Source organism: Python bivittatus, unplaced genomic scaffold (genome assembly GCF_059951505.1).
Source record: "Python bivittatus isolate LINGU-HERP-01145 unplaced genomic scaffold, Pbiv_v1 ctg000180_np1212, whole genome shotgun sequence".
Taxonomy (NCBI): domain Eukaryota; kingdom Metazoa; phylum Chordata; class Lepidosauria; order Squamata; family Pythonidae; genus Python; species Python bivittatus.
In genome coordinates this window covers 848,688-900,850 of record NW_028277047.1, presented here as the reverse complement: position 1 = coordinate 900,850, position 52,163 = coordinate 848,688, and the positions used below count along the sequence as shown (strand labels likewise).

At 56.4% G+C, this 52,163-nt stretch overlaps 1 protein-coding gene across 2 annotated transcripts; it reads right to left on the bottom strand.

The window, feature by feature from the left end:
• Positions 1 to 2,369: 2,369 nt before the first annotated feature.
• On the bottom strand, positions 2,370 to 45,461 carry SEMA6C (semaphorin 6C). Of its 2 annotated transcripts, XM_088137133.1 has the most exons (19): positions 45,013 to 45,461; positions 23,224 to 23,385; positions 22,865 to 22,979; positions 22,146 to 22,203; positions 21,383 to 21,439; positions 21,195 to 21,296; positions 20,924 to 21,014; positions 20,387 to 20,509; positions 20,171 to 20,259; positions 19,490 to 19,707; positions 19,163 to 19,294; positions 18,476 to 18,631; positions 17,843 to 18,016; positions 14,740 to 14,877; positions 14,108 to 14,185; positions 13,480 to 13,535; positions 12,946 to 12,996; positions 10,693 to 10,839; positions 2,370 to 5,596 (listed from the first exon to the last, which is right to left on the bottom strand). In XM_088137133.1, the coding sequence occupies exons 2-19, from the start codon at positions 23,321 to 23,323 to the stop codon at positions 4,371 to 4,373; spliced, it is 3,111 nt and encodes a 1,036-aa protein (XP_087993259.1). In that variant the 5' UTR covers positions 23,324 to 23,385; positions 45,013 to 45,461; the 3' UTR covers positions 2,370 to 4,370. The 2 variants fall into 2 exon arrangements, with proteins under 2 accessions (XP_087993259.1, XP_087993261.1); XM_088137135.1 differs by lacking the exon at positions 10,693 to 10,839 and having other exon boundaries at positions 45,013 to 45,459.
• Positions 45,462 to 52,163: the final 6,702 nt, after the last annotated feature.

Sequence of the window (52,163 nt, the reverse complement as noted above, 5' to 3'; positions counted from 1 at the left end):
CCTCCAGTGAATCAGGCTGGAGGATTCAACCTGAGCTCCTGAGACGGGTGCAGAATCTCACCAAAGCTCTTCCTTTTGCTGCACCCACAAGGTAGACTGTTCCTAGACTTGGAGGCTTTCCCATTTTTGGATCAGGCGGGGCCCTCTCTGGTCCAGTCCCCTGCTTGGAACAACAGCCAACCAGATATTGTCTAGGAAGAACAAATTAGTCGTAACCGTTTTCCGTCGCTGCTGACCACCCAACGTGGCTAGCCATACGGGTGAAGGCAGGCAGAACGTTTCTGGCAGAAGTGGGATGCTGTTCTCATTTCTAAGAAACGGGCTTCTCTTTCGCCCGGGCTCCCTCTGCACAGCCCCAGTCGGCAAGCGCCCAGGTCATCAACCGCCATCTCCAGGCCCCTCTGTGTAAACCGAGGAGAGAGAAATATAAAATATCTGGCTGCTTCGCCCGCGCAGGGCCTAACGTGGCATTTCCCTTCCCCAATTTTGCAGGAAGCCGGGGCTGCACGATCTGAAAGCTGAATTCTGATGGTGCAGAGAGGCAAGGGGTGGGGGGCCGGCCCCCCAGCCCCACTTCTCCCCTGTCCCGTCCCGGCTTTGGAAATGAATTGAAACCGCTTTTTGCTCTGCGGCACATGGAGGAGGAGGGCGAGGGACCAATTTCATGGCCTCCACTGCACCCCACCGTGCAAAGAAAAATCTCTCCTGGGTAATTTCCCACGAAATCCGCCAAGCCGTTTGGGCAAACTGCCTCTTCCAGAAGGACCTGTGCAGCTTTCCCAGACCTCGTGGGAGGAGAAGCGATGTGGCGAGTGGGGCCACCACCTCTGGCGCCCCAGTGACGATGGGGGAATTGGGCTGTGCCGCCCCGTCGCCTGCTCCCATCCCCTGCCCAAATGTGCGCGTTCCTGCACCCCTCGGCCTCGATTTGGCCCAGGAGTTACGGGGTGGCTCTCCTTGCGGCCTCTGCGAGACTTTTCCTGACCGTCTCCAAACCCACGATCGGAAATGCTTCCCTCTTTTCTCGCAGGACGCAGCTGCTCCAGCTGTGCGGCATCACTGGGGTTTTGTGCTAGCACACAATTAGACGGTTTAAACAGCTGCCCCGGCTACGGATTGGCCTGCTCCTCGGAAAGGCAGACAGTTCCCTGAGCGCGCCGGATGACGACCCCCAGGCTTTTCTCCAAAGCTGGGGGGGCGACAGGGGGGCTGCAGCCCACCCTCCATCTCTTCTGACCTCTGCTTTGGAGGATGGGGTCGGAGCGGAAGCCCTTCACCCGCACGGCTCTCGGTTGGCTGCTCTGGCCACAATTGGGACACTTAAGAAAATAAATAAATTGTGATTTAAAGGGTGAGCTCATCCCTGGCAGGGCTCAGGTGTTCCTTCGGGGGCGGGGGCTGCTTCCCCACCAGCCACCTGCCCCGTTTGGGGAGGGGGCGTCTGTGAACATGAAGCCGGAGGAAGAGACGGGTCCCCGATGGACCTTCTGCTTTAGCAATCAAATCTTTTCACGTCCAAGCTAGCCAAGAATGATGGGGGGGTGGGGGGGTGGGGGGGGCGGCCCAGATGTCTAGTGGAGAAAGGAAGGGACCGAGAGCGGAGAGGCACTTAAGGCTGCTGGGATCTGCCAGATGTTCAGGGAGGCTGAACAGGCAGCACTGGCCGCTGTGTCTGGGGACCCTCCCCCAACCTGGCTGCCCCCTCGTTCCCGGAGTTGTAACCCAACTTATTTGGAGGGCATCTGCTCGGGTAAGGCGGATCAACCTCCAGGCCTTCTGGGCAGCCTGTTGGCACGGTCAGTGGGTGCCCACGGCCCAACATTTCTGTGAAAGAATCAGGCAGCGAGGTGCTGGAGAAAGGCACGTATTTGCCCCCCCCAAGAAAGGAAATGGTAGGAAAAAATAATTGCTCTTTAGGAAGACCCCTTTGGTCATCTAGGTGGGCTGCTGCATTGAACAAGTCAGGAAGAACCCCACGTGCAAGAGCACTCTACCTTAGAGGCACCAAGCCACCAGATGCGTTCCACAACAAAGTGTGAAGCCTCCGTTCCCTGAAGCCCAGAGTTCAGGTCATCCTCCTTTAGGGACCGCAATTGGGACTGTCAACTCGGTTGTTAAGCGAAGCGGTCGCTAAGTGAAACCGCAATGGGTTATAGCAGGGATTCCTTCCTGGGAACTCCCACTGTGCTTCAGGACACAAAACTCACGCGTGGACACGTGCCCTCACCTTCAAGCACCTGCATCAGATAGTGTGCGTGCACGCACACGTGCGCACATGTGCACCCCCCCCCCCGATCACATTTTCAGATCCTCTGTGCTGCAGATTCTGTGCTTGGTCTCTGTTCTTAACCGGGATGATTAAACCGGTCATTAATAATTCTTCGTGACCGAATTAGGTGGTTTTGTTTTATTTTTACTTCTCTTATATGAAGTTAAACAATGAAATATACACATATATTAATACTTTATGTACATTTTTTTTAAAAAAAAAAGTGCTCCAAGGAAGATGCCAAATTTTCCACACGCGCTCCCCCCCACCCCCAATCCTGTGCACGTGATAAAAAACAGAAACAGCTTTGCAGCCTTCGGTTCTCCCTGTTCGGATGGCTCTTGGCAAAACGGGTCGGTTTGCAGACTTGCCGCCCCCCCCCGAGAATTTCCTCAGTTTCTCTTCCGGAGAAGCGCTTCGCTGGCCCTCAAATTTTGGAGAGGAGCAGATTTAGGGACTCACGGCAGTTGCGACTACAATATTAAACATTGCTACAATATTAAAAGGATTCTTCCCCCCTCCTCTTGTTTTGCATGTTTTTAAAAAGAAAGGCGTTTACTTATTTATTTTTCTTTTTTTGCAAACCAGGTGTGCAAAAGCCACCCCCTGACTTTGGGCATGTTGGAAAACGTCTACATATTTTTCTTTCCCGCTCAGGGAGGTTCCCCAGCAGGGAGGGAATGAGCTTTCAAACCTCTCTGTGGACTAGCACCTTGCGCAAGCCGATTTTAAGAGCTGGCTCTTCCAAACTAAGCCGACCAAGGATCGAGGAGCAGGTGCGGATGAACCAAGCCGGACAATGCTTTAAAACTCTTGGGAAGGAATGTTTGGGGAACTCCTGGAGGGGCATAATTTGGCCTTCACCGAATTCTCCGCCATCGAACAGAACGGAAGAAGCTCTTCCCCAGAAAAAGGGGGCCATCAAAATGCAAGAGAGCCGGTCGGACCCCGGCTGAGCTTCTGCCTTTGCGCCAGAATCTGAGACCACGGACGGGAGGTTGGGCACCAAGTCTTGAAGTCCTTCCCCCGCCAACGACCGCCGGAGGGAAAGGCCGCGAGTTCGAGTCTCACGAGCCCGCTTGGAAAGCCGCTTCGCATTCCCCGTTTTTCGGCCGCCAAACCGAAGGGAGCCGCGGCCTCCTCTTTTGGGAGAAACACACACGCACGAACACCAAAAGTGCTACAAAGACAGGCTGGGGGCCGCCCTTCCCACCACTAAGCAAACACGGTTCTCTAACCCAGGAAAGGTACAGGCGGGCCAGCCCGACACGAGTTCAGTTCACTCGGAGTTGGTCTGCCGAGGAGCCGAGCGTCCCTCTGCGTTTTGGAGAGCCCGCTTGGCCTCCAGAAATGCCCCCGGGTGCCAGGCGGATGCCAGCGGGACTTGACAAAGCCACCACGAAACCTCTTCTAGGAACCCCCCGGCTCCCATTTGGCTCCACCCGACAGCGTGAAATTCATCCTTCAAGTCTTTCCAAAGCGATAACGCTGACTTTTGAGTCCTCGTGCCAAACGGGGAATAAAAACAAGGCTGTTGAGAGGCTGGCTCTGGCCGAGAGGAAGGAGGGGCCCCGGGGCCCCCACAGAGGCTCCTTTTCCTGGCCACCTGCTTGAACGTGCCTCTGCTCTCCCCAGTGGGTCTGTGCCCGGGGCATTTCGCCAGCCTTCGGAAGCCAAATTCTGTGCCCCTTCACAGGGTGCAAGCCTCGGGTGGGAGAGAGATTCTTTGCATAAGGAATGGGTGAGGGTGGGCTTTGCCAGGCCGCCACCTCCATGACCCTCACCCATGAGGTAGGGAGGAACGGCCAGCTTTGATAAGGGGCCCCTCGGGGCGCCTGGACGGGCCAAAGAAGCTTCCGGAAGCATCTTGCGGGAAGAGAGAGAGAGAGAGAGAGAGAAGGAACCAGGCGTCCCCCTCGCCAAGCTCCACCTGCCCCACCTTTGTGGGACCTTCCCTCTCACAAGGCACAGTGGGATTTGTAGTCCTGGTGGTGGATGTCCTCGGACACGGCACAAGCGGACCTTCCCTCCGGGCAGAGCGACGGGCTCCGACCTCCCCGGCTCGGGGTTCAAGGGACAAGCAAACCTCTCCTTCCGGGGCTCAATAGTTGAAGGGGCCAGAGGGCTGGGCGGGCGGGGAGGAAGGCTGGAAGAGGGGCTGGGGGGCCGTGCCCGGCTTCATCAGGGAGACGGACCGCTTGATGCCGCCGTGGCTGGGCAGTGGGACCTGGTCGCCGTAACTGTGTTGCCTGGCCAGGAAGATGGCGTGGTGGCCCTCATGGGGCACGGAGGTCCCCGTGGAGTGCATGCGGGTGAGGAGGGCCGGGGGCAGCCTCCCCGCCTGGCCGAGGCCAGGCTGGCGCAACAGCAGACCCCCGCCGCCCCCCCCAACGTTCACGAGCTTCGGGGCGGCGCAGAGGGAATGTCTGTGAGCAGTGGGCCGGCTCGCCTTGTCCGGGCAGGCTGGCGAGGGCGCGTCCGGAGGGATGTCCAGCCGCCGAGGCAGCGTGGAGGTGCTGTAATACGGGGCGCTCTCGAGGTTGGGGATCTTGGGTTGCACCCGGTTGGCGAAAGCCACCGCCGGCGGGAAGGCGGGGGGGACGCAGCCCAGTCCCTTCTGGGGGGAGTCACTGGCCCCGTGGAGATGTTTCAGCAGCTCTTCTAAGGTGGTGACCTCCACGCCTTTGGACAGGTAGCCCTGGGACGGCCGCACCAGGATCCGCTCCGAGTTGGGGATTTTCTTCTCGTCCAGGTAGCCCGCCAGGGGGGCATCGTAGCCATGCAGGTGGCCGGGGACCCCTCCCGGGCCGGGGAAGGAGAAGGCGTTGGGGACCGACGTGTGGAAGGGCAGCGCCTTGCCTTGAGACTCCTTGGCGTTGTTGAAGTTCTGGTTCTTCTCCCACTGGTTCCGGATGGCCTTCATGTTCTTCACCGGCAGCTCGGGTGTCGACTCCGGCGTGGGCAAGCCGGAGAGCTCCGGGTGCTCTCGGAGCCCGGCCTTGGCCACGGCACTGGGGAGCTCCTTCTCGCTGGGCAGCAGCGTGGTGTAGAGCTGGGGGGCGGCTGTCTCCATCAGCCCCTCCTTGGCCTGGCTCTCCAGCAGGGCGTTCATCTTGGCCAAGCTCCGGAGGGAGAGCGGGCGCTGGATGCCATTCTCCGGGTCCTTGCCAGGGTGCTTGGCTCTCTGGAGGCTGTGGCTGCAATAGCAGGAGACCAGCAAGCCGGACAGGAACGCGCCCAGGACGAAGGCCACGAAGACGCAGCCGATGAGGAAGGTGAAGTGGACCGACTGGGCACCGTCCTTCGCATCCGACTCCTGCCTCACTCCTAAAGCCGCAGCAGGAGGGGGAGAGAGGAGAAGAGGGTCAGCGCGGGCAGCGGGGCACTCTCCTCCCACAGAGACAGAACAGCTCAACTGAGTCCCCCAGCGGGTCTCTGTTCCGCTTGAGCGAGGATCTCCAAAACTCCCTGAGGCATGCAGGGGGGACCCCCCATTTGGCTGAGCCCCACTCCCTGGGGCTAAGCCGCTTTTTAGGGCCAACACAGACCCCGTGTGGAAGGATAAATGGGGGACGAGGGATGGAATGAGGTGGAGATGTTAGTAGGAGTAAAAGCCGTTTGGGAAGACAGCGGGGTGCTCCCGACATCCAGCAAAAGAGACAGGCAACCGGGATGGTGCTGGACGACCAACGAGGTTCCCACGGTCCTCGCTGCACCCCAAAGCCTTCTCCGCGCACCAGCCTCGGGAACGGAGCAATACGGCCCTCACCCCCGAGCGAGCAAGCGTGGGCTTGCACTGTCTTGGCAAGCGTGCCACCCACTTGGGGAAGCCAGTATTGCCATCCCCGAGGACACGGAGGACGTTTTCTGGATCCATCCATCTGCAACCGTCAAGAACCGTCAGCAGAGGAGGAGGAGAAAGACAGGACTTTGTCCTGGATGTGTGCGATGCGGGTGCACACACACCCGGGGAAAGGTGCGGGGTTTGGATCGTTCAGCCTAAAACCAGGGGCCCTCTCGGCGGCCCCAGGCGGGTCAAGGGCTCCCCGGTTCCTAAAGCCAAGGAGAAATTCATCCCAGGAGGACTAAAACGGAGTGCCCGTTTTCGGGAAGGTGGAATGGAGTCCAAAACTCCATTGTGGATTAAAAATACCTTACAGAGGTGTTTTTTTTTTAAAAAAGCACTTTTAATGAGTCTGTTTTTTTTAAATAGTGTAAATGGTACAATTACATAATAAGGAGACTCAATTAAAGGAAGCAGAACATGTCAATGGCGGTAAGGATACCAAAATAGAGACATAATTTATGCCATCCTTTTAATGCTCCAGAATAACATCGCTCTGTTTCAGGAGAAGAATATCTTTATTTTCACTGTGCCCTGTATAAAATTAAACTCACTTACCTAACCCTTCTCTGCCCACCCAGGGCAGGGGAAGGTCTACAGATTAAGCATCAATGCCTTTCCTTCACAACTAATCCGGTTATGTATTTTTGGGGTGGGGAGGAAAGGCTGGTGATTTTTACGCATCGTTTCTTTGACCCAAATCTCTCATGACATTCTGTGAATTGTCATCAGGACTTTTAAGGTCCAGACCGAGCAACTTAGTCATTTTTATCAGTTAAAGTCATTTCTCCCTTTCGCTGCGTTAAACGGCTTTCTGAGTCACCGAGATAAAAAAAGAACACAGTAATTGTGCGATACGTATAAAAACCCACGGCTGTGTTCGCAGAACCTGGTCAGCCGAGTCAGATAAAGACTTAGTGACCCCACTCGTACAGCATGCAAAACCTGGCTAAAGGTAACCTTGGTTTGCTTTACTGAGGTTTGGTGGGTTGGCACAAATCCAGCCGATTTGGCGAGGTGACATTCTGTGAACCCAGAAAATGGGTTAGTCCAGCAACCAGGTTAAGGGCATCGTGTGAACTCAGCCAGCGTGTGCAAAGAGAACGTATAAGCTCGCATGAGTGCGAAAGACAGCTTTTGTGTAAGAATGAGTGTGCCAGAGAGCACCCGTCGAAGAGTTGGTGAGCATGACTTTTTGTACGTGTTTTCAATTAAAACAGATCGAGTGCGAGCTGTTTTGGCTCAGAGAACTGGGAGAAATCACCAAGGCGGTGCGTGGCTGGCTTGCCAACGTGGAAAAAGAATAGAAGGGGGGGGTTGGGGAGGGGGGCTGGGAGGCAGTGGAGATGAGGACAAGTAAGGAAACAGAGAGAGGGGCTTGAGGAGAAGGCCAAGAGCGAGGAGCTGAAACGCCAGGAAAGAACAACTATTGGGAGGCTCAGAGTTGGACCTGCCTCTTGGTCCCTCCTCGAACCCGCTCTGAGCAGCCGTTCACCCACACGTTTGGAAAGAGGCCTCTCTGGCTGGGGGTCGAGGCTCTTTGCCCCCCCCCCCATGCTCCCACAGAGCCTTTGGGCCAACTCTCCCAGGCCTGCCCCCCGGCCCATGCCCGGAGCTGCCATTTGGACGCCAGGCGGAATCAAAGGCAGGAACATTTATTGCCCTCCTCAGTGGGCAAAGATGCCCCTGGTTCTCAGGCCAAAAGGGTCAACCCAGTTCGTGCTTTCAAAAGGCAGGGAGGTAGGCAGAAGGCGACAGGGGAGGCGCAGAGCAGGCCAGAAAGCAGAGAGAGCTTGGCAGTGCCTGCCCAAATGCTCTGGGTAAACCCTGAGGGTGGTGCCCAGCGATAGAAATGAAAGATCTGCCGTCGCTGAATTTGAAGGGCCAAGATTTGAATTTGAAGCGCTCCTGAAATTCAGGCGCCAGCAGGAAGGTCCCGGACAAAGTAGAGGCGCAGAGTAGCAGAGAAGGGGGTGAAGAGGAAGTTCTGCTCAAGGGGTGGTGGCTGGCATGGGAGCACCTCGCGGCAGGTAAAGCACCCCTTTCTACCCAGGTGAAACATTACAGGCGTGGAATGGGCACACCAACCCGGAATTGCTCGCAATTTGCCCTCAGCAAACGTCAGCAGAACCGGCAGCTTTTCCAACCCGCCTTGACTTGTTCCAGGAAAACGAGCAATTGGTGACCCCCGTTCTCCTGCTGGCCTCCCCACCTCTGACATCTGGAACACGTGTGTGCAAGTGGCAGATGCCCAAGGATGGGGAGGGAAGCATGGGCAAGGAATCTGACCTGCGCACCCGATGCCAGCCTGGAAGAAGGTTGCAGGGAGGCAGATGAGGGTTAATCACAATGGGCCACGGGGCGCTTAGGATGGGGCCCAAGTCTGCGAGGGCTCCCATGTGCTGAGAGTGTGCCACCAAGCTGGGGGGGGGGGCTGGTTGGCATCCAGAAAGACGCCTTGAGACCTCTGGGAAAAATCCGTTCCCCCCAGAAAGCTGCATGGTGGAACGTGGAACCTCCCTGTTCAGCGCAGTCTTCGGCAGGATTCGGCAACATATTAAGGTCAACATCTATTTGCAGCTGTTCTCAAGGAAAGCCAACCGGGAAATGTTTTTTTAAATTCTTTTTTAAAGAAGAGTCTCCTTTTGAAAAGGGGGCTAAAAAGTATTAACATCGTCCTCTAATCAACTATGAATTCTGGCTAGTTTGGAAGCACGGTCCAAAAAGGCTGTTTGTGGGTCATTTCTGCCCCTCTCAGCTCACCCATTTCCTAACCCAACAATGCCCGTCCTGTTTTATTTTTTTTTTCCGCTCGCAACCACGACTTGGAACCGACTCAGGTTTCCAGCAAACTGCAAACATTTGCACAATCTGTCTGGAAACTCACTTTCTGGGGGGTGTTTTGCTTTTTCACGTTTTTCAGTCGAGTTTCGCTTTTCCGGTTTATGCCTTTCGAGGCGCTTCTGTTTATCAACGGGAATCTCTCACGCACCTCCGTCCTCATCTCTCTGCAATCGTTTGAGAGCCGGTGCCAAGGGTCTAAGTCTGACTTTTATGGAAAGTTCAGGAAAAAGTTTTGCCCCTGGAAAATTGACTGTTCTGGTTGATGGGGAATCGTAGTCCCATACCTCTGGACGCCTCCAAAATGCAAACAGAAGCAATTCCCTTTTTAAACTTTCAACTGTTAAATACATTTTCGCTAAGCGAGCCCTTTTCCGCGAGGCTTTTTCAAGACTGCTTTCGTGTATGTTTGGGGGGGGGAAAGGGATGGGGAGACTTTTCCACTCTCCTTTTTGTTTTGGGGGCTCTTCTCTTGCACTCCAGTGCAGGAAAACCGAGGAGCTTGCAAGTTTCCCTCCAGCCCTGCAGACATTTCATCGACTGCTGAATGTTTTATCTCCGTTGCAAGGTAATAAAAGGGCTTTAAAAAAATCAGAGGCGGGGAGGGGGGAGATCAGGAAAGGAAGAAAGAAACACGCCAGCTTTATCTTGCCTGCCACAGCTTCCCCCAGTTTCTAGACAAAGCAAAGTCTGGGGGATTTTTTTTTTCCAAGAGAGTCTGAAGCGGCCAATTTCCACCGAGCTGCACACGCGGCTCGCTTCTGGGACGAGACGGTTTTCGGTGGAACGCAAAAAACCTGCAGAACCGTTTAACCAGAATATGCTTGCACCATCTTCTTGAACCAGCTACCCTCTAGAGCAGTGTTTCTCAACGCTGGCATCTTTACAATGCATGGACTTCAACTCCCAGAATTCCCCAGCCAGCCTGCTGGCTGGGGAATTCTGGGAGTTGAAGTCCAGACAAGGTGGATGGGGAGTTCTGGGAATTGAAGTCCACGCACCTTAAAGTTGTCAAGGTTGAGAAATAGATAAAACGGGCTTCACGTTCAGAGCTCGCCTCTTTGGGTCGAAGGCAACCCGAGAGCGAAGTTGTTCTCGCGCAGACGTCTAAAGCCACATGCTTCGGGGCATTTGAAAGATTGTTAAAACATTTGAAGGGGGGGACGACATTTTGGCCCGAGCAGCAAGGGAGAAATACAGACCACGATGAAGTCACGGCTGGAGCCACGGAGGGCCAACGCGGACGATAAGAAATCGCAACGGGCCTGCAATGTAGGCTGGCTTGCAGGAGAACCGTTCAGCCGCTCAGCCCACGTTTGAACGTCGGACCTTATGGTGAAGACAGCGCGTCCCCCCGATGCTCTTGGATTACAACCCCCATGCTGACAGTGGATGGTAGGGTCTGTAGTCCCACCAAAGGGGAAGAGAAAAAGGCCTGGAGTGCTCCTGGCCGTGCCACCTTTCTCCCCTGGACTGCATCTGAAATAGCGCCCGCTGGGTCCCTCCTGCCCGGACGGGTGCATCTTCCAACCCCCGGCCCACGTGCCCGCTGAGAGGATGCCAGCAGGCACCTCAGAGAGACATGCAGTGCACAGGTCTGACGGTGCACGGCCTCGCTCGCATGCCCCGACGTTCTGGGTTGCGGGTTAGATTTCGCCCGCTGCCCGCCTCCGGCCTGGGTTAGTGTCCTCGTGCAGGCAAGCGTTATGGGGGTCACGGAAGAGGAGCACCTCCTTACCCTGCGTGCTCACAGCCATGTGGAGGGTGAAACGGGGGTCCCCCGCACCAGGGGCTGGGTGGGCGCCGGGAGCCAAGCTAGCAGAGGGAGACCCCGGGGGCGCGTCTGAGAAGAGCCCGGAGACAGCCGGGGTGGTCTGCCGCTCTCCTGCGTCAGCAGGGACAAAACACCGTCAGGGCTTCATTCCGTCTTTCCTCCGCGAGCCAAAGGCGGATGGCACGGAGGCCTTCCCACGTTCCCAACAACACCCCTCCAGGGCAGGGTGGGACAGAGAAACGGGGGGGGCTGGACCTGAGTCTCTCTGCTCCATCCCACCCCGGTGGGGCGGGTATATTTGTGAGAAAGGGTCCAGGTGCCATTTCTACATGGAGGGCACAGATGCCCGGCCACCAAGCGCCCATTTGGCTGGTAAACAAGCCTGGCCATTTGCTGCCACCACCAACTCAGAGATGGGCAGCGCCGGATCGATGCCACCCAGAACCGAAAGGCTGAACCGGGGGCCTGTTCTGTGCTGGAAGCCTCCCCTAACCCTGGTTTCTCTGCTGAGCTTTGCGACCGCCAGCCACCTCGAGCTGCCCACGTGCCAGCCGGCCCCCCGAACGCCCGTGTCTGCCCCCACCGGGAGCCCCTTCCTGGCGGGGGGCTTTGGCATCTCCTTGCAGGGAGCAGAAGACAAGCAGAGGAGGTTTGCAAGGATGGGGGGAGGACCCAGGGTGGGCCAGTGCTCCAGAAGATCCCATCCAGCTGAGTGGATCCCGTAAGCTCCCATCCACCTGATCCCAGGAGCTCGGGGAAAACGCCGGGGGAAGATGGAAAGAGCTTTTTGGGGTGATGAGAAATACCCTGCTCTCCCTCCCTCCCTCCCCAGATGCCTCCGCTCTGCGCCCCCCTCCTTTTGCCCCATCACAGTAGCCTCCCCGCCCCCGCCTCGGTCCCCCTCCCCCCCAATTCAATCAAGAGATTTTGCTCCCCTGCTGTGTAATTAATGGAGTTGCTTTGGATTTAATTTCCTTCCTTCCAAAGGATTAGCTTCACAGTTGCCCAATTTGGAGGGAGCTGGAGGGTGGGGGGAGCCAAGGGGAGGGAGGAGCCCCCCCCCCGTGATCCTGGCTGGTGGAGGGGGGGCCGGCCGCCTCTTATTCCCCCGCAAAGCAAAGGGAGGGGCGCTGCTCATTTATTCGGAAGTCAGAAAGCTCAGCTTCAGGGCCCCACCGGCTTCTCCACCTTTGCATCCCCAGATTCAGGGGCTGAACTGATAGATTCCCTCCTTCCCCAACCTGGCGCCCCCCTCCCCGGTAGCATTTTCAGAGTAGCCCATTCGTGGGAGACCTCCTAACAGATGCACAGAATCCATGTTTATGTCAACCCCCCAGCCCCCTTTCTGCAAAATCTTTGCTGGAGGGGACCCTGGATATCCAATTCCTCAAATCCCACCTGTGGCCCCTGGAGGGCCACAGGGCCCCCTTCTTGGAGGGTTCTTTGCAGAGATTCTCCCCTGCCCTGAGAATCCCTGGCCCCACCCCAAATCCTTATAGGTCAGTCATCCTCTTTGGTTGCATCCCCCTTTCCCCATCAAGGGAGGGGTCCGTCCTGTCCAAACGGAGCTAACCCCCTCAAAAGACACGTCTCACGCGGGGCACCCAAGAACATCCTTTTGCCCGGGACCCCAGACCCCGGATGTGAGGCTTGTGGACCCCCCTCCTTCAAAGAGGGGGTTTAGTTTTGAGAAGGGGACCGTGGGTTCCCCAGTGGGGTCGAAGAAGGCGAGCCGAATATTTGCAACATCTGGATTTGTCAGACCACCGCCTTCAGCCTGAACAGCAGCCCGCCAGTTGCTCTGGCAATGCTCAAAGTCTTCCCACGGGGTCTTCCAGGGGGGCAACTCCCCACCTTAGTATTGGGGGAGGGAGCCAAGCTGGCAAGCCGGGAGGAACTTAACCCACGTGTCTGAAATGGCCGTTAATGTCAGTCAATGTCTGTCTGTTCATCACCCCCTGCAAAGCACCAGTTAGGGTAGTGTTTCTCAAACCTGGGGACTTTAAGATGGGTGGACTCCCACTCCCAGAATTCCCCAGCCAGCATGGCTGGCTGGGGAATTCTGGGAGTGGGAGTCCACCCATCTTAAAGTCCCCAGGTTTGAGAAACACTGATTTAGGGGACTGGGGTAGGCAACTGAAAAGCAGGAAGGCGTGATGGGAGGAAGGAGATGAATGGGGAAGAAGGCAAGTCTGGCCGAGGACGGAGGGTACTGACCATACGCCGAGTCGCTGAGGCTGTTGTGCTCCCCCGTGGACGTCACGCCATCTGGAACAGAAAGGGGCAGGTGAGGGGCAGAAACCGAAAATACCCAGCTGAGCCAAGGGGGCACAGCTGGAAAGCAGAGGGCAGCCGGGTTGCCCATGCCGGGGGCCGCCTTTCCCTGGAAAATCAAGATGCAATCACGCTGTGGCCCCAAGAACGCATCGCCCCTCTCTCTGAACCAGGATCCCTTGGAGGGTCATGCCAGCACCGAGACCGCCCTGTACGACTGGCATCTTCACCTCCTCCCAACCCGAGAAGCTTCCTCTTGGGGGTGCCGCCCCTCCAACGTTCCTCCAGGCCGAACGGTGCCAACCCCGGCGGCTCGTCGCGTGCCCGTCAGCCACGAGCCAGAAAGGGGGAAGGTGATCGGGGCATTGGGTGAGCGTGGCGGGCGGCAACCACGCTCGCCCCGTTGTTGGGCTTGACAAAGGCGGTTTTTAGAGCCGCCCCGGGATTTAGCGGCTCCCCCCCCCGAAAATCACGCACCTTGACAGTTGGGCGAGTGCCTGGCTGTGCTTTCAACATCTTGCTCAAATCCGCTTCTGCAGGGAAACGGGGAGACGTCTCATTAAATTAGCGGCCGCTAATTAATCAGTTGGGCGGCATCCAGAAGAAGGGAGGGGAGAGGGAAGGAAAGCGTGCAAAGGGCCCAGAAGCGACTCCCGTTCTCTGCTGGTTGAGAGAAGAGGAGCCGGGGCGGAGCGCAAGCCTCAGGGTTAGCAAATTGCACCGGGGGGGGGGAGCAAAGATGGGGGGCGGAAGACCCTGAAAGAGAGAGAAACCCTCTTCATGCATACCCCAAATCTCAACCTCTCTCTCTCTCTCTTTCTTTTTTTAAAAGTGATCTTTATCAAAGCAAATTGAAAAGCGCGTTTCTAGTCCTCATGGCCGGAAAGGAAGAGGACGACAAAGACGGTCAAGGAGGCCCCAACCCAAATCCAACTTTGGGTTTCTAAATGCCAGGCAGGATAAGGGATGGAAACAGCTGTTTCGTTTCGCCTTTTTTTTTTTTTTTTTAAGAAAAAGCTCTTTTTCTAGCACGTATTCAAAGGGAGTAATGCAAGTTAGCGCGATAGCAAACATTTTAAAAATAAATGCAACGCGCTGGGCTGACCTGGTTTCGTTGCCGACGTTTGCACAAGTCCCGGAGGGGAGCCAGACGCAGTAGGGATCCCGGGAAGCGAGGCAGCTCCTGCAACGAGAGGGAGGAGGGGAAATGCCTGCCCCCCCAAGAACTGTGTGGAGAAATCTGCTCCACAGGGTCGTTATGAGCATCAACCCCCACGTTCCTCGGGGGGCGGGCTTGGAAGATAAAGCACATCTGAGAGGGGGAGAACGGCTTGGTTCCCAGCTCTCGGTCACCGCGGAGCCTCCAGAGGGAGGCACAGTCTATCCCGGAGCTCCACCAAGTTCTTCCTCCGAACTCCGAAGCCTAGAAACGGCGGCCACGATTCGGCACATTCCAGACCACAGGAATATTCCAACTCTAGCACCCCCCTTGGCTAAAATATCTGGATTTGGTAGAGGGGAAGATGCTCTGCTTCGCCTGGAGCAAGAGAACCCAACCGACTGGGCTGTAATGCTGCTTTCCGCAGGCCCGGGCCCTCAAAGCAATTCACAGGATGGCCCCGTGGCTCCCCCTGGACCACACCTTCCCCAGCGCCAACGGCCCCCCTTCCCAGGACCCCCCCTTGCCCCCACGGCTGCCACAGCAGGAAGAGATGTGGGTGCCCTCGACCCTCCTACCTCCGGCAGGTGCTGTGGGACCCGCAGCGGCTGAGGGGCATCCGTACCACGCAGCCGGAGAAGGCCACGTAGAGGGCGTGGTTTGCCTTGTCCAACTCCAAGCCCAGGACCTGCCGATCCTCGCGCTTCACGCTACACCTGTGCAGGAAAGGAGAGGGCGGCACGGGTGAATTCTCCCACTCTTGCCAAGCTTCTGGCTGCTCGCCTGTGACCGTGTGCCAGCCCAGTGCATGGCAGTGGGAAATCTAGCATTAAGAATAATTCTATCTATCATCTATCTATCTATCTATCTATCTATCTATCTATCTATCTATCCATCCATCTATCTATCAATCAATCAATCAATCATGTATCTATCAATCATCTATCGGATACCTCTATCTATCTATCTATCTATCTATCAATCAATCATGTATCTATCAATCAATCAATCAATAATCATGTATCAGATACCTCTATCTATCTATCTATCTATCTATCCATCTATCTATCAATCAATCAATCATGTATCTATCAATCATCTATCGGATACCTCTATCTATCTATCTATCTATCTATCAATCAATCATGTATCTATCAATCAATCAATCAATCAATCATGTATCAGATACCTCTATCTATCTATCTATCTATCTATCTATCTATCTATCTATTTATCTATCTATCCATCTATCTATCAATCAATCAATCATGTATCTATCAATCATCTATCGGATACATCTATCTATCTATCTATCTATCTATCTATCAATCATCATCGGATACATCTATCTATCTATCTATCTATCTATCAATCAATCATGTATCAATCATCTATCGACCTCTATCTATCTATCTATCTATCTATCTATCTATCTATCTATCTATCTATTTATCTATCTATCTATCTATCTATCTATCTATCTATCTATCTATCTATCTATCTATCGTCTATCAGATACCTCTATTTATCTATCATCTATCAATCATCTATCAATCATCTATCTATCTATCTATCTATCTATCTATCTATCAATCATCTCTGTGATACCTCTATTTATCTATCAATCATCTATCAATATCCATCCATCCATCCATCCATCCATCCATCCATCCATCATCTGTCTATCATTATTTATCATCTGTCTGTCTGTCCGTCTGTCTATGACTGGCGACAGCTTCAGTGTAAATCTGACCCCGCGGGTACGAACGAGCTGTATTCCCACACAGCAGTGTGTGGATTGCGTGAAATATCTGAAAAAAACACATAAAAAGACATCCTAGCAAAGGTTGGGGTTTTTTTAAATAACAAGGTGGAGACGCTTTTGCCAGTTAAATGAATGTTTCCCTCATTTCGCCCCAATTGCGCCAGCGGACAACTTTCAGCTCCTTTTCCACTCCTAACAAGAGACAGAGATTTGGGGGCACCGTCGTTAGGAAAGCCAAAAAAGGTAACGCTTTATGGCAGGGGCTCCATCGGAAATATACCAGGCCGTCTATATTTTATACGAAGAGTACATGGAAACCAAGCCCCAAATGACACCATTGATAACAACACTGCAAGGAGAAGAGCTCTGAGAACAGCAGCGTAACCGCCTGTGGCTGGAATAAGCGAACAGTTACGAAGGATAAGTTATATCACGTTCAGTCTGATACGAGCAAAACGTTCTGCCAACTCTTCTGCCGAGCCAAGCTGGCTCCGACGGTCTCCATCCACGTGTCCTCGCCGTTTTCTTGGGAGCCGTGCAGAAATTTGCAGTTGTCCTTTTTCCAAGTTCGCAGCCGGGCTGAGCCTCACATCTTGGGAATTCCCGTGGCCGCTCTCCGGCTTCTCCGGATCGGCCCAGATGGTTTAGATGATCCTGCTGTTAACTGCTTAGCTGCATCTTCACTGGCCTTCGGGGGAAGAACGGCTTCGGAAAAAGGCAGCCCTGACCGCTTTTGGAAAGTTTGCAAGCGAGAGGCGGACAAAGTCTTTTTTTTCCCCCAGCACCAAGGGTCGGAAAGGACATTCTCCTGATTCTTGACCTGGAACCGAGCAAGGACGGTGCAGATTGGGGGATCGGGCCCGGGCTCCCTCCGGGAATGGCAACTGCAGATTTTAAGGGAAAAAGCCCCTGCCCATCCAGGAAGCATATGGGGAGCGAAGCTGTCATTTCACACCAAGGAGAGCACCTGCAAATGATGTTAACGCTGCCGGCTGAAAAGCGGGGAGGGGGGGTAATGCAAATTGCACTCCGGCGTGGGAGGAAGGGGGCCGACTGTGGGGAGAAGCGAGGGGAGCTGTTCCAAAGTGGGGAGAACTAATTCCAGGCAGAACTCTTCTTAAGCAACTCAGAAGCGGAATGAGAACAGATTTGGACGGAAACGTCCTTCTCCCTCCACCTCCCCAAGCTTTGGGGCCAACAGGGCTGGCTGCTTGCGTGCGTCTTTTAAATCATTTGCAGGAACCGTCGGTCCGAAGACCACAGGGCAGGGCCACTAACACCAAGAGCAAATGTGCCTTTTTTGCACCTCACCGACTCCTCTTCCGGCGGCCTCCCTGCCCAGAAGAGCAACACGGGGCCCTCTTTCTCAACCGTCGGGCGGGAATCCAATTTAACGTTTTCTGCTGCCCTTCAGCGTATTGCCACCACACTTCTAACACCGAGTGGGGTTTTTTTCCCCTTCTTCTTTTGACATCTTGGAGGAAGGGCTGGGGCTGAGCCACCTTCGGGGAGACCCAGCTCTATCTGCCCTTCGGGCAAAGTGGTGGGTCGGAGCCCAGGCCCCCCAGCCCGCCTCCGCACGCTCGGCTCCCGGGAAAGAAAAAGGCGGGTATAGATATCGGGCAGCACCCGAGAAAAAGAAATGTGTCGGGGAAGATGGCGACTTGGCACCGCTGCTGCAGGAAACGGCGTGTGAAGAGAGATGAATTTTAAAAAGTAGGGCTGAAAACAAGCAGGATTTTCACCGACGGGTGCAGAACTGGCAGGCGGTGGAGACCGACGTTCCGCCCGGATTTCTATTTACCGTTTTTTAACGGCCAATCGGGAGGTCTGATTTTATCAGGCTGAGACGAGGGGACCCAGCCCTCTGATGCCCACTTCTCCCTTGGCACTCGCTGCCCCCCAAGGGGACTCACCGGGAGGGCTGGTAGACGGAGACCTCTTCCAAGAGCAGGGTCTCCACCGTGTGGTTCTCGGTGGGGCAGGAAAGGACCTTCAGCACCGTGCCGTCTTCCGAGCCCAGGAACAGGACGGTGCCGTTTCGGAAGGGGCCCGCCGAGGCGTCCACGACCAGGCGGGTCAGCCTGTATCTACGTGGGCAGAGACAAGGTGAAGCCCTTGGCACGCGAGGCTCGCCCCCAGAGCAGCCCGCTGCAAATCCGGACTCTCATGTTGATCGAGGACTGCCGGTGCCCCAAGATGGAAAGGCAGAGGGGTTGGAAAAGGGCAGGCGAAGTGGATGGACATAAATGGCGATCGCTCCACCTCCCATAATTCTAATCGTCAGCCCTGCCCCTAAAGGGGCGACTCGCCCTCCCTGCCCTCCAAAATTTGACCTCATCTCCAGGGGGAAAGCACAGCAGAGCAGGGTCAGGGGGTGGTTTTCAAGGCCATCTCAGCCACCTCGGTTTCCCCCCAGCCCCGGTTGTCCCACGCCCCAAACGGAGCTGAAGCTGCTTGCAAATCTTCCGCACAGCTGGCTTTTAATAATAATAATAATAATAATAATAATAATAATAATAATACTTGTGAAAGAGACCCGCTTCTACCTGCTGGAGGTCTTGGTGAACCAAGGGTGCTCCGCAACGGAGGGCACAGCTTCATCCAGGAGGGGGTAGGATTTGATGAAGCTCAGCACGGCATCGGGAAAATCGTTGGAGGTCCGGTAACCTGCGGCTTTGCCAACTCCAGCGCAGCAGCCAGGTCTGCAGGTGGACCCCAAAGGTAATGTTGGGGGCGGGAAAGAGAGGGTGCGACCTGGCAAACAGGGGCTGCCTGAGGCTCCCTTCAGAGGCAGCTTTCCTGCCCGTGGGCTTTGGAACATAGCCTCGAGACGCTGAGGACTAGAAGCTTTGTTCTGGCTATCAATACACCGGATGGAAAAGACGGGGCTGACGATCCTTGGTTTATTCTGCAGCATCAGCTACCCTATTCGCATGAGTCCAAGGAGGATGAAACAAACCCCACAGGACATTTTCACTTTGGATTACACCCCTCTTCCAAATCTGTTTTGCCTTTTTTATTTTATTTTTTGCAAAGCTGGCCTACAGGCTTCTGAGCATCTTGTGCCAAGCCACCAGGGCCAGACACTCAGAGGTTTAAACGTCTCTTTGTGATCTTAGGGGCTAGAAACTTGATTCGAGGGTTTGTTCCGAAATACAACCCGTAAACACAGGGTAGGGAAGGGAAAGTGCAGTTTGGTTGAAACAGGCCTGGGGAAAAGTTGTTTTTAATACCTGGGTTTGGGGACTTTGTCCTCGGAGATGGGGGTCCAGCCGGCCTCCACGTTTTTCTGCTCTTTGAATCTCCCGCTGAATACCCGCTCCACTTCGTCCATGTAAAAGGCGCAGACCGCTGAGCCGGTGATGCTGGGTCAAACCCAAAGCGGCCCGAATGGTAAGGGAGCCACAGAAACACCCCCAGAACGCCAACGATGCCCTTTGCCACCCAGCCTCTGAAATAACCCTTTGCGGGACCCGCAGCTCAGGTCCCGCCCAGCATGGCAGTGGGCAGCTCAGATTCGTCAGGGTTTGGGAAGGCTGGACCTTTGACCAGTTGGTTACCTGTTGGACTGGGTGGCGAAGACCCCAAAGATGGCTGGCCGGCCGTTCACCTGGGTGACGTCGGTGACGGCCTGGAGGACGTCGAAGTAGAAAAAGGCATCTCCAGGGACCGAGCAGTTGAGCCGGGCTTTCAAGAAGGACGTCCAGTACTTCTCCAGCACCCGAGGGGACCCCCCCATGTCGTTCTTGCAGACCCTTCCCACGCGGGAAAAGATCACCTGCGATGTTCAGAGGAAGAGAGGAAAATACGGGGCATTAAAATACTAGCGATTCTGGCAGACGCTCTGCAATTTCACACATAACCGCCAAAGCAGAAGACGGGCCAAACAAAACCTCCATGTACAGGAGCAGTATGCTCTGAGTCCCAGTGAAAAGAAGGCACGGAGAGGGCAATCCGTGGCGGTTAAGACGCCCAGGCCAGGTGGAGCCTCCACAAACGGAGGCAGCCTCTCTGAACACCGCAAACAGAAGCAGGGGAACCTTTCTTGAGAGTCAGGATTACGTCTACGGTTGCACCATCCGATACTCCCTCGAGCGCATTTGCACAACTGACTTTAATCCAATTTACCTGCTGTCTTTCCATGGATTGAAAAAAAATAGGGGGAAAGGGGGGATGCCCACGGTCTCTACCCAGTGGCTCTTCTACAGGGCTTCTTCAAGGGTGGCAACAGGGGCACTCACCCGTCCCAGCGTGGTATATTCCATGGAGATCTCGCGGAAGAAGAAGTAGACGTACTCCTTGTATTCCAGAGCGTGAATGAAATGAGGTTCTGGGGGTGGAAAACAGCACTGAAAAACACGACCGCGTTTGGGACGGGGACGGGCGTTTTTGGAAGGGGGAGACCCGAGGGTCCCTGAGCATGGGCAAAAAGCCAGAGCGGGTGGAGGCTTCCTCACCCCGTAACCACTTGGAATCGTATTTGACCGTCCGCAGCACTGGGCTCCGCTCCCCCAAACTTCGATAAATAACCGCGTCGCTGGCTTGGAAGTCGGCCACGGTGGCAGAATAAAGATTGCCTTCTGGAAAGGGGGCAAGAAGAGGAGAAAACCCGTAGGATTGCCCGGGTCCTGGTGCCACAAGATCCAGGACCAGCTTTCTGCTCCGCAGGGAAACTGAGGCAGGAACAATTAGCAAAGCAGGGGATTCCCCCTGCAGGCCACCCCTCTTCCAAATCCTTCACCCGGTCCTGCCCACGTTTTACCAGCTTTTTTTCCAGTTCCATGAATTGTTTCTCAATTCTCTGCCCCTGAATCCTGAACCCTGCAGACACCATGTCCGTTGATCTTCCCCTAATTCTTTCTTTATGGAAATGATTTCTACGGCTGCCCATCTCTGGATTCAAAGCCATGGAAACAGCCCTGCCCTAGTCCAGAGTTTAGGACGACTTTCAGCAGACGCAAAAGTGGTTTTTCTCCCCGCGGCACAGGACCTACCCGCGAAGATGGCAACGTTGGTCTGCTTGGCATCGAAGGGGCACCGCGCCTGCCCGTTCAGCTCCTCTCCTTCCTCCTGAAAGTTGCTGATCTGGTGGCCAAGGGGAGGGGGGGTCAAGGTCAATCAAAGCCCCTCCGCCAGGAGAGAAGCCCCGCCTCTACAGCCAGAAAGGACCCCGGAGTCTTGGGGGAGACCAAAAGTCCCCCCGGCATTGCCAGGGCAGCCAAGGGGGTGGATGGCGGGTCCCCAAAGAGCCTCGCTCGCCTCTACCTTGTATGTCCGGCACACCGGGTGGAAGGCGTTGGTGCCACAGGCCAAGAGCGTTTGGTCATCCTTGGGCACCAAGACTTTGATGTAGTTGTAACATTCGTCCTGCAGTTGGGACAGAAAGGTCAGTCCCGATGCCCGGGCGTGGGCGAGGGGGCAGAGGCGAGGACAGCCCAACTGGCCGCTCTTACCCGAAGCTTCCCGCGCACGGCACAGTTTTCCACATCCTGCGTCCTCCAGGTGAGATGCTGTGAACGGGAGGCCGATGCGTCAGAGCCAGGCAAAGACACGGGTTCAGACTGCGGGTGCCCACGCATGCAACGGGGACCCGTTGGGGGAAGAGATTTCATGCCAAGGACATTGCCCATGGAAGGGATCCTGGCAGCACATTGGCAGCCCTAAATCAGGGCATTTCACAGTCTGGCTGCACGGCCCAAGTCTTGACCTCTGCTGGCATTTGGAATCCCCCGAAACCCACCATCAGCCACCTTCCAGGACAAGCCAAACTAGGTTTAAATTAGCTGGCTTCAACCTGACACTCCCCGACTATGATGGATTGCATGTTTGCAACCAAAGGGGCCGGAGGGGAGGATGGTGCTTGTAGTCCTGCAAGAGCCGAAGAGGCAGAGCTCGGCCATCCATACCCAGGTAGCTTTCTCCATTTGAGGCTCCTCCGACTTAGCTCTGCCATGAAAACGTGTGGGGAAAAGTAAATGCCAGGGGAAAAAAAAATAGACCGAAGAATATGGGTCCGTCAGGAACAAGAAAATCTGAAAACCTTACACTGGGTCACGCAGAAGGAAAAACAGTGCTCAAACCTGGGCAGGATAGGAAAAACACCTCTCCAACCTGCGGGCCCATTTTTCCTGTGGATTTTGAGCCCAATTTACCCGCTGGAGGCTAAAATGGGGGGAAAAAAATAGATTTGATAAACAGCAAGGAAGTCCACCTCACCCTCTTGGGCGTGAAACCGTCTTTCGTCTGTCCAAGGTCAAAAGCGTAGACGTGGTCCCTAATATCAGAAAGGGGCAGGAGGGGAGGAGGCAGGGAAGAGAAAATCAAGAAACAATTCCTGGATTAAATTTAAAAGTCACCAGAGGGGGAAAACAGTTTTGCTTTCAGTGACTGAACCCGGAGGAGCCCCCAAGTTTTCATCTCTGCACCAGGTCTCCTGGGAGAGGAGAAGGAAGGGCCACTCGTGGGAAAGCCCACGGCTCTGGATGCTAATTTCCTTTATTCAGCCACAAAACCCTTCCGTGCCTCCCTGCTCGGAAGGTGCCAGCAAGGGACTTCTTCTTCCTCCTCCGTCTTCCCATCGTGCACGTCCTTCTTGACTCCCCCCAAACACATCCACCTTTCGCCGTTGCGTCCTGCCCCCGAAACTGGGAGACAACGTCCACGCGCTTTGCTAGCCTGACCTCCTCGAATAAAGGAGTTGTTCTTTGCAAAGAAAACTTTCCTCTCTTTTTTTTCCCCCCGGCGCGCATGACGCACGTCCCTCGCATCTCGGCCTGGAAAACGGAGCACAGAGCCCTGCCCGGCGGTCCCCCGGCACGCTACAATCCTCCCAAATTGCTAACAGAGGGTTATTTGCAACGGGAGCTCTCCAGGGAAGAAGGATCGTTCTGATTTCGTGGCAAGCCCCTCAAAGGGACCCCCCCCGCCCCGCTTACCGGGCAGCGATGAAGAGGGTCTGGTTGATTTGCAACATGCTTTGGAAATCCAAGCCCAAAGGAGGGGAGCCATTCTCTCCCCACACGCCATGGAAAGAGGGGTACTCGGCTGTCCCTGATGGGGGAGAAAACGTGATCAGGGTCCTCTCAGAGAGCAGGAAAGGGTCGCCGTGCGAACGGGGCAGGTCTTGGATTTCCAGTCGAGGTGGGGGAGGAAGGGGAGCAAGGCCTGTCGCTCTTCTCATGCAGATGTTTTTCCAAGGTGCAGAGAAGAGGAAGGGGAGGGGGGCTATTCGGAAGAGACCCCCAAGGCTTGCCTAAGGTTTGCACACCTGCCCCGAGGAGTTGCTTGTCCTCACCTGCCTCGCCGACCACGTGAAGCGGAGCCAAGTCTTTCGGGAAGGAAGCTGCGGATGTCAGGAGGAGAAACAAAGCAGGCAGAGGGGAGGTCAGGACCATCCTTTCCGGGGGCAGAGCGGACCTGGGGCGGTGGGAGCCTAGGAGTCGAACATGCTCCCTCCCTGGAAGAGAGAGGAGGATTGCATTGCGGACACCGAGGATTGCAGGAAAAGGAAGGATCGTACGTGAGGCTGGTCTTCAGCACCGGGGCCTTCTCGGCAGTGGCTCCAGAACTGGGAATTCTTTCGCCCAGGAACTACCTGCTCAGGATCTACCCCACTGCAGATACACCTCCCGCCTGATACAACAGCCAGCCTGCCAACCCAGATATTCCAGAATCTTGGGACTATAGCTCCCATCATCTACAGCCAGCCCGATGGGGTGGAAGTCCCAGACATTGGGGGGGCGCTGGGGAAAGCTTGACGGGCGATCCTTCCTGGCTTCTCCCCGGCGGGCTGCAAGACCAGCTTTCCCCGTCTGGCCAGCGTCCGAAGGGGACAGCACAGGCCTCCTGTTCCCACCTTCCAGGGCACCAACCCCAGAATTATCTTTGCGCCTCGAACGAGGCGTTCCATTTTTAGAAAAGCCCCTTTCTGTTTCTGGTTTGGGACCAACTGTTTCCTGCCGGTGCCAAGCTTGGCTGGCGAAGGCTTCACTTTGGAAGGGCGTCAAAAAATATTGAGAAAAGAAATGTGTTGGAGACCCGGGCGGGCGGCGGGGGGGGGGGCTCCTTCGGCCTCCAGTCTCAGAAAGAGCTGGCAGGCAAAACCGGCGTCGGCACTCAGCCGAGAAAAGGCACTCTAATCATGCTCAGAGGCACTCGGTACAAGAGGGCAGGTAGAAATGAGGCCTCTGGGGTTCCGGGGTGCAGGATTCACTTAATCGGTCTGCTTACTCCCGCCTTTCAGTCCAAATCAAACTGATCTCCTTTCTTTCTATTCGCCACGCTGCCCTTTCACTTGGCGAATAAGCAGCGTGTGTAACATCCCGCTTCTGTGCCCTCTTGGCACCCCCTAAAACAGCCTCCGGCGTCCGGGCACCATTGCAAGAGAAGCATCTTTGCTCCGGTCCAGCAAGGGTGCCCAAGGCATTGGGGGGAAACAGGAATGCCAAATGCCCTTCGGGAGAACGAAAAGGGCAAGAACTGGTACAAAATGCCAATAGGGGCTCCTGATCCCAGATGATCCTATGGGGCAGGCAGGGCTGAAGGGTGGTGTCCCGAGGCCACGGGACCTTTTGGGGCCTGTCAATCTGGGCCTTTCCTTTCTTCTGACCTTACCTGGTCCAGGTGTTACGGAAAAGCCACGCGGCTCTTCCCGCCACTGTTTTCACCCACGCTCTTGAAAAAGCAGGGCTTAATTTCAGTGCCAAAGGCAGCTAACCCCAGTTTCAGTCCGGGCTTGGGGGGGAGGAAAGGGGGAGCAGATTAAAAGCAGCTTTCTCCGGCCTTCCCTCTCCTTTTCCCCTGGGAAAACTCTCCACGAGGGCGCAGAGGGCCCCCCTTGTGCTGAAAAAATACGGTTTTAAAAGCACAGCCTCTGACCTCCTCCGATGGGACGGGGGGTTTTCCGCAAGGATTCCCTCCCAGCTGCAATTACCCAGCGCCAACGTCAGGAAGGAAGCAGCACAGGGCGCTCTGACGCGCACAGGCTCCTTTGGGCAACAGCTGATGCTCCTCCAAGGCTCCCCTGGCAGACCCCGGGCCTTGGGGATGCCTTTGGGGGGGAGGAGGGAAATTTCAGATGGGGGTGCCAGACGCTCGGCGACGCTCCTGGGTTGGCAGGGAAAAGGCCAGGCGTGGCACGAGAAATCCGGTGGGGCAGCCGGCTCCTTCCGCAGCTAAATCTCTGCCTTCCGCAACTTGATTAAGCGGCTGGATTTTGGTTGGGCTCGGTGTGTCCCTGGTCTGGATCTCTCGACTCCCTGCCTGGGGCACAGGAGCACTGCTGGGGCCAAGAAGTTGGCAAGTGCTTGCAGAAGGGGACAGAAAGCTGGAGACCGACACGAAGGGGGCAGAATCGTGCCGGCGCTGCCATAAACCAGTTTTTTGTTTCAGCACCACAATAAGCCGGGGCAGGCCTGGAAAAGAGCAGCCTCGAGTGGACCTTGGGTAATACTTGGATAGGAGACCACTAAGAGATCCAAGCGGTAGGCTAGGGTGGGAACTCAAAACGCATCCTGGCCTTTCCATGCTGTTGTCAAGAAAATGACATGGATGGATCAGGGAGATGTTACTTAACTTAATCCAAAACCACAATCTCGACCGTCACGCTGCTTTCCACCCCTCTCACTCAGATCGCCCGGATGGGCTCGGCGCCAGGCCAGAACAGATGCATCCCCCCCCCTTAGAAAATGAGACGTGCCTATCTCACAAGGCTGTTGTGAAACCAAGGAGGCCCATTTGCGGATGGGGCGGGCAGAGAGGGCACCCGATGCCGGGAAGGAAGCGAAACAGGATTTCCAGCATCCCGAACGGCGGGGAGGGACGCGATGCCAGGGTCTATAAATAGCAGGAACGGAGACACACGTTTTGGCCATGGATGGCAATGAGAGGGCCGTGCGATATTTATGGCGGCCCGTTCATCTCGTCCAAAAGGGGATCAGCCTGATTGCCAGGAGCCTTTCGGGAAGGAAAGCGCCAACGAATCACCAATAATGAGTAAGAGGCGCAGCTGGCTTTCGAGCGCAAACAAAATCGAGGCCAGACCGGTTCCTAGTCCTCATGACGGAGCGCCTTCCTAGCCCTCCCGCCCCAGCCCAGCACGTCCCCTTGCCCAGCCAGATTCCCACCCGCCACGCTGCGCAGTTGCAGGCTCGTGCGAGCGAGCGATCCAGCACGGCCGCCTTCCTTCGCACCCGCCTCCAACGTGTCGCACGCGCATCGGCATCGGTCGATTTGCCTTCCGAGGTGTCGCTTGTCTCCTGCTGCCCCCCCCGGACCGCTTCCCCCCCCCAAGGTGAGCAGGATCCGGGGCTGGATTTGTTTACACTTGTGAAGCTGAACTTTCCAGCGGGTGTATAATTAGCAGCAAGATCCTGGCGGGGGAATTGGTTTCATAATAATTCCATATTTATATTTTTATCTCATCTCCAGGAGCCCGGGGAAGAGGCTGCCGGCTACGGGGGGGCGGGGGGACGGGTTGGCTCCGTCCGCCTGGAGGGCTGCGTTCCCCCGTTGGGAGGAAATGGGGGGGGTCCAGGCGGCAGAAAAACCCAGGGCTGGGTCCTGGGGATCAGAGGGCACTCGCAGTGAGGGCAGGGGCCAGTCAGCTGCTCCCTCGACAGCAGTGTTTCTCAAACTTGGCAATTTTAAGACATGTGGACTTCACCTCCCAGAATTCCCCAGCCAGCATGCGTGGACTTCAACTCCCAGAATTCCCCAGCCAGCATGCTGGCTGGGGAATTCTGGGAGTTGAAGTCCACCCATCTTAAAGTTCCATCTGTCTTAAAAGTCCACACATCTTAAAGTCTGTCTGTCTGTCTGTCTGTCTATCTATCGCCATCTGTCTTCCATCCATCCATCCATCCATCCATCCATCCATCATGTATCTATTTATCTATCATCTATCTATCATTATCTATCATCTTCCATCCATCATCTATCTATCTATCTATCTATCTATCTATCTATCTATCTATCTATCTATCTATCTATCTATCTATCATCTCTATCATCTGCCTTCCATCTATCTTTCCATCATCTGTCTGCCTGTCTGTCTGTCCGTCTGTCTAGCCATCCGCCTAGGCAGTCACATCTTTCACAGACTGACAGCAAACAAAGCAGATGGACAGATGGCCTGGGCAGGATCCTCCCTGCAGTGCTGCGATAGGCAGGTTGCCTATGCAATTCCCCCCCCCCCGCCCACATGCACCCACGATCCCCTCCGCCCTCGGCTTCTCTCACGGACCAACCCTTTTGAAAAGAAGATGCAACCTGGGGGGACAATAAGGCAGGGGCTGGGATCCACTCTGCCCCTCGACCGCAGGTGAACCTGGCAGACGTTTCCCTTCCTTGCGTGGCTGCCCACGGTTTTGCAGGGCAGGAGCTATTCTGCACCTGGTTCGTGCCCAAGAGCCAAAGGGGCGCACGGGGGGCATGTTGCAACTCCACGGGGTGGGTTAAAGCCAGCCAAATGGGGACGGGGGGGCGGTTGGAAACCAGGGCACAAAACCAGTCCCAGCCTTCGCAAAGCGCCCGGGGGACGGCCGCGGAGTGGGGCCCAGAGCAGATGGGCCGGGGGTCTGGTGGGGTTGGACCCGGCTTTTCTTCAGGGGAAGCAGGTGGGCGAAGGGGGGCTGCTGATACCTCCGTTGCCTTTGTTCTCTGTCTTAAAACTCCAGCAAGTTTGGGCCGGGGGCAGTTGCCAAACGCGGAGACAGGAACCGTGCGAAAGGGGGGGACCTGTGTTAGAGCGAGACGCTGCCACCGCGTCAGCACTTCGCAAACCATCTGTCAGGAGCAACTCTGTCACTATAAATACAACTCAAACCCTGCAGCTCGCCGAGTGTTTTTATCCCGGAATCTCACCGCCAAACAGCGAGCGGCTTCCGCGTCTTGCCAGACGCGAAATGTTCAGCCAGCCGCCGGGGAACGTTTTTAGGGGGGCTCAGATCTCAGTGGGCATCGGGACCCCGGGCTTGCCAGGCCTGGCCCGTCCCAGCCGACGCCCTCTCTGAGCTGCGATGGGCAAGCCAAGCGGGCAGAACGCGGGAAGTCCCCTCCAAGGTGCTAGCCCTCATGGTGCCAGAGCGCGCGCACCCCACGAGAGGTTCAAATCTGGCCTCTTCTCCCGCAGGTGCCTTTGAAGCGGAAATAGCTGGATCATGTGAAAAAAACCCACAACAGGGGAGGGTTTGCTGTTTTTTTCACTTTGCCTTCTGGCTACCAGAAAAATATCTTGCATTTCCTTGGTCATCGTTTTTCGTTTCCAGAATCCTTCCAATCTTCTCTTAATGAGAATCCCCAGGCTTGGGAATTATCTGGCGGCTCTTTTTCCAGCGGAACAGATAAACGAGGATTTCGTCTGATATTTGCGATGGCCTTTTGCACGTTGCAGTGAGCGGCTGCGCATCCTTCAATCACCAAGGCGTTTCTGCTCGTGCCGGTCCTCCTCCGCCATCTTACCGGCCCCTGAACGCACTGGGACGCTGCAAAAAGTCAGGTGGGGGGTGCTGGCTGGAACCCAGACGAAAGCCTCCGAGGAATCCCACGCCGGCCCGGGTCTGCAGCACCAGGGTGGCGCAAGCGGGCGAGGGCCCCGTGGGAAGCTTGGCCCAATCACGCCTACCGTTGCGCCACGGAGGCGATATTTTTGCAGCCTTTTAGCCATGCCGCTCTGCAGCAGGCGAGGCGGGGAGGTCATCCAAGGGGGAGACCGTCCAGGGCGAGGGACCAGCGGTGCCCAATCGCACCGACATCAGTTCCAGAAATGCACTTTTAAAACTTCTCCCAAGCCGTCAAACCGGCGGGGCCTTTCCGATTTCAGAAGGTTGCGCTGGGGCACAGCAGAGACCACGCTCGGTTGGCTCTCGACATCCGCCCTCTGCAAACAACAGCGTTGCGTCTCCTGGATCCTTCGCCGCCGCCCTTGGTCCCAGAGGGGCCATTATCCTCTTGCAGAACCTCAACCGCGTAAAGACGGCGGCTGTTAACGAGGGAGCAAATGGGGGCACCAGCTGAGGACTTCGGAAGGAGATGAAAGCGGAACAGGGGTGCCCAAAATGACCTAACCATTGCTGGGGGTTGGTTTTTTTGGAGCTCTCCAACGCCAGCATTTGAAAGGGGAAGGGGGGGGAGGCCCCTTCTGTTTGCCCTCCCCCTGCAGGTAGACTCCCCCTGGACATGGAGGTTCCATCGCGAGGCCTCGGAATAGCCGTCACAAGCGGGCGACCTCCACGCCGGGGCCTCCGTTCGGAGCCATCCTCGTGCTAGGAGCTGGGTGGCCTTTTCCCCTTGAACGCATCGGTTATGAACCATGTCCGGCCGGTGTGGGGAAAAGCAGCGCAGACCCACGGAAATGACTCCGGGGTGGGGGGGTAGAGGAGAAAACTGGGGGCCTCTGGCTGTTCTCCCAAAGGCTCAAGCGGAGTCTCTGGGAGGGAGGGACCAGCACCCTCCCGCGGGCGCACGCAGCCTCACCTCGCGCCCAGCAAAATCCTGGTATCAAAATCTCATTATGAGAGACTTACAGGCCCGTCTGCTTATTACCGAAGCCGCGCGACGCCTCCCTCTGCCCCGGCTCTGGACGCCGAGCGTTTTGCTTTTTCCGCTCCGAGGCTTTCTTTCCAAGCGACAGAAAAAGGGTGCCCCACGGAGATCGGCCCCCACCCGCCCCGACAAACGGAGCTGTGGCAGGACGATGTCTGCGTGGGGGTGCTGATGCGTGCATTTCAAACTGAGCAGGATCCTAGTCCTCATGAAGGGGAAGGGGAGCTGCCCCAAACAGACACCATTCACAGTAATTGGTTTTCCCCCCCTCTGTTCAGAAAGGCTAATAGATAGATGTCTCTTTGAGTCAGAGGATGGCTTGCTTGAACCAATAAGCGTGCAATCAATCAAATCTTTCTCTCTCTCTCACTTAATACAGTTTTTAGCCAGCAAAATAAACCTGCAAGTTTCTAGACGTCAACATTTTGCCAGATGTGGGCACCAGGGGTTTGAAAGGGAGCTCACTCAGGACTTCGACCCCGTTCATTAAGACAAGAACGCCGAGGGTATCGCTCGCCTTTGCAATTGCTCCCAGCCGACCCGAACAAAAACTCGGGTGGATTTCTGCAGACGGCGGGCAAAACGTTCTTCCAAACTCCAACCGGGAGGGAAATTGCTGCATGCAGGCCGTGTGGAAACGGCCTGTGGAAATAACAGACATTCTCCTGGTTCTTGGGGTTTGGCGGGGGGAGGTAGAAACGGAGGAGCCTTCATTTGGGTTTCAAATATCTTCAACTACCATTCTGCAAACCGCTGAATCCTGCCAGGCACGCCACTCTCTCCCTCTTTCTGGGGGGACCCTCCCGCTGGCACGCGCGGCCGGAAGCTGCGATCAGCAGGATGCAGGGGGTTTGAATACAGATGTGGTCTGACCGGCACCCAGGCTCGGAAGCAATGCTTTATTATTTCCTGGGGGGCTGTTCTTTGTCCCACCAGCCAGCCCCCCGGCTCGGTGCCAGCCCATTTGGTCAGGGTGCCTCGCGGGATGCCAACCAAGCCAAGAAAGAGCGAACGGACGGGGCCCCTTTGGCATAATTTGTGTCGGCTTAAAATTGTCCCCGCTGTCGCTTGAAAAGATGCCCTTTGGAGGCCGGGGAAGCAACCAGGCCCGGGCTTTCTTTTTTTACCAAATCAAAGATGCCCTGCGTCGGAAGCCATTAGCAAGCCAGTGGGATGGAAAGCCATGGGGTGAATGCGCCGATCCAAGCCGGTCGCCAAGGGAACGCCTCGCCAATGGGAAAAGGGCATCTCTTGGGCAAAATGGGGGCACATCCCAGGATTATTCTTGCACGGGGTTTCACCCTCACCCCGCACTTTGCAGATGGATAGAAACATGGAATCAACGCTCGCAGCAACCCAGGGAGTTCGCTCCCTGGAGAAAGGAGCTCGTCCAAAGCTCTGGTGGGCTTTCTGGGCAGCCTGGACTTGAACCCAGCGCTCGCCACTCATTCGATGGACCACCCCCTGTAAACTGCACTATTTGGGCGTGCGATATTGATGTTATCCTTCCTTATTAAAGCCCCCTTCTTTGATCTCTGCAACAGCCTTGGGAGGCAGTCTACCAGGGAACCTCTGTGCCCAAGCGGAAGACGGAGTTGCCCCGGGCCCAATCCAATCCTTTCGCCGTGGCGTCTCTGTAAAGCGCAGAAACCATGTCTGAGCTGGCCCCTTCCGCTCAGAAGACTTGGACCGAGGGTCAGCAAACGGAGGCTGAATTTTGGACCAAATTGAGTTCCACCCAGAGGTTATCCAAGGTCCCCGTCTACCTGCTGCATCGCCAAGCTACGAATGTCTGGATCGGTGGGATGGCTAATGCCAGGCCCCTGGGCATGCCAAATGACCAGAAAAATCCGTGTTTGGTTTGCTCCTATGCTTCAAAGGGGGGGGGGATCAGTGGGGGGGAGTTCATCTGTCTGTCTGTCTGTCTGTCTTCCCCCAAGATCACAGGGAGCTGATGGACAAGGATCCGTCCCCCCTTCCCGGGGAGGACTGTGCCACGTGGCAGAATCCAAAAATAGACAATGTAATTAAATGAAATATTATGCCAATTAAAATCCAAAGCCAACTTCCACCCATCATCTCATTCTTACCCGGGGCCACCTCAATATAAATTTAATATATTACTTCTCATCAACTGAACATTATATTCCAGCGCCTCCGATCGACGACAGGCTAATTTTAGCAGCTGCTCCAGCTGCCTTCTGCTTTTCCAGAAAGAGAGAGAGAGAAAAGGGGGGGGTGAGAGGAGGGAAATATTATGGGAAAAGAAGAGGGGAATTTCAGAAAATTGAGCTCCAAGGCAGCGGGTGAGAGGCCGGCAGAGGGTTTTATCCAAGCGAGAAAAAATCAGTGCCGAAGTCTTTCCCGAGGCTTGGAGACCATTTGGAGTCTTTGCTCTCCTGGGGCTGAGAAGGGCTCTAGTCCTCATGAACTGGACCGGGGGAACGCCCCTAAATTACAGAAACACACACGTGCGATGCGTGATATGGAAATCCAGAAAGTAAAATGAAAACCATCTGGAGGATAGCAGGCTGGGACACCCCTCGCCCCTTCTGCAGATGCAAACTGGGGGCTTGAATGGTAAAGACAACGGTTTAGAGCAGGCTGGGTTTCAGGCTAGGGCCTGCCCTCCAAAGGGGCAGCCGAGGCCCCCCCTCCCTCGGACCCACCTGCCTCCCTGAGCTCCTGCGCTTTGGCACTTGCGTCGGAAATTAAACTATTAATAATTCAGATCCCGTTGCCGTTATAAATTCAGAGTCCCGCAGGAGTCATCCATGCAGCAAGCCGAGACGGGGGTTAGGCACAGAAGCGTGTGGAGGTTTTGAGGGGGGCAGGAGAAGGAAAGAGAACCCAAAGCGTTTACATTTTCTCCTCTCTCCTCTTGGAGGTGAGGAAAAATGAACCCGGGGTTAGGAAAAAGACACCTTGAAAAAAACCAAAATAATCCCCTCCAATTTCCAAGAGGAAGGATTCAGTTTTAAAAGACAGGGAAGGAGCTGCAGCCGATGCATGGTCAGAGGCACTCTTGTTTAGTATACTGAGCATGGGCAGAGTCCCCTTGGCACAGCTCGCCCCCAGGCCCCCCTTTTGCCGTTGGGAATATGAGTGGAAGCCACAGAGGGGAGAGAGCAAAAATCATTAAAGTCTCTCCCGAGTTGAAGGCGACTCTTGGCGACCTCCCAAACATCTCCATGTCGTTTTGTGTGTAGCAACATGGGCGCATTTTGCTCCTTCTCCTCCAAAGTCTGCTTGGACTCTCTGCTTTGCACCCTAGGACCCCCACCCCCGGATGCTCCCTAGGGAGACCCCCCCAGCTGCAAAAGGCAATCTCTAACCCCACCCCAGCCATGGAGACAGAAGCCTTTTGGAGCAGGGCTCAATTATCTCGCTTCGGGAAATCGTCACGAACCGCGAGGCTTTTTGCTCCGGCCAATGAACGAAAAAGGCCACACAGCCTTCAAGTTTCCTGGCAGGATAATCTGGCCCCAATAAAGATGCCCATGAGGCTCCCTTTGCCTGGTGCGGTTTGGTGGCAAGGAGCTGGCACGCAAAGGCTTGAGATGGCTCTCCCTGGCCGGGGACGGGGGTCCCACCTCGCCCAGCCCAGCCGCTCCGGTCTGGGGCCAGCGGATTTGACGGAAAGAGAAAAGCTGCATTTCCAGAGGCAGAAAGCCGTCTCTGGTTAAAGAAGCATGACTTGTTCGACGGGTTGCAATGGCAGCCGCCGGAGGATCTCTCTCTTTATGCCCACCTCGTCCTTTATATGCCCCCCAGGACGAGGCTCGAGGCAGCTCGCCGAAATCGGAAAACAGGAAGCAGGAAACCAGGGATAAAACACCCACAAAGCCCCTCCTTTGGAAGTAGCACATCCAACGTTTCTGGAGAGCTGCAAAACTCCAGGCGGGCATTTGGGGACGGGGAAGGTTAAGCAACCCCATATGCCGGTGCGCCGTATCGACAGATTTGGGGTTTCGCTCTTCTGATAGCGATACCGATCGAGCCACTCAGCCTCTACAAGTCCAGCCGCCCAGAAGCCGAAGCCATTAAGAAGTAAACACAACAACGTTAGCCAAGCAGGTCGAGTCTCTCCGTCCTGCAAGTCAGACCAGTTTCTGTGCCAAGAGCCTGTCTGAATGGAAAACCAGAGGAAGCAAAAGTTTTGGCCGCCTCCGGGAACGCCCCCAGAACGGGAAGCCAATGGCCCTTACTCCCAGGAAATTTGGCATCCTCTCTCACCACCTTCCTTGCCAGATCCCAGTGTGGTTGGCCGGCTCGTTCTAGGACGGGAGTTTTATTGTTTCCTCTTCCCTCGTCGCTCCTCCTTCCTCCTATGCCATGCCTTTTTTTAGAGCATGCGCCTGGTTTTTATTTTTCTCTAACTTCCTCCCGGGACTTTCGGTGCCCTTCCTCCACCATTCAGAAGCAATTCGGTTCAGAGGGAGAATGCCAGGTCACCCTGGTGCTTTTGCTGTGGTGTTTCACCCAGTGAGACCCGGTACCCAAAGAATTCAGGCCGACTTTTGGGACGGCCCCCTGTGCAAAGAATAAAAACGCTCTGTTGGTCAAAACGCTTGGCGCTGGCGAGGAAAGCTGAATTGTCCGTTTCTTGAAGCACAAAAGTTGACGCCAGGAGGAGGAGGAGGAGGAGGAGGAGGAGGAGGAAGGCCAGAGGCATTTGCTCTCTGACAGATGATAAAGAGATAGTGGCACTTTGCTGTTCATCTAACACTTGGACGTGAAATGGGGGCCACAGAGTGGCTGGGGCCCTGGGGGAACCTTGGAGTGGCTTCTGGTCCTTCTTCTCCTTGCGCTGGGGGGTCAACGGGGGGACCGTGGCCGCGATGGCTGGACCGGGTCTCAGTTTGGCACGCCAGCAGCGCAAAGACGGGGAGGAGAGGGGAAGCAGCCCGCCCAGAGACCCCGGGGTGCCCCCACACCCAGGGTAGGAAACACACACAGAACAGGGCTCAGGTCTCAGGTTGGAAGGGGGAAGAGGCAGGATCTGCCATCGGTTGTCCGGCCCCATTTAAAAAAGATGCCGCTCACACACCCCATTTCTCTCAGCCAGCAAAGAATCTGCAGAGGTGGAAACTGGCAAAGACCTGGTCAGTTTCACTGGCGGGCAGAAAGAAACTGGCACAGAGGTCTCACTGGGTTTGGGCTGAGAAGTTAAAAGGCAAAGCCAGGGGAAATATCGCCTTGCCAGAAAAGATGTATACTGACACTGACACACAGATGGACGCCCACCCCAGGTAGCGCAAATGCAGCCTCTGTATCATGCAAGGATGATTTTAAAGATAACTTTAACGATAACTTGAGCTGAACCTCCAGTGACTATAGGGACACACCCCTATAGAAGAAGTTTGCCACTGTCTTCTTCTGTTTTTTCAGCTTCCCAGCCTAGTGTGCATCTCTGAGATTTCCTAGTGGCCTTCTATCCAAGCAGACCCTGATTCACTTTTCCAGACCTGTCAAGGTTGGCTAGAAGGTAGCAATTAAGCATTAGAGAGCTCATCGTACAAATTAATATGAATCTTCAACAGGACCCACGCCGTTTCCTGAAATGCGAAGGGAGAGGTAAATGTCTCGCCCAAATTTAGCTCCTCTGAGGACGTGCAGAGTTCTGGTTTCTGTGCTCTGTCACCCTCGAATGTCTCGGTGCTCAAAGCGAGAGGATTTTTCTCCCCCGTTTACACACACACACACCCCGGCTGTCACTGAAACCTCAAATAAAACTCAGAGGAGAAAAACCTGCAGCGGGAACATTATCGCGGCCTGGCAAGGACCCAGAGCTGGGCGCGTTCCAGGAATGGCAGGCCGGAAGGGAGCAAGGAAACCGGGGGCCGGCGTGTAAGGGGGGGAGAGCTGGGCGATTCTGCAGCGGTTGCAGTGCGCGGGGGCCTGGGCTGCACCGGGGAGGCGTCTGGATTGTGCGCTCCACTCCGTGCGCCCCCCCGGGAAAGCTCGGCCGCTTCTGGCAAGCGATCCCGGCCATTAGTAGCTTGACCGTCCAAACGGAGGCAGCCGGGTGGAAAAATCCAGAGGTTAAGAAAACACGCACTGAAACGTCCCTGGATTAAAACAAACGCGCCGTTGTGCCTGCTCGGAAGCGCCTTGCTGGTGAAGGATCAAGAAGCTGCAAGATCGTTTTGTGGAGTCATAAGCTTGGGAGTCATTTCTTATTCAGGATATACTTTTCCAAGACTTCTCTCTCTCTCCCTTCCCTTCCCTTCCCTTCCCTCCCCTCCCCTCCCCTCCCCTCCCCTCCCCTCCCCTCCCCTCCCCTCCCCTCCCCTCCCCTCCCCTCCCCTTCCTTCCTTCCTTCCTTCCTTCCTTCCTTCCTTCCTTCCTTCCTTCCTTCCTTCCTTCCTTCCTTCCTTCCTTCCTCCCACCCGCAGATCTGATCCAAATTCTCCCTGCCTCTCGGGGCCTTTCAGAGAGGTCCCCCGACAGCGTCCAGCATGCTTTTCCTAGCCGCCCCTCGGAAACCCTCCAGGATCCAGACAGGGCAGCCAACCCTCTCTCGGAGATCATGGGCTGAAAGAGGGACTATCACGAGATCCGAGCCTTGCACGCTGCCCTCCATTCCCACGCGCCACGAGGGCCGTCCTCAGTCTCCTGGTCTCTTGATTTGGCAGCCGGTTCCTTGCCGCTCTCCGAGAGAAGGGATGGCCATCTCCAACCCCAGAAGGCTTCTCCGCCCCAAACTCCTGCCGATCTTATGATCTAAGTTGGATCCAGGAGGCGAAAAGGCACAGCCGCTTTAAAAGGCTTTGTTTCAGGCCCCGAGATACGGCGGGATCAGGGTCCCCCCTTGGCGCGGCTCTCGAGTCACAGGAGACCCAGTTTCAACTTGCGCCCGTCGCAGGCCTGCTCCAAATCCTTAAGTCATCCCGCTGCCTTTTTCGCTGGAAACCAGGGCACGGCACGGCATGGCCCCTGCTCTGCCCCTGGACCTTTAATAAGGGCAGGAGTTAGCCGTCGCTGCCACTTTCGAGTCCCCGGAGCGGAAACCTTTGCATGCTGCAAACGAACCTGTGAGGCCCCAGCTCTTGCCCCTTGCTCCGGCGACCTCCTCCCTGCTCCCGAGGAGCCCCTGAAGCTGCCCAGACTTCTTGCAAAATCGGGTGGCCTCTTTTCAAAAGGAGAAGCCTCCTTGGCTGCTTTTGAAGGCAAGCCCCGAGGAGGAGGAGGGAGGAAGGCAGAGAAGAAGGAAAAAGAGGGATCCAGGAAGCTGAGATCCTTCCTCTGAACTTCAGTGAGTTTGGTCGAACGGCCTGGGAAGCAAAACGCACCTTTCGGCCCCCATCCACCGAGTGACATTTGGGCCTATCAAAGGCCAGGAGATTTAATTCACCTGTCTAAATGTCATCCAGGTGCCATCCAGGTGCGTTGGACTACAATGCCCATCCCCCCGCACAGGAGGAAGGGCTTCCCTGGGTGTCAGGCGGGAACCCCTCTAGGGGTCCAGGAACCTCCCATCAACAAAGCAGATGTTTTACCACGAGCCGATGGGGCTTTTCTTAAAAACCGAATCAAGATGCTAGCCCTCTTGGTTCCGAACAAAGAGCAGCGGGGCTCTTGTTCCTCGCGTTCGGGCTTCATGCCGCATCTCTCCAGACGACCCCTTCCCTGGTGTGCCGAAATTAACAGGCCCCAATTCCCAGCCCCACGGCGTCAACGTTCTGGGAACCGCAGGCCCAGCAGGTTTTCGAGGAAGGACGGATTTGGCAAGAGACGAGCCGGTGCCTTCTGCATCTCCGAGGCAGAGCCGTCCTTTATTCGGAGAAAGCTCGAGCCGAACCCTGAGGTGCTAGTTGTCCAAATGCAGGGAAGCGGGCACAGCGATGCCCTGCAAACCAGCGGGCTCACCGATCCAGGCGCAGAGAGAGACACGCCGGAGCTCGAGCCCCGAGCCCACTTAATCTGCGCAGCGCCCAGCCCGGCTTGCGTCAGCCTAACGCAGCTGCCCTCGCCCAGCATCGATTCATCTGTTCGCTTGACAAATGGCATCTTTTTCCCAGCCGGCGGACGGGGCCGGCGCTGGGAACCAGCAACGGTGATTAATACACAGCCAGACATTAATTTGATTCCCTCTGAATATGGGCTATGGTTCAATAACCTCCTTTGGCAATGGTTGGGCTGTGGGTGTGCACGCGCGCGTGTGTGTCTTTACTCCCTCCCTGCTGCCAGGCATAAAGATCAAAATTTGCACTCGACTTAACCGCGGCCTGTTTTTCAGAGCAGAAAGCTTCGCTCTCGACCGAAGGACCAAACAGGAGGAAAAAGATCGTCTTTCAGAAACCTGCAACTCACATTCCCACAACGCTTCCCGATCTAGGTCGTTCTTGGATGGGAGACCACCAGGAAATCTCAGTTCTATAGGCTAGGCTTGGAGAGGGAAAAAAACAGACAAACGACCGGGAGCCCCACTTTGGAGCCCCTCCAGAGTCACCGATTCACTAAAGATCCTCTGCAGAAACTGGGGGATGGGGAGGAGGAGGCAAGAAGGGAGTACAAGGGAGGCGATGAATTATAGCAATTGCACTGAAGTTGTCTGGAGGTTCTCCAGCACCACAGCCCTTGCTGGCTAAGGATTATGGGCACTGAAGTCCAAACCGGGGGGAGGCCGTCCTTGAATCTGCCCGCACAACCTTCTTCCTCCTCTGATTTTTTAAAAAGCAATTCTTTTCCAACTTGCCACCTTCCCCAAAACAACAGGAGCACATCCAGCTTCTGCCCTAGCGAAAGCCTAATTGAGATGTATTCTTCTTAAAAAAAAAAAAAATAGGGCCCCGACTTTAATGGATTAAAAGAGGCCCAGAAGAACTGATCGCAAAGCAATCACCTTTTGGGAAGGCCAATAACGTTTGCTTAGAAGCCGAAATCAACCGGGAGCATCCCAGTCTTTCCAGAACTTTGGGAAGGACCCACGCCCAATCTTGGTTTGTTGGATAAATGATCATTCACGCTGAACCAGCAAGCCGCACATTTGCTTGGCATGTCGTGCGAATCCAGCCCCAACTGGGCGGCCACGGCCACGGCTTAGCCAGCGCCCATCTCCTGCGAAAAGCTGCTGCAGGTCTCCAGCTTCCATCCATTTTTAGCACCTTGGCTAATCCCATTTTAATTTTCATTTCCAGCCAATTGAACATCCAGCCTCCAAGGGCATCTTTTCAGGCCACTTGACCTGCCCCAGAAAGGGGAAGTATTTGCTAAAACAGATTCCCTTTTCTCTTGCAAAAACAATAGATAAGGAAGAGACAACACAAGCCCGCTGGGGCGAAGGAAGGCCAGCAAGGGCAAAATAAAGAAAACAGTATGAACAGTGAAATCAAGGACTCAGGAGAACAATCCACAACTCCATTAAAAACAGCTCTGTTTCTCTCTGCACTCCGAAATTTGCCTCCCTCTGCAGTAAACGATTCGGTGCTTCCCATATTGTGGCTTCAACCAGAACCATGAGGACTGGAACCTTGCTTTCTCCTTTCAAGGGCAAGGACTGTAGCTGGATGGCCGAGGCTGCGCTTTGCAAGATCTCCAAGGGTCAGCCCCGAAAGCCAAAGGAAGGAACTGGATCTGGCTTTGCCCGCCAAAGAGTCCTGGGCATTCCCCAAACTCTGAGAGTCGCCACCAAGAACTCAGCTTTGCTGAGCCCTGGCAGATTGGAAACAGAGGAGAGCCAGGCGCAGACCCTGGGCGAGAGCGAAGGGCTGGCCACCGTCCACAACGGGTCCTTTGGGGAACAGCGGCGGCTCGTCCAACGTCCAGGCTGTACCGATCCCCGGGGGCAGCCTGCCCCGGAGTCGTGGGAAGAGAAGCATCTTGGCGGCAGCAACCAGCCCGGCCTCTCTTCTGTGGTGACCCCCAGGCCCTGCCGAAGCAAACCTCCGCCTGGCTGAGAAGAGCCATTCTGGGAACCGCTGTCACTCCGGGAACCTTCGCACCCAAGGCTCGACATCCTACGTGCCACCAGCCTCCAAGTGTGGGAACGACGGATCCGGAGGAATCGCACGCGAGGGGGGGCTCCCTCAAGCATCTTGCTCAGCCAGAGGCCACCCAGCTGCAGGGGGACCGCATTTCCCAACGTCCCCGAATTCCCAGCTCTGGGAAACAGAGACCGCGGTATAAGGTCCCCGTGCCATTCACCCGGCACCGCTCCGGACTCTCACCGGAGCCAGATCCTCTCGTTTAAGGCCTGAGGGTCCTCGATCGTCCTCAATCATCCAAAATTCAAGGGGATGGGAGTCCAAACCACTTAACCCTTAGCCAGCCTGATGCACTCCCTGCTCTCCCTTTGGCGTCCCCACCCAGGGATAACCCCAAGGTCTCCTTTCCCTAATCCATTCTCCTCCAGATGTTTGGGATGCTGTCCCCCACCGTCCCCAGCAAGCACGGCCAGGCCAGGCCCGATGAGAGTCAAAAGTGACCTCAGTGTCTGAGCTGGGGGACCAAACCTCCCCCAATTTCATTTCTAGGCAGAGAAAAGCTTTTTTGTCCAGAGTTGACTCAGCCCAAAAGGAGCTGGAAATTTCCTCCGGAGTCAAAGAGCCTCTTGAGTGCCATTTGCACAAGAGAAGGGGGGGAGAAAAATCTCTTAATGGCCTCTTTTCCCTAATGAGATGTGCTATTTTCGCTGGTGAGCCCTGCGTGGCTGGAGAAAATTCGAGGAAAAAAGGAAAACAAGAATTGGCAGGTGGGGGGTGGGGGGAGAATAATCCAGAGGTCATTTCCAAGAAAGACGAGGAACCCGGTCGTTTTACGAGCAGCCCTTATCAATCAAGAGTTGGAGAGTGGGGCCAGTCACAAGCCAAAGGCCAGCTATTGATTACCAGCTGAGTATTTCATGGACCAAGATGGTTCTGCAGGGCTGGGGGTGGGGTGGGGTGGGGGGCTCGGCGCAGATGGGAAGGCAGTTTTCCAGGAAGCGAGGGACTCAGAGGATGACACAAAGAATGGCAGAGCTCTGCCATCTGCTGACTTCGGGTCTCTGCTATTCTGAGAACATTTACGGGAGAATCCTGGCACCCAAGGGGGCAAAAGGGATCTAAGAGATCATCCAGCCACCTTTGGGCAGGACGGGGATCTGGTCAAACTGCACCAGGGACACAGCTGGCCCCCCAGTCTGAATCCCACCGTCAGGGCTCAAAAGGCCCTCTAACAGCTGAGAGGAAGCACGAGACGATTCAGACGAGACGATTCAGACGACCCTCAGCAAAGGGGGCTTCCTGGCTCCCCCAGGGCCCTAAAATCATTGCAGAGGTGCGTGGGGTTCCCTACAGCACCCCTCAGGATGGGACAGACATACCCCAGGCACTCGGGGGTATAGAGAACGTCCAATCCCCCCAACTTTGGGAGAGAGCCCAGACTCCCAAGGTGGGGGGCGTCTGCCATGCAGAGTTGGCATAGCTTCACCCCCCCCCATGAAACCAGGCAGTTGGGCTTGTTAGCCAACCAGGCTGAAATCAACCAAGGACAACCTAGCCAGGGTTAAACCAGGGGGGAGGGTCTTGAGTGCCCCCTCACCTTCCTTCTCTCCCCTGCTCATCCCCGTTTAAATCATCACCAACCAGAATAAAGTCCCCCAAAGGAGACAGGGTGGGAGGCCGAGGCTCCCTGCGAGGCCAGATCGGCACCCCATCTTTTACGCCGGGCATCAGAGGTTAAACGCCGAAGGGGGGAGGGCCGTTGCCCTTGCTCGCCCTCCCTTCAAGCGGCAGAGAGCTTCGCGCCCTCCCAGCCCCCTCCTCGCTTCCCGGTGGGAGAAACAGAGCCTGGCTTGATTAGCAATTAACAGTGCAGAAACCCGTCGTCACTTGCAAACAGGGCAGCTGGCACGGAGGGGCTGACAGCAGGCGCTTTCCTTCTGCCCCCTTTCACGGCTGCTGGGGGAGACCCCCGCCCGGTTGCAGGGGCCGTCTCGGGAGGCTGGAGGAGCCCCACCTGGACCTCCAGCGCCACCGCCAGCCGGGGACAGGACCTGCCCAGCCCTGGCCCCCAGCGCCCAACCCCCTTTTAGTTGAGTGCGTCACGCCAACTCAAAGAATCAAGGGCTTTCTCGGCACTTCATGCGTCTTGACAACCTGGAAAATTGAGGGATTAAATAATGCCAGTTCAGGAGCACACTGCCTGGCTGACAGGCTCTCACGCTGCATGTCAAGCTAAACCACGCCTTGCTCTCAGCACTGGGCAAGCCCCGGTGATCTGGCTTGGCACATCATGCTAAACTAGGGTTTGTTTCAACAAATTTTGTGGAATACGCAAAACGCGATTGACTGGGTCTGCACGACCAGCTGCCCCAAGATCACCCCAATCGGGTTTGCGGTGCAAACTAAGCTCCAAACAAGGAAACCATCTTTGGGTTAGTGCCAGGTGTGATCCTGGTGTGGTTTGTTTACTGTTGGCTTTGCAAGTGGCACAACCCCAAACCCTGGTCAGTTTCACCGCCTCCAAATTCTAGTCAGCGCCCCAGCCAATATTAAGCTATGATAGTTACTGCAGAAATTATCGCTCGCTCAGCAAATGCCAGCTGTTTCCTCCTGCAACACTCAGAACCTAGAATGGAGGGTTCCTGAGCAAGTACAGAGTGCTTTTTCATGCCTCCTGAAAATAAGTGGGATGAACTTGGAAGCCTACCCATATTCAACTCCAGAAACCAGGCATGATTTGGGCAATTCATTGTAATACCAGATGCCCGCATGGCCTAACAATTGAGCGGTTTTTGGAAGCTGCTCTGAGAGAGACCGAAAGAGCCATACCTCCAAACAGCATAGGGATCCCCCCCCGTTTTTTCAGGGGTTCAAGGAGCTTCCTCAAATAACCTTTTCAAAAGTTCAACCCTGCGGGTCTCCGGATGTGCTGAGAGTGCACTTCTGGAGGGGCACGGCGTCGACGCAAGGGGGAAAACCTTTCCAGAACGGTTTCCTGTGCCAATTTTTCCATGTACAGGAGACAGATGTGTTTTCACAAAACTTCCCTCTGTTTTGTTTTTGGCTTTTTTGTGGGGGTGGGTGGGAGGCAGGGAATGGGCAAAGGGCCATAAGGTTTTCTGGTGCCGTAGCACCGTTTTGCGGCCCTGTTAGCACGAGTTTTGACCAGCCACACTAGCAGGGGGAGGCTGCCAAGACACGGCCGTGTTGACCACTCCACTCAGGGAACAGCTGGACCGCCGTACAACAGGGTGATGTGGAGACCCCAAGCAAAGCCGTGTTTGCCTCCATGCCTGTTCGACCCACAAGCAAGCACAGCTGAACTGAGTCAATCTTTTGCAAGCAAAACACTCAAGTCCCCAAGTTATGTAGGTATCTTTCCCAATTCACGCCCCTTTTCAGCTCAGGACGAAGACTGATAATCTGGCCTCCCTCTCCCCCCTTCATCTCATCCCATGAGCTTCCCTCTTGCCCACTTCCCTTTGCAGGAAACGTTTCTTTGCAGCCAGGCCTACCCTACAGGGTTGTTGTGAGGCTAAAGTGCATCTAGGACTTCTTTGCAGTCCAGAAATACATCAAAGGGACAGAATTTTGTTGCTAATTTTCCGGGGAACAAAAATCGGAAGAGGGCCCACGGCGTGATACTTGAACGCAACCAGTATTACTTAGCATTTTTGGACAATCCCAGATCTGGTTCATAACTGATTCCCAAGCCTCTTACGACAACTCAGCAAGGTAGGCCTTTATTACGAACCACATGATACGGAAGATGGTGCTGAGAAAAACAGGTCCCTCCGAAGCCAGGAATGACCGTGAATGAGCCAAAATCAACCAGGATCTTTGGCAGCGAATAAGAGAGATGAAGCACACTCTGTCCATGCTCAGCAGCAGCACCTAAGGCCGCACAACGGAGACAGAGACCCCCAGCAGCACCACGACCTCCTGGGCTTAACCAATCAAAAAACCCAAAGTTTCCAAGGAACTGCACAGCCAAAGATAATTCCATCTGGGCCCTTCCAAGGCCCAGATGCGAGGAACGGGTGGCAGCAGGGGTGTGAAGCAAACACGCGAGTCGAAAGAGACCCTGGCTGGTCTCCAGACGCCCCAAACAACCTTGAGTTGATTTGTTCAGATCTGGCGTATTCGCCAAAGCTCCCCCCTCACCGCTCACCACAATCTGTCCTCCTGATTTCCGCCCAGTTCACAGCATCAGCCTCCTTCCAGGTTTGTCCTCCTCGCTCAATACAGTATTATTTTAACCCCGCCACCCGTCAGGAGCCTCGCAGGCCCTCCAGAACCTTCTCCAAGTCCAGCTTGACCCAAAGGCCCTTCCGAGAAAAAGTCACTCCGTACAGCTATCCCCCTGCCACGTGGAGCCAGAGTAAAAACACGACGATTAACAGGATTTGGATTCTGGCTAATCTAAGCAATCAGCTGAGCCTCCTGGGGCGGAGGAGCACGGAGCAGCTCTCCGGCTGTTCCCTTGCAGTCCAAGTTGGGTTACAGTCTTCCAGCTGTTGCAGCCTAAGCTGCTCTTAATTATGTCAAAACAAGAGCCAAGGACCGGCTTGGGAATCGTCCTTTTTTTAATTATTTTCGGAGGGCCACAGGATGGAAGTCAGCTCTCCCAGGGGGGCCTTTCCCACCCAGCAGATTCCCAGAAGCAGCAGAGATCTCTCCCCCCTCAAACACACGTCCCCTCTCTGCTCACTGTTGTTTCCACACACTGCCCCCCCCAAAAAAAAGCTTGGCAGGCATTCAGAGACATCGACTCTGCTCTCTGCTTGCTTGCTTTGTTTGCTGAAGACGATTTTTCTCCTGCTCTTTTGAGGTTTTCAAAGTTTGGACTCCCCCCCCCCTTTTTTCCCTTAAAAAAAAAAGAGGATGCAGCCGTACCTCACTTTGTGGGAGCGAAACGGGGATGAATAATAATCATGGGATCGATCCGGGGGCTCGGAGGGAAAAGGAAAAGTGCCTTCCAAGGAAGGGTCCGGGCTGCTCCTTGCAGGAGAAACGGCGCGTCTCTCCCGAGAAGACCGAAGGCGAAGGGGGGAGAAAAGAGCTCACTCGGCTGCCCGCTAGCTTTTGACCTTCCCAAATGGGGGACTACAAGTCCCATCGCCCCCTCAGCTAGCCTGGCCCAGGCCCTTCGCTCCCCGGGGGATGCTGGGCGTTGTAACCCCGCGCCTGCGAAGGGCGCCAGGTTGGAGAAGGAGCCGAGCCCAGCCCCTTTCGCTCCCTGCAATCGGGCTCCGTTTCTCGCTTCCGGGGGCAACCGGAGCGCCTGAACTTCCAAGGAGGGCCGGGCCGGGCCGGGCCGGGCCGGGCGGCCTCCAAGCCGGGGGGGGCAAAGAGGGGCTCCGAGGAAGGAGCGCCCGGCTCGGAAGACCCTGGCCGCCAATGCCCACTGCGCGCTGGGCAGCCGGGGGAGGAAGGCAGGGATGCGGCGCGGCCGGGCTGGCAACGGGGCAGGGCAGGGCAGGGCAGGGCAGGGCAGGGCAGGGCAGGGCAGGGGGGAAGGACGGCAGCGACCCCCGCCCCGGCCGCCCCCCCGGCGCACACAGCCGCCCCGACGCCCCCGAGAGACACAAAGCACCGCGCGCTCGCCTTACCTCGGCTCCGCTCGCCTCTGCGGAGAAAGACGCCCGCCCGCCGGGGCTGTCCGGTCCGGACGGGGCGGCGGGGGCAGGAGCCTGCGGGCACGCGCGGGCTGCAGCGGGCAGTCGGCCGGCAGCCCCCCCCCCCGGGAAAGCGTCCCTCCCCGAAGCGGGAGAAGCGGAGCTGCCTGGACCGCGCCGGCCAAGTGGCGAGGAAGCCTCGCTCAGCCCGCTGGCTCCGGGCGCCGAGTGGGGCGGCGGGCGGGCGGCGGCAGGCGGGGAGGAGGAGGCGGGGAGGCGGGAGGGCGGGCAGGGGGCCAGCAGCAGCAGCAGCAGCAGCAGCAGCAGCAGCCAGCCAGCCAGCCAGCCAGCCCGCCCGCGGCGGGGAAAGGCTCGGAACAAAGCCGCGGCGGCCGCGCCGAGCCCAGCCGAGCCTCGCAACTCAGCGCCGAGCGCCGCAGCCCTGCTCCAATCGGGGCGCGCGGCTCCGCCCACTCCCCGGCCCCGCCCCGCCCCTCCGGAGCTCTCCCCCCGGACCCCCGCGAGGGGACGGCCGGAGCGCGCGGCCGGGGGGGCTCCGCACGCGCGCGGGCGGCCTTCGGGCGCCGCCGCCGCCGCCGCCGCCGCCGCTGCCCCCCGAGCCGGGAAGGAAGGCGCGGGCCGCCGGAGAAAGTTCGCCCCGCGAGCCCGGGCGGAATGGACCGCGGGGTGGGCTCGGGTGGGCGACCCGGTTCCCTTCGGCCTCCTCGGAGGCCCGTGGCGCGCGGCTGGGGGAGGCAGCCTGGCGCATCCGCGCTCCCCGTCGATGAACCCCCAGGGCTGACGGCGGCCCTGCACGGTTGGCCAGTAGGGGCGTCCGGAGGCGTTTCAGGACTCAGCCTGAGCTGTCGCCCATCTGGTCCGCTCGGGGTCCCGTCTCCATCATCCTCGGCCTGCCTGGTCCAAGGAGTGGTGGGAACTGCAGCCCTTCGGACTCAGGAAGCTGGAGGGGGGGCAGCCTTGCAGCTGGACCGCAGGACGCGACTGGGAGGGGGTGCTGGGCTCCGTCGCTCAACATCTGGTTAAGCTAGAAACGGCTGCAAGATTGATGGGGGGCAGCCGGGAGCTTCGCAGCAGCTGGAACTGGCAGAGACGCCATGAGGACCGAGCTGCGCGTCACCCGCTGGCTGCTTTGCACCACCGCCCCCATCATCCTCCGACCGCAGGCCTTGAGATCCCAATCGAGGCGTCACGGACTATTTCAACAGCCCCCCCCGGGAAAACGCTCGCCCAGGGCTGGCGCCAGGGCTGGGTTGCAGGTTCCGCTGGTGCCTTTGTCACGTGTACTTGGGAGCCCCACCAGCACCCTCTGAAGCCTGGGGGGGGGTAAATTGGGGCCCTTCCGCAGTTGCCGAAGGGAGGGGACACATCTCGGCCACCGTTTGCCCGCCGAAAGAGCAGCAGCAAGAAAAGGCGATGTTTCAGAGCCTGCCCTGATGCGAAAAACGAAAGCACATCTCCAGAGGAAACTTTGGGGAGGGAAGCGGGAGCCGGCTGGCAAACGTCCTCTGCCTTTATCCAGCGGGCAGGAAAACGTTACCCGGGAGCTGGGTTCCCTGGACACGCTCAACCTGGCGCTGGTGCGTGTGGGCGCGGGCGTTTGTGGCACAGCGCACTGAATCATCGCCCAAGAAAACGGGCCAGGCTCCCGCACACAAAAGAGCAGCCGGGCGACAGCAGAAACACCTAGGCCATCTTGGTGTGCTGTGAAAACGCTGCCCGGGCTCCTTCTTCCTCCCCTCTGGGGTGGGGGCGCAGCCACACAGGAGAGCCACCCAAAGGGCGTCATCCTGCAGGGGGGGGAGGGAGAGCTGGGGGCGAAAAATCAAAAATAAAAGCTCCCCTGGGCGTGGAAGCTATAGCCACACGCTGAAAGGGGGGCGTTTGGGAAGGACGCCAGAAAACGCGCGCACGTAGATTTCCAGCAGAACTTTGGGCTGTTGAAGGATGATGCAAAAACTGGGGGTCTTTGGTCTTCTGGGTGGTGCCTAATTTTTTATTTTTTATTTTACTGTCTCCCCCACTCATTTTCTGAGCGCCTCTTTCTGGGAAGGGCTTCATTTGTGGCACAGAAATACCGCCTGCCCGATTGCTAACAGGACGGGGGGGGGCAGCTCCCTGCGGGACGGCCCCCCAGCCTTTCTCTTCCCTTGCCCCAGTTCATTAGCTGCTGCCAGCGGATCCATTAGTGAGACGGGTAATTAAGTGTGTAAAGGGAAGGCCCTCGTAACAGCTGCTTCCTGGAGGGAGGGGCCCAATCTTGTGGAGCATCACACGCCGCCAGGGTGTGGCGAGGGATGCGGGGGGGGGAGGATTTGCACGGATGCCCATTAAAACATTTCTCCGCGTGCAAATAAGACAAGGGGACGCTGGTGGAGCCCACCAGGGGCTACTAAGGACCAAGATTATTTGCGGGGGGACAACAAGCCCTTTTCCATAATGATTTGGGCATCCTGTTTACTCCATTCCGCAAACATTTTCCATTATGGGCTTGGTTTTGGAGGGGGGTTGGGCTCCCCTTCCCCTCCCCAAAAGAAGCTTCACCATCCTTCCTGGGGCAGTTGAATACTAAGCACCCCCCCCCCCCGCCCCAGTCCTCCAGGTCAAATTTCCCAAGGAAGTGAGTGTTAGAGCATCTTCCGAGGAACTGATCAGATGCCAAGAAAGGGGCAGAGTGATGGTTGGAGCCCCGCCCTCCCCCCACTCAGGCTGTTATTTTAAAAAATGGGATTTGGAAAGGGAGGGGGGCATGCAGAAAGGCTGGGCCGTTCTGACACGCAGGTGCCAGCTTCAGCAGTCCGCCAGATGTTGTCCCCGGCACAGACACGTGGGTTGGCAGCCTCCAAGAACAGACAGAATAGCAATTGAGCCACAAAGGCCAGATGCCATCAATCCCCTCGGCCCGCCCTCCTTCCTTGAAGTTCCTCAGCCCTCCAGATGTGTCGGACTTCAACTCCCAGGATTCCAAGCTAGCATGCTGGGAGTTGAAGTCCGGGATGGGGCTGGCTAGGAATTCTGGGGGCTGAAGTCCAGTCATTTGGAAAGCGCTAGGGTGGTTCAGGCAAACTCTACCTTGGCCATCCCCGAGGGTCTATTGTTGGGCTAGATTGGGGGGGGGGAGAGGGGATTGGCCTGTCCTTCTCGGTTGCAGATGTGGAATCTTTTTTCCTAGACATCATTTTCAGCTGCTCTGGCAGCTGCCAGTCCCCAAGTTGCAACTTGTGGAATTATAGTCGGAGGAAACGCTTGTCAGCCTGCAAGCCCAGACTCGCCATTCGTTTGCTGGGTGTCTCGGCCCACCCTGACGTTCTTCTCCCCCTGCCCCGCAGTTTCGACAGCGGGATGCTTCCAGGCGGGCCTGAAAACCTGCTGAGGGCAGAGGCGTGGGACGGGACGGTTCTGAGAAGCGTTGCAGGTACGAGAGGAAGAACCGGTTTGCCCTTGGCGGAAAAAAACCCCATCTGGCTCGGGAGCACCCCTCAGACGCCGCCCAAGGGCACCCTTTCCAAGCCGTTGGAAACCGGATTCGTGACCCCGAAAGCACAGTTGCTTGCCAGGGCTGGGTTCACGCAGCATGTGAGACCCTCGGCTTTAAGAGACAGCAGCGGCGTTCCCAAAGTCGATGCCCTCCTCCAGAGGTCAACGCAAGCCCATTCTTGAGCCCCGACGGCTTTCCTGCCAACCCACCTCCCCTTTCCCACTTTCCTTCTGCTCGGATGTTCCCTCCCTCTGTCTGTCGCTGTGCACTTTCTCTCTCAACCCCCCCACCCCAGTTGGGTCTCCTTCCCTCTCATCTCCTTCTTTCACTCCTCATCTCTCCCCCTGACAAGGAAGCGTGGGTCCCTGCTGTGCCGCGAATACCAATTGGGTTCTTCCAAACGGATTAAGCTCACCATGTATTTATTGACCTCGGCGCAAGTCTTTCCTCTGCAGCGGAAGTCTGCGGGCAGCAGGACTTGCCGCCAGCGGCAGGTTTGGGAGCAGCGGTGCCCCGGGGGAGTCGGGTGGGAAACAACGAGGCCGGGGCTGTCAAAGGGATTTGGGGAGCTGGCATCTCTTGGGTCCTTCTTCCGATTAGAAGTGGATTGTTGGATTAGGCCCAAAGCTCCTTTGATTCTCTTCCTAAGGATGGGCAGCCGATGGGCACCAGGGAAGTGATTCTGCTCCGGTGCCAGGCCCCTGGTTTTTCCATCCAAGTCCAGTCCCTGCCTCTTCAGATAAGACTGGGGGAAAATCCCTTTTGCCCATTTAAAAGAAGGTGTGCGCACGTGTGTGTCCGCCTGCTTTCATTAGCAAATTACCACCGAAATGAAGACAGCCACCATGGCACCCAGCAAGGCCTGCACATCTGAGATTGAATGCTTTTTTCCCTCTCTCTCTCTAATTCCACGCCCCAGAAAAAGGAATTAATTGCCTTTTGAATGAGCCGAAAGAGGGGAGAGGAAAAGGGCAGGAGAGATTTTTTAACTTTTGCATGTCTGTGCAAAGCTGAACACAACCAGCCCAGCAGTGGTGTGGCAAACCGGGGCTCGCTCACGGATCTGGGTGCCCTTGGTGCACACCTCTGAGCACGTGAAGAGTGCATCTTTCAGCCCTGGAACGGATGATTCCGCTCCCCCGGATGGAGGTGCAGCCAACAGCGTTCAGTGCCTCCCCCCTGGAAGAACAGTGCTGGTTTCTGTGGCCATTTCAGCCCCCACCTGCCCTCATGACTTGTGAGAAAGGGAGAAGTGTTCAAGACGCCCCAGAGGCCATTCAGCAAGGAGGCCGGCGCGCTGGGGAAGGGAAGAGAAAGTCTTGGGGCTTTTCGGAGAAACGTTTCACCCGCCTCTGCCGAGGATGGGAGAGAGATGGCGGTCAGCCACATTCCCTGGGGAGGGGAAAGCGTTCCGCTGGGTAAAGGAATGAATGTTGATGGGTTTCTCCCCACCTGCCTCGAACGCCTCGCACAATCGCATCAGCACCAGGAAATTGCTTCTCGGCTGGTGGCCGCCACGGAGCATTGGGGGCCCAGGGACGCTGTTCAGCATTTCCACCTCCCCGAACAGTCTTCCAGATCCCAGAGCGAGGGGGCGAAGCCGTGGGGAAGAAGCAGAGCCATCAGCCAGCCCCCCCAGATCGATCCTGGAGTCCCTGACTAAAATCAAGAGCAGTTCTTTCTCCCCGGCGCGCAGGGTCCACACGGTCCCCTCCAGATGCGCTGGCTCGGCTCCCGTCTCCTCCGGCCTGGGCTGAAGGCTGTCACTGCTGGAACAAAGGGGGGGGGGCAACCCAATCCTCCGGCACAGCTGGAGGGCGCCAGGCCGGGAAAGGCCGGCGTGCCCGCGGACCCCAACGTGCAAAGGTCTGCCCGCGCCTCGCCTTTGCTGCGGTGGGGAGAAAACGTGCGGCGTCAGCAGGAAAGCGAGGCTGTGAGGCAGGACGCTCCCACGTTTAGCTTCCAGGCGGGTTTGGTTTCTCTTGCCTCGGACTGGGGAAAGACCAGTTTGCGGGGCCAGGAGGAGGATCGAGCCGGAGGGGAGACCTTGGCCTGCGAGTCTGCCTCCAGGCCCGCGGGTGGGCAGGGCGGTTCTGCTCGCTTTTCCTTCAGCAGCCCCGTGCATTTTCCAGAGGGAAAGCGAGCCGCCCAATCTTGCTGTCGCAGCAAAAACGCCAAGGAGGGTTGTGACCTCGTAGAAACTACACACATTTGTTTTGGCACACGGGGGACGTAGTCCACTTCATCCCAGGCTTGGAATCTTACCCAGAAAGGCTACTATATGTGTGTGTGTGTGTGTCTGTGTGGTGGGCTGGCTGCCGGGGGAAACGGTGAAAGGAGGGGGCAGAAGGGAATGAAATGTAGGAGGCATTTCCCTACTGACAGCGGGCATTGGCAAAACAGGGGCAGAGCAGATATTCTGGCCCCCAGGAGCTGATTAGCCGAAATCGTGCAATCAGGACCAGGGGTCTTGGCGGACTCCATCCACCGTCACCCCGTTGTTCCAAGAGAAGGTCCTTTTTTATGGTTTCTGCCAGCTTGGCGTGAAGCTCGCAGTTGGAAGAACCGGTTCCTGCCCGCAAACCACGCTCCCAGTCCGTAATTAAGGGTGCCGCGTCTCACTTTCAGCGGGTGCTGGGCAGGGCGATCTGGGCTGGCAAGACGTCTTTCTGAAAACGCCCCCCTCACCCTCGATATGGGGCAAGGGGAGATGGGGGGAATGGGCAGGGCTTGCTGTGACTGCTGGCTGGCGGGCAGGACAGAGAGGCGGGTGCTTGTGGTTTAATTTCAGCAAGGGACGGGCAGGGCCCCATCGGCGCCAGAGGCAGAACAGGTTCCCCAGTTTGAGCCCCAGGAGGGAGGCGGCAGGTGTCTGGTCCTCCCCCCGCCCCCCCGCCTCGTCTCCCTGGCTCATCTGGGCCTCCAAAGCCTGCCCCACAGAGAAACAAGGGAGCAGCTTCCAGCCTCTTCTCGACCTGCCTGGGCACGTCACGCCAGGCACGGTGCCACTTCGTTTGCCTCCACCCCACACGGCCTGGCACGTCACCCAGGCACCTGTCGCTGCCTCCGGTTCAGCTTTCCCGAAGACCCAGGGCCCGCATCCCCAGGCCAGACGGGAGCGTCTCTGGACGGGGTGCCAACCGAAAGCGAGCCAGGGAGGTTTTGCTGCGTGGCCAGAGGCTGCCAGGTTAGCTGTGCCAAGTGGCAGGGACCATCTCCTTTCTGGAGAAGAGCAAAGGCTGAGCTGATCCACCCGGGCAGCGTCTCGTTTTCCCCGTGTTCAATTCAACCACCTTCTTAAACGTAACTCTGTGGGGCCAAAAGCGCAGGTTTTGAAGTGTTCCCCACCCACTCGAGTGTACATTTTTCTTTGCAAGCCCAGCTCCTGAACCTGATGTTCTTTTGCCCTCGAGTGTCACAGATTTGGGCATTTCTATGTACCTTCATCAGACGAGAGAACTGAGGCTATTTTGGGGGGGGGGCAATGAGGATCAGAGGCAGAAATGGGTCTGAATGAAGAATGGGGAAAGTGAGAAGGGGTGAAATCAAGCTGGAAAGAGTGACCCATTTTTTCCTAGAACAATGAGGACTTGAATCTTATCTTTTTTAGGGGAACAACCCTAACCTGGGGATTCAACACAAACTTTGA

Bases quoted from the DNA above. Each gene is read 5' to 3' on its own strand.
- SEMA6C (XM_088137133.1), bottom strand. From the start codon at position 23,323: ATGGTCCTGACCTCCCCTCTGCCTGCTTTGTTTCTCCTCCTGACATCC. The intron at 13,536-14,107 runs GTCAGCCCAGCG...GTTTCCCTGCAG, and splicing joins AACGTCGGCAACGAAACCAG to AAGCGGATTTGAGCAAGATG. The intron at 12,997-13,479 runs GTGCGTGATTTT...TTTCTGTTCCAG, and splicing joins GCACTCGCCCAACTGTCAAG to ATGGCGTGACGTCCACGGGG.